Here is a 72,089-nt window from a genome sequence, read left to right as displayed (position 1 = left end):
TGGACCATCATATAAATATTAGCATCCTTTGTATGTTCACAGGTACACCGACCACAACATAGCATTTGCTCTACTGGAAGAAGAGGAGAGGGGTGATAGAAATGTAAAGGTTACAAACAGTGAAGTAATTAAGGTATTCATAATGGTAGTAATAAATTGAAAGGACAGGCAAGGAATTAACTCACCAGTTGAATACATAGTGATTCAGATTTAGAAAGTGATGAAAATATGGTATTTTTCAATAATGCCATGAAAAAGAGGAAGTGAGAGTTAAGGAGTTAAGGAAAGGCAAATAACTTCGCCCTTTATCAGGCTGACTTGGGCTGTATAGTGAGCTCCATAGACAAAATACAGACAAGACTGGAAGATTCATGTATTCAGTTAGTCCTTAAGTTACTAAGCAATTGCCAAGTTAAAAATTAAAAAGAACAATATTTATAGTGGTTTTTATTCTGATAATAAAAGTAAGGAAAAAAATCTCATTTTTGAAAATTAAAGTACAGAAAAGTATAAACAAGGAAATAAAAAACATCAAATTAATTTAAAGATATGTTATTTGTTCATTTGCTTGGTTATTCAATAAATAAGCCAAGCAGCGTTCTAAGTAATAGAGATCCAACAGTGAGCAAAAAAAAAAAAAAAAATGTCATTAACTCTCAGAGGGCTTACATTCTATGAGGGAGAAAGCATGCATAAGGAAAGTATAAGTAAGTCATTTGGTGGTGAGTGCTATTTTGAAAGGTTATCTAAGGGAGCAGAGAGAGGAAATACTGGGGCTTTAAGGCTGGGGGTCTTTTTATGAAAGAAAGAAGAAAAGAAAGAAAGAAAGAAAGAAAGAAAGAAAGAAAGAAAGAAAGAAAGAAAGAAAGAAAGAAGAAAGAAAGAAAAGAAAGAAAGAAAGAGAAAGAAAGAAAGAAAGTTCACGTGCAGTGTCTCATTTGGATGTGTCTGGAGTCGGAAGCTCGACTACCCTACGTTCTCCCACAAACGGACCCTGAGAGCTTGTTTGAAGGTTCTGGCAGGGGATCTAAGGGGTCCTTTAACGTGAGTGGTCACATGGAGAGGTGACACGCAGGCAAATCCCTAAAGATAGTGATGGCACCAGCTACATGAACCATTTCTGGTAGAGGGAAAGAGTAGGTGGAAAAGCCCACTGGAAAAGAACACAAAGGGCTAGAGTGGCTGGAACCAATGGTTTGAGGAGAGTGGTAGAGAATGAATTCAGAGAGAGAGCAGAAATGCCAGTCAGAATGGCCTCTATAGGCCAATAAGAGAGCTGGCTTTATTTTGGAGGCTTTGAACAGAGGAGTGACATGATTGGACATGTTTTAAAGGTTCACCCTGGATGTTGTGCTGAGAAAAGAGCACAGTGGGTTGAAGGGCTGGTGTGAGCACTCAGGTCCGGGGGGCGTCTGCAGTGACCTAGCCAGAGGGTGACAGAGGCCTCAGCCAGAGAAGCAGCTGGAGATGGACAGTGGTCAGATTTGAGACAGCTTGAAAGAAGAGGTAAACGGATTAGCTGCTGGATTGGGTGTGGGTATGAGAGAAAGAAGTTCAGGAAAGATTTGACCTGAACCACTAGAAGGATGTTATTTCCCTTTGTCGAGATGAAGAAGACTAAGGAGAGATTTAGGGACTGGAGGCTGGGAATAAAAAAAAATTAGGATGTAGACAGGTCAAGTTTGAGATGCCTATTGGCCATTCATGTGGAGATGTCTAAAGGTGTCACTAACACATACAATACACATGTAATAACAAAGTGAGATCATACACTCTATTCAGTTGTATAATATTGTAGTATTTTTCCTAACCTTAAGTGCCCTATAAGAACTCTATTTAAATTTCACAACATCCCATTGGTAGATTTTACCATTCATCTCTTTTCACACATTAGTCTCACAATTATCATTATTATATATATTGCTTTAATAAAAATCTCTGACAGCCTCGTTGACTAATTCCTTAAGGGACACATCCAATTATAGGGTCAAATAGTATGAGAACTTTTAAAACCCTTGATACATATTCCCAAAAGGTTATAACAATTTATAATCTCGCACTTAGGTATGAGAGTACCTGCCTGTTTAACAGTGCTTTTGCCTAAGCAGAAAATTATCATTTTCAATAGTCTTTTTCAATTGTTGAGTACAAATGATCAATGTTTAATTTGCCTTTATCTGGGTGTTTGTGAACTTGGATGTTTCTTCATAAGTTTAGATGCCTTTTGAATTTCTCCTTTTATAAATCATATATCCATATCCTTTAAACTGATCTCTTTTGGAGTTAACATTTAACATTGAAATACTGATGACTATAATACAGCAATAGATAACACAAGTTGTATGTGCTAGGTAGTACATTAAGCAATTGACATGTATTAACCTTCACAAACTTATTATTAATACTTAGCTTAGAGATGAAAAAATTTCAGACTAAAAAAAATGAAATGGACTGCTTTTTTTCTAGCTCTTTTTAAAAAAGCTTACTTATAAGAGACTCTTAAAAACTGAGAACAAACCGAGGGTTGATGGGGGGTGGGAGGGAGGGGAGGGTGGGTGATGGCTATTGAGGAGGGCACCTTTTGGGATGAGCACTGGGTGTTGTATGGAAACCAATTTGGCAATAAACTTCATATATTAAAAAAAAATAAAAATAAATAAAATGGGAAAAAAAACAAATAAATAAATAAAAAAGCTTACTTATTTATTTTTGAGAGAGAGAAAGAGGCAGAGAGAGGCAGAGAGAGGGAAACAGAATCCCAAGCAAGCTCTGCACTGCCATCGCAGAGCCTGATACAGGACCTGATCTGATCAACTGTGAAATCATGACCTGAGCCAAAACCAAGAGTCAAATGCTTACCTGAGCCACCCAGGTGCCCCAAGATGGCCTGCTTTAAGGCACACAACTAAGTGCTTGAACTGGGACTTGAACCCACTCTGATTCCAGAGCTCACCAAAGTAACCATATTTGGTAATTTAAGAGAACAAGTTCAGAGACTATACAAAAGTTTGAAATGTAAGATCTGCATTTGCTCAGGTAAGAACTGACAAGGACAAATACACCCAGTGCAGAGATTTTATTTTAGCAGTTCAACCACTCTACTTAATTGAATATCTGTTTCAAGGCAAAGGTTCACAGAAGATGCTGGGGAAATGCACAGGAGGGCTTGATGAGCTCATTTCTAGAACACTTAAGCTTATCACCTCAAATATGGCTGCTCTATTTTCAGATGGAAAATTCTGCTAGTCTTGAATTTACCTGAATTATAGGTAAACATTATCACTATATTTTAAAAAGAAATGTTAGAGCACCTGGGTTGCTCAGTCAGCTGAGCGTCCGACTTTGGCTCAGGTCATGATCTTGAGGTTCGTGGGTTCAAGCCCCTCATTGGACTCTGTGCTGACAGCTCTGAGCCTGGAACCTACTTCTGATTCTGTGTCTCCCTCTCTCTCTATCCCTCCACAACTCGTGCTCTCTCTCTCTTTGTCTCAAAAATTAAAAAGAAAGGAAAAGAAAAAGAAAAAAATAAAAAGAAATGTTGAAAAAAAATATGGGGTGTCTGAAAAGAAACTTTTGGCAGATGATTTATTTTCCTTATAGTAGATGCCCTCAAGAAATAAACAATACCTAGAATTAGATCTTTTTCCCTAATGTCATAAAACATTTTTAGAAAGGAAAGTGAGGTCCCCTCATTTTCCACAACCAGCCCCTGCCCCCTTGGTTTTACCTTCCTTGGCAGATTTTTATTTCCCCAAGTTCATGGTGAGCTGTGATCTTGCCCAAGGCAGCTTCAGCTTCATTATGATAATGCTTGTATTTCAGGATCAAAGCTTCACTCTCAATAAGTAGGTGGTTGTGCCTATGGCAGAGAATCAGGGACAGCTCCTCAAGAAGGAAGAAGAGACGGAAGGATTAGGTGAGGATCTGTGCAGGTTATACAAGGTATTTGCCAAAGCCCTGGGAAGATTCCATTTTCTCCAGGTCATGCACAATGAGGGGCAGCCAAGATAAGTAGATCTTCAAGTCACTTCAAAATGAAGACGAACCAAAAAACTACAGTCTCTGCAAACTTCAACTGTTTATAAAATTAATGAATATCTTGTTAACAGATCCCTGTATTGGCCATCAAAACCTTTAGGTATCACAGATGTAGCCTTGAAAAGTTGAAAGTGACAAGGAGAAGGCACGGCTGAAATACAGAACCTCGTTACAGCCCTGAAGGAGCTGACTGGGGGTGTCATTGAGAGATCCTGCTCTGTGCTTAGGAAAAAATGGATTTGAATGATGTCATATGCTTCACGGCTTGCTGGATTCATGCTTCTTCTAATCTTCAAAAGCATACGTGTTTTTAAAAAGCAGCTGAATCTCAGTAAAGCTGTTAAGAAAAAAAGGCAACTGGGAACTTCTACATCCAATCATCAATTTATGGGAATTAATATAATAATTATTATCATAATAAAAAGTTACCATTGGATAGACTTTACTATGTACCAAACATCATGCTAAATATGTTACATGGACTATCTTCTTTAATACTTATTAATAAGTCTTTGAAGTAGATACTATTCTTATCTCCATTTTATAGTCTATATCATCAAGTAACGTGCCCAAAATGACATAGCTAGTATATGGCAGAGTTCAGATGTAAACTCGGATCCATCTCACAGCAAAGCAAAAGACCTAAATCATTATTCTGAGTTAGGCGAGAATAGTTAGTTATAATTGTATTTTATAGGTTAGCAATAATATGTGCTTTAGATATTTTAATATATGTTTGCTCACTCCTCTCCTGCCATACATTCTCAGCTGTATTTTCTTCTTGCTTCCATTTCCTTATTTACTAATTTGCTTCTACTTCAGAGTCCTTTTTAAGTTCTAAAGAAAGAGCGTAAACAAATGAAATGAACACGTAACCTTACTTATAAGTATTGCTTTAAAGTCCACAGATTTGACAAATTAAAAACAAAAGAAGAAGAAACACATTCTACCCACTGCCAAGTGCAAAAGTACCTCTGAGCAAAATGCCTGAGTATGTAATAATATATTCTACATTTCAATACTGAGTAAAGATAGGAAGTAGAGCATATAGCATACCTAAAATGGTATTAGCAATAACAGTTATTACCACAATAGAATTGATTCCTCCATTTTGAAATTCTGAAGGCATTACATAGAGTAATCTCTGTGAAAGCTCTTCAGTCAGCAAAAGTGATTAAGACCTTTACTATACATCTTATTCATAAGCACCCCTGAAAGCAGAGTGCCCACTCACAATGATGAGTTAGTGGGTCAGCCTGAATCATAAGGAAGAATGCACCTGACTGAATCACCAATTCCACTTCCTGTAGCACCTGGTTTTTCTTGGACCACTGCCATTCACAAACTGCCCGAGCCAAAGCCTAGTTAGCCTATGAAATCTGATAAGGTCACAACTGGAGTTGGTGTGGTAGCAAGATCCACTAGAGTGCTTGTGCAAGAGTCAGGAAACCCATTACCATCTGAAGCCAATGCACGTATGTCTATAGAATTTTATGATGTATGGCACCATAGAGACCCCAGTTATCTAGACAAAGCCATTCCTAAACTGCTAATATATGTCGCAGTAAATACCAGGGCTGTTATATTTCAAAATCATTGAGGCACAAAGTCTCTGATAAGTGTGGCTGCTGACCTTGTGAGTCATTTTTCACTCACTTGTGGCATAAGAATTCTTCTTGCTGGACAGCCTGAGAGTCTCTCCTCTTTCTCCTGAGTCTTAACTTGGTCTTCTCACTTCCACTCTCTAGGACTAGTGAGGGAGTTCTCATGTGTATGAGCTGGAGAAGAGTCACTTGTGTGAAAATATTTTTAAATCATATTTTCTTTTCAGCTTGAAGAAGACAAGTAATGAGAGAAAGAGAGAGAGAGAGAGAGAGAGGCTAATAAAACCCCTGAATGTTGGCATTTGCCTTGGTGAATAGAACGGGATATGAAACCTATAGATTCAGATTCAGACCACTAATATCAGCATGCCGATGGTGAACCATCTCTCCTGAGTAGATTTACATTTATTCAGCTCACAGGGACTGATCTATAAGTCATTTACAATGAAAAATTTAACTGTCAAAAAGGTTAGAATGATTGAGTTGGCAGATCAATACACTATCTCCCACAGTCAAGTGGTGTGGAAAGCCAAATCATCTTGGTGAGTATGGATGGAATCAGAACGTGAGGACTAAGAGAACCTTAAGTAGTGTAAGACATTCAGCCAATAGAAGAGAGTCTTACCAAGTCTCCCCTGATAATTTTGGCTTCTGTGACTTGGCCTTTTCAAAGCTTCCATAGTTGATAAGTCTTGTCATATTCACAGAGGTTTTCTCCAGGACAGGATAAGAAGTAAATGTCTAAGTTTCTTATAAAGTTAGAACTACATTCTAGTTCTCCTTGCTGATATTTCTTCAGTTTACCTTGATTCAAGTGTCAATTGTTCCTAAATTCTCCATTTACCATATTAAATGGCTAATCATAGCCATTGTGCAAGAATTTTTTAACTTCAATTTTTTTAAGTTAACCTTAAAAAAATAATAAGGGAGGACCTAATTTCCAAAATCTTGGGGGACATCTCACCATCACCTCCAGATTTAGACATCAGCCTTTAATTTCAGTCCAGGATCTATCACTAGAAAACTACCAAAAAGTAACTGACTAAATTGTGTCTGTCTCAGACAAATTTATTTAAGATATTATATTTATTACAACATGAACTGTTTTTAGATACACACACACACACACACACACGTCACAAATTTCCACACAAATGTCCTTTGTCCAATTATGTCCTTTGTTACTCAAGGTAACCCTACCCATAAAGCTAAAAAAAAAAAAAAAAAAAAAAGAATGCCCAACCAGAATCTTCCAAGGTGGTCACAAGGTTTTGGCTATTGTAACTCTAATTCAAAACAGAGATTTCCAAAATCTTTGTTCAGGAATAACAACTGTATTGCTAAGTGGGTCACGTCTGATTGTTCTGTCTACTTCTCTTCCTGCTTTGTGGATGCATTCTTATTTATGCAATCATGACATTTAAGTACTAGAAGAGACCTAAAGAAATTCCAGTTAAGCCTTCTGCTTCAACCCAACACCACATGAGATTACCCAAGGCTTACCTTTTCAATTCTTAAAGATTTCCTAAAGCAAAGACCCACAATTTTCCTCCGTCATAAGTTCTAGAGTTTAATCAAGAAGTTCTTTATTGTGTGTAAACATAAGCTTTCTTGTGACAAGTCCATTTCTATTTCTGATCTCTATTGAAATAGGGAACAAATAACTTGGTTTTTTAACAAATAGCAATCCATAGACTTGAAAACCCTTATGTTATCCCTAATTGCTTTTCCCCAAGATTACATTCCCCACAGTCCTTTGTTTTTTCTTCATCTATTCTATTTCCCAACATTTTGATTATCTTTGTTTCCCCCTGGGTGCTTAATAAACTTTGTAAATCCCATGTAAAATATAAAGAGATCCAACCATGCTTAAAATGGTGTGAAAAATCACCAATAGTCACCCCAATTAATTATTTTGGGGGAAAATGTTCTCAAATAAATATTTTATCCCATCTCACATATCATTTTATCATGACTATACCTTCTAATTGATGCAGGAAGGAAAAGAAACCATAGGCTACCAGTCTTCCTATGGACCTGTCTCTTATTCATCTTCATTTTGGGGTTGCTGATGCTCAGAACTCTTGTCTAATATTTCCCTCCACCTTTAGCCTATTTACCTCAGTTAGGAGTCATCAAAATCCTACTGTTCAACCCAAATTCCAAATTCTTCCAGCAAGTCTGAAGTTACTGCCTTAGCGGCACTAATTCAAGTTTATAAAAAACACGAAGTCTTGGGGCGCCTGGGTGGCGCAGTCGGTTAAGCGTCCGACTTCAGCCAGGTCACGATCTCGCGGTCCGTGAGTTCGAGCCCCGCGTCAGGCTCTGGGCTGATGGCTCGGAGCCTGGAGCCTCTTCCGATTCTGTGTCTCCCCCTCTCTCTGCCCCTCCCCCGTTCATGCTCTGTCTCTCTCTGTCCCAAAAATAAATAAAAAACGTTGAAAAAAAAATTTAAAAAAAAAAAAAAAAAAACACGAAGTCTTTCCTTTATGATCCTCGTGAGCATTCCTACAAGCAGCTTCAATGTAGTGAACACATGATCATTACTGCTGCAGGCCTTTATATTAGAAGTTGGATAGTGGTTTTAACAATCAGGTTGAGACAGAACCTTGAAATAAGAAATTTGTAAGCAATAGCAAGGAGATGTTTAGGAAAAGCCCTCAAAATTACCAGAAAAATAGAATGAGAAACGTTCTGTGACCATAATAATCTGGGGAAATTATTGCTAGTTTTCATGAAAATTCTTATAGTAACAATTGGATGAATCTGGGGGGTTGGGCACCGATTAGGAATCCAAGATAAGAATGGAGAACTAATATGGAAAAGGTGAAACTTAATTAAAATAGAAAGTCGCCATCAGTGAACAAGATCCCAAATGCATGTCCTCCTTAGTTCCTTTAGGTTATATTTTGATGATATATCTCATATTAAGAAGATACATAGCATAGTGCTTAAGAGCACATTGAGGGTCAGAGAGTCTGTGTTCAGCTCCTCTGGAAGAGTTCTGTGACAAACTTCTATAAACTTCAGCCTCCTCAACCATTCTCTCCTTCTTGAAATCTTTCTCACAAGTACCTACTATATGTCAAGCATTTTTGTAAACTCTTCAAAAACATTGATTTGTTTCATCCTCATAACAACCCAATGAGATAGATGTTATTATAGACGTTATTTCACAGACAGGGACATGGAGGCCCAGGGAGCTAAAGTGAATTGCCCAAGTCCACACACCTAGAAAATGGCAGACTCAGGCTCTGAGCGCAGGTGATCTGGGTTCAGGTCTGCCGTTGACTACTCCTGCTAAGGTTGCCTTTAGAACTAATGGAAATAGCTGTCAATTGTCTGTCAAGTAATAAATGCTCAATAAATGACAGGGTTTGTATGTTTGCCTGTGTGTGGGGTGGGGGTAGCGGTAATTGTGCTCCGAAAGGTGCAGATTACATGAATTTCCAAGGCTGTGGGAGGAAGTGGAATTGTTGATCAGTAGGTGGAGCTCTTTCCTCTGATTAGACATTTACCCCCTCCCACCCTCTTCCCCACCATTGTGTTGGAAGGTGGTTGGGTAAGGCCCAATGCATCATGCACTAAGCTGAGACTCCATCCATGCTCCATCGTAAAAATTTTATAGAAAGTCTATGATAATATTTAAGATGTGTGTATTTTATCAAACTGCCTTTGCCAAGAATGTATGGAGAGTCTATTACTGCTCATTTTAGTGCTTCTATTGAGTCAAATAAGGTCAATTTTACTTGCTACGTGAAGATGTGTTGAGCATAACAGGTTAATTACATGCACTGTGCCATGTATGTAAGGGCGATCAGAATATTCAGCTGACATAGTACCAGGACTTTATACTTCACTCAGTGGAAATTGTGTTTACATAAATTAACAACTTGGAGTAAATCGGTTCTAGGATGATTATACCCGTTTAGCAGATTAGAATAGTGAATCCAGAGATATTAGATGAAGTCAAATGAATCAGGAAAGATTATTGAGACGTAAGATTTTTGGATCTTTCTCTAGTGCTTCTACCACTATCATGTATCGGCTATCACTGATGCTCTGCTAGTAACCATTCTTTCCTCCTTCCCTCCTGTCTGTGCTGTACTGAAACTCCATGTGGTTCTATCAAGAGGCAGTATAACTCCATGATAAAGAACACTGAATTTAAATCCTGTTGTCTACCAGTTATCAGCTGTGTGAGCTTGGGCAAATCACTTTCTCTCTCTGTGCTTTGTCTTTTGTCAATGGGGAAACTGGATCTACCTCATAGAAGTAAACGACATGATCCCGATAAAGCATTTTGAGTGGTCCGTGGCTCTTTTTTTTTTTTTTTTTTTTTTAATGTTTATTTTTGAGACAGAGAGAGACAGAGCATGAACGGGGGAGGAGCAGAGAGAGAGAGGGAGACACAGAATCCCAAGCAGGCTCCAGGCTCTGAGCCGTCAGCACAGAGCCCTACGCGGGGCTCAAACTCACGGACCATGAGATCCTGACCTGAGCTGAAGTCGGACGGTTAACCGACTGAGCCACCCAGGCGCCCCAGTCCGTGGCTCTTAAACAGGATGAAACAATTGAGCATCATTAGCATAAGCTACTGTCCTTCCCATTCCTCCCTTCCTTGCTCTTTTCATCCCACAAACACTTACAGAGTGCCTGTGTGGAACCAGGTAGATACTGAAGTAGACATTAGAAATATGAGACCCAGAATTTCAAGTTAGGCTTTCAGTTACCATCTACGCTACTAGCGTTAGAAAAGACCCAGCCACAGACATCAGGGAGTTCAGTGAGCAGAGAATTTACTGTCACTGATGCCTTGGTGTTGTATTTTCCCCAGTGGAAGTAACCATTCATTCATTGACAAATGTTTGAGTATACACACTCTAATCAGTATACAGTGCTAAGTGCTAAGCAGTTTAAAAATAAAGGTGAACCAGGTATGAATTTTACCTCCAAACAACTGAACCTCATTTAGCAAATAAGAAATATACTAAGTAAATGATGGAAGGCAGAGAATACAAGCTACAAAGAGGGGAAAAATTCTTTTATAGTTCATTCTCACAGTTAGTAAGACAATCATTCAACATTAATTGGACACAAAACAGTTCTTGTAACACAATCTCATTTTTTAAACGCTAGACGAGCATAGAAAATTATCTACAAAAACAACCTGGGTGAGTGGGATGAGAGGTGTTTTTCTTCCCTTCCTTTCTTTGTATGGTATTATAGTAAAATATTTTAATTAGAAAAAGTTTTATTGAAAAAAATTATTAAGTGTCTTCCAACTTTTCTTGAGAAAGCTCAAGTATCCTTCAGGCAGGAAAGTTTAGTGAAAAATGAATGGGGCAGTCAGGCGACTTTGCTTGACCTTGAACAATTGACTTCATTTCTTAATAATGTCAGTTTGTTGTCCATTAAATAAGGATAATAATAACTGCATTACTTTGATTACAAGGATGTTAAAAAGATACAGTAAAAAGTAGTCAATAGGAAAGTTCTGTAGATTCTATTGAAAGTGGGAGGTTATATAAACTAAGTCTGTTGAATGGATAATGCAGACAAATGACATAAGACTTTTGTCATTGGTAAAACAAAAGTCATGACTCTATATTAGCACGCATTCCATGTTAGCACCTAGTGGTGAACACTGCTCGGAATAAGCCTCTTGGATTCTTATTTCTGGATCCTCTCAGCACCTGGGACCATGCTTTGTATATGATAAAGATTCAGTTATTATTATTGATAGACATGGCTCTTAGAAATTACAGTAATATCCAGGAGTTTTGGCACGTAAATTTTTAAATTTCTGTTGTATAAAAGTAAATTTGTATTTCAATCAGTTTGAAATAATTTAGTTACCAATTATTCACTCCACTCCTATACCTGAGTATTCACTGGGCACCACATTTCTCTCTTCATTTTTTCTTTTCCTGACTACAGAACAGACTACATTGAAAAGTATATAATTCTCAACAGTCACAATTTTAAAAGCCAAAATCAGTGGCCTGAAAACTCACCTTGATTTCATTCTGATTCTCTTTTTCCCCCATATGACAATTTTTAAATGGCCTTGTGCATGGCACATTGCTGAAAACTCCTTACCTGTTTGTTGAACTGACCGGAATTCAAATTCTTAGAGCCAGAACTTGAAGTTAGACGTTCAATTACTAGTTATATGGCCAATGCTTTGGGGTTCAGGTAGTATACGGAAATCCTTATTTCTTTCTCTAACAAATGAAGCTAATAATTCAAGCCATTTATTTAATTTGAAAAGATGTGATGTGGATTCCACATCACATACCAAAACACTTTGGTATTTCAGATGGTGGAAGAGGTAATAGCACAAAATGTGATAATCATGGATTAGAACTTTGCCCCTAGGTTTCCCTATCAATCAGCTCTAGGGAAGAATAAAAAAAAAAAATTGCAGAGTCTCAACTTTCCCATCTGAGTGTTCTCTGGTCATCATTTACATATAAACCTAGAATATTTTTTTATAGATCCCTTGTCTCTTCTACATTGAAGTTAAGAGCCTAGACAAGGAAAGGAAGGTAAGAGCTGAACAAAAGGACAATCTATAAAAATAAGCATTTGTACTTACAAAATACAAGAATAAAAGAGATTATTGATGTATTTATTTAAAGAACTTGAAATGTTTTGCTTCTTGTACTAAATACCATTGCTAACCCTTTACTATTCTTTAAAAAGACGGTAAAAAGAAGAGCAGCATGTTAAACTTTCAGAGCTCTCCTAATAAAACAGAGCATTTAACTGAAGTAGAAGATGCTAATTTCTTGAGTGATTTGCTTAGAAAATTCAAACTGTCTTGAAAGGGTCTCTTGAAGTTGTCGTGACGTATTCATGGAGAACCGGGTGTAGAAGTGGGACATTGTGCCTGTCGTGAGAGGATGTTCCTCCTCACAGGGCAGTTGGGGGCTCTAAAGGAAAGGATAAACTTGTTTCTTATCCTCACCTTATTTTTTTAAAGATTTTATTTTTAAGTAATCTCTACACCCAACGTGGGGATAGAACTCACAGCCCAGAGATCAAGAGCCACATGCTCCTTCGACTAAGCCAGTCAGGCGTCCCATCCTTATCTTATTAACATTCAATTCACAGTACAAATTCCACTTACAGCCTTTCAAAGACCCTAGCATACACAGAGAGATAAACAGAGTAATGGGGAACTCCTTGGTTAATTTCCTATACAAATAATAGCAGAGAATCATTTTCCTATGGTGAGCTCATGTGTGTCAAGAAAACAAGCTATAAAGGCAGCAGAATAATTATCAGTAATAGCAAATAAGTCTAGAGGTGAGTATTTGCAGAATTAGAGCTCAATACAAACCTCCCTAGGTCTGCTATATCTACCGAGAAAGCTAAGGACACAGCAGGAGCACGTGAGGATTTGGTAACTATGGCACAAGGGAAGGTTTTGATCACTCCCCTCAGCACCCCACCCCCACCCTGTCCCCACCTTTCCCATCTCAATAATAGAAGGTCTTTATCAACTCCACTTAAAACCATCATACAAATGGAAAGTAATTGTTATATTGCAAGATTTCTTCCATATGAATACTTTCATTTTAGAATTTAAAAAAAAATATATAGGCAAGTTGATCCAAAGTGTATAATTGTGTGACAACTTTTACAGAAGGAAGCCTATGTAAAATAAGAGAAAAGTCCATCTTGAAAACTCATGTGAGCAGTCTTCTGTTTTATTTGACATTTCCATTTAATTAAAGAATTACTGCTGTAGACAGGGATGATGCAAACTTCAACACCTAAAAATGCTAGAAATTATTAATTGTCAATGACGGTTAAGAATCAATGTGTTGTTTTACTTAGTTGTTCCGATCAAGACTACCATCATTTTACCTATGGCTGTCAATTTTTATCATGAACAAAAATATACAACCTCCTTGATGGAGATGGTTCAATCTTTGAAAATTCAGCAAGCACTTTGGGATCGTTAGTACCTGTGCCTTTATGATAAGTATAGTCATCATTGTCTGGATTCACAAGTTCAGAAGATATCAAATAAATGGGTGGAATCTTAATTACTATTGACCTAATGACATGCTCTGGACATTTTTTTTTAAATCCCTAATATTAGCTGGTTTACTTTTCACTTGTCTTTAGTAAAAGAGGATTTCAAAAAAATTAAGATGAAATTATATTGGTGTTTGGGGTTACTGGGATCTTGATTATAGATTAAATTCCAGATTCTGAAGTAGTGAAAGAAGAGGGAATAGAGATTCCAGTTGTTTGCCAGTAACTCACCACACAACCTGAGTGATTCCCTTAAACTCTCTGAATATCAGATTCCTCACCAATTAAAAGAGGAAGATCGACAAAAGTGACCTCCTTAGAACTTTCAAATTCTATAATTTTATGATTGTTAGAATGCAGAAGGACAATTGTGAAAGTTTTTTTTAATGGAAATAAATAATAAAATAAAACAAAATAAAATAAAATAAAATGGAATTTAGTGGAAACATGGATAAATTTAGGTCAGGAACCTAGATTCTAGCTGAGTGACTGAGTCAAATTAAACCCTTTCTGAAGGAGGAGGGAGTATAAATAAATTAAGGTTTTAAAAGCTGAATAATTTGATGCAAGCCCCTTTTAACCTTTCTGGATCTCACTGTTCCTATCTGAAATATTAAAGTGATTGACTAAACAATCTCTAGAATCTTCTAACTCTAAATTTCAATGTTTCTTTATCAATGTTACTAAAATGTTTGGTCATTTCTATTTTCTAGATTTACTATATTATTATGGTGGTTAAATCACCATTTTCTCCACCAAATCACCATTTTCTCCACCAATCATTGTAAAGACTGATTAATTAGCAGTAAATCCTTTCTGATCTATTCATCACTCTTCAAAATAATTACTATGGTCCAGGTGTTCATTGCCAGGATAGCCAAATCTTGTTGACGAACCATTTCATTCATTTATATTCATTGAGTTTCATTCAGTAGTCATTGAGTGTCTCTGCCTTCGTAAAACATGACTAAGTCTTTTGACTAAAACATATTCCACTTTAAAAAAACAAAAACACTTACCTTCTCTGTGCTTCTTTAACTATAAAATTGTGACCACAGATACTTACCTCCATTAAAGAAGGGCTTTGATGACTCATGACATTTGTAAGGTGCATTGAGGTCCTTGATGGAAGGCACTCCATCTGTTGCAGAGTGTAATTAACATTATGAGTTTACCAAAAGAAACATAAGAGTCATTGTTAAAGAGCATCATGGGGGCAGTCTCCTCCTTTAGTCATAAGACACCTCTGATGTGGAAGGAGGTAATAATTTATAATAGCTACTAAAAGTAACTTGGACATGAAAAGAGTTAGTTGTTTTTAAACTCAACACAGTCTTTTTATTAATTAGAGAAGCAGCCATGGCAATGTATCCAACATGTTTTATTTTTGAACTAATAAGAAAAACAATTAAGTACCATGCTCTAGAGGACATGTTGGCGTCTATGAATGCCAAAGAAGGTAATATAATATTCATATGAATTAAGCAAGCTATTCTTTAGGGAGTTCAGTTGCTACAGAGCTGGGAAATTCCTGTTCCTTTGCTCAAGAATGGAAAGATACTGCCTCTGCCATCTTTTATATGTGTTTTAATTCTACAACACATTGCAGCAATGTTGACAGAGAGGGTATCCACTTCGGGGCTCTAAGCCTGATTGTTTGGCAAAGCCGAGTGAAAGGTTTCCCTAATCTCAGCACCTCTTCTAGGAGGCAGGACAAGTTCTGGGCAAGTCTCAAGTCTCAAGGATCCAGAGAATGGCTGTCAAGTAGTTCCTTCTGATAAGCCCAACAGCAGTGTGCACATTTAGGTACTTAATAAAGATTCTTGGTAATGTTGATGCTGCTGAAGATGGTGTTACCAATGGGAGTGTATGACTTGGAGGCGAGAGGTGGTTGTACTTACCATCAACCACGGTTGACAATTCAGTACCTCTCTCTCACCTTTGATAAAAGAAGGAGGGAAGGAAGAAAGAAAATTGCTCTTCTTATTCCAGAGAATTTAGAGATAAAAATAGATGAAAAGAATTCATTGATAAGCTTCTTGAGAAATTAATTAAATTCATATTTATCAATGTATTGTTCAAAAGCAGAACTCAGAGTAATAAGATGAAAATAATAGAGAATAATAGAGTATACATGTCCATTTGGTATTTGTCATGTTTCTGGCATTCTTCTATGTTGCTATTAAAAGAATATGATTCTACTTTTAATAAAATGAAACCATTGAGGCATTTGGGGAAGGGCAGGAAGGGTGAATAGGTAAAGCACAGGAGATTTTTAGGGTAGGAAAATTATTCTATATATTGCTGTAATGGTTACATGGCATTTGTCAAAAACATTAGAACTGAATAACACAGAGTGAAACTTAATATAAACTTTGAATTTTAATTAATAATGATACATCAATATTGGTTCATCACTCGTAAAAAATGTACCACTCTAATGCAAAATGTTAATAATAGGGGGAACTTCAGGGACAGAGGAGAGAGAAAATAATGGAAACTCGGTACTTTGTGTTCAATTTTTCTGAAAACCTAAAATTGCTTTTAAAAATAAAGTCTTGGGGCGCCTGGGTGGCTCAGTCGGTTAAGCGTCCGACTTCAGCTCAGGTCACGATCTCACGTTCCGTGAGTTCGAGCCCCGCGTCAGGCTCTGGGCTGATGGCTCAGAGCCAGGAGCCTGCTTCCGGTTCTGTGTCTCCCTCTCTCTCTGCCCCTCCCCCGTTCATGCTCTGTCTCTCTCTGTCTCAAAATAAATAAACGTTAAAAAAATCAAAAAGAAAAATAAAGTCTATCACCTTAAAGAAATTTAGATCGTTTATTTCAAAAAAGAAGAAAAAGCTTTCATGTTGCTATAAGCAAATTCAATTTAAACAAAAGGAAGTCAGGGAGGTTGTATTTTTGAAAATACTAATGATATCCCCTTATTAGAAAAACAGCACATCTGGAAAAAGTGTTGAAGGCCAAACAGCCAAATTCTGCCATCAGGAAGTATGTCAGGGTCCAGCTGATCAAGAATGATAAAAAAAAAAAAAAAAAAAAAAAAAAAAAATCACAAGCTTTGTGCCCAATTATGGTTTGAATTTTTATCGAGGAAAATGATGAGGTTCTGGTTGCTGGATTTGGTTGCAAAGGCTATACTGTTGGTGATATTCCTGGAGTTCACTTTAAGGTTGTCAAAGTAGGCAATGTCTCTCTTTTGGCCTTAGACAAAGGCAAGAAGGAAAGACCAAGATCATAAGTTTTGATGATGAAAACACGACAATAAATTTTCATATACAAAAAAAAAAAAAGAAAAACCCTTTAACTTGTAAGTGCACACAACATTTTCAAAAGAAGCAACACTAACTTGGGAGTTCTTAGTTTACTCTGGACCGGAGAGTGGGGGAAGGGCAGAGAGAGAAGAAGAGAGAGAATCCCAAGCAGGCTGCATACTGTCAGCCCAGAGCTCAACACAGGGCTTGATCCCACAAACAATGAGATCATGCCCTGAGCCAAAATCAAGAGTTGGACGCTTAACCAACTGAGCCAACTAGGCACCCCTGAAATATTGATTTTTAAAGTAAAGAACAGTGGTGATCACTATGAAACTCACATCTATATTCCTCAATCCAGAACCAAAGATAAAATATTTCACATCATATAAGACTACTATATTTTTGACCAATGTACATAGCACATAAACAGGGAGGTAGCTAGATCACACAGACAACTAAATTCTATGTTCTAAATTTTTTGAACATCCCATTCTGGGAATCTCATAAACCAAGACTTAAATGTCATGGGAAAGTGGAAGTGAATACACTGTTCTTTAAGGTAAGTCATCTGGAATCAAATGGTTATGGTATAGTAATAATATTTCATATTTATGTAATGCCTTTATGTCCTGAGTCATCTAACTAATGGGTAGTTCAATTAAGTCATAAAAGACAATGCTGGTTACAAGGAACCATTGTGTTAAGATTTGGGGATTACCAGGGTCCAATCTTACAAACTCCATAAGGACTAAATCTACATTTGAAGAAACACTCTCATGGTCCTTCTTTAGATATCATTGTCTTTTGAGGCTGCAGGGTGACATTGCAGTAATCACTCAGAGCATTGTGGTGTGGCTAACCCAGGAAAAAAATTTAAATAGGCAAAATTGACTTTGGAATACCTCCAGGGATAACTGGATAATAATTATTCTCCAGGAATAATTTCTTTTATTCTCAGAAACAGGTTCTTGGTACCCCCCAATGAGCCAGGGATTTTTCTGTTCTGCCCCTAAAACATTTGCTGCTTCTTGCCTCACCCCTGGTTGATTGCTTGAAAGACAGGGACTAACCCATGGTGGCCTACATAGTCCTACTGCTCCACCAATACTATCCATGTATCCACTCATACTTGATCCACTCCATTTTTTTTTTCCTTATACTCATTCACTTAATCATGTATACACTCAGTGTTGAGTGCCTATGATAAACTTGATACCAGGCCAGGGCTCCAGAATATTGCAAACACTAAGAGAGAGTTGATCCCTCCACTCATGGAGTTTACAGTCTATCTAGACAGACAAACATTAAACACATATTATTCCAATGAGTATTTAATTAAAAAACTGAACGGTGCTACAAAGGAAAATGTAGAGTTGTGAGAATATATAAAATAGAGGGACTTAACCTGAAGATGTCAGATGATGTCTAAGAGCTGGCCAGGAGAAGGTTAAAGCTATGATGTTTTTTATTTGGTCTAGCCTATCATCAACATGCTGAAACCTGCCAGTCTTACATCTCTGCTTTAGGACAAACTCCCTATTCCTTTTAAAATGCAATTAGCTAATCTGATTCATCATAGTATTGATATGTTGTGGAAGAAACTCCTGAAGATACCTTCAAAAGAATCTCATCTCTGACCAACCCCATATGTTTATGTCAAAGGAGATATCCAGCTTCTCTGGTGTCCATAGACCAGTATCTCTGAGGGAATGTGAGGTCAATTATGATGGGAAAGCTGATGAATGAGCTAACTTAGACAAAGTGGTTTATGCTGCCTCCTTTACCTTTATCTGGACTGGAACCGACAGTGAGCCTGAGGTAGATGTCACCAAGACAAAGGTGGACATCACTGGTGTTTCTCTGATCTCACAACCTGCCATACCAGAAGAAAACCCTTAGAAAAGTCAAAAATAACCCATCAATGATGGTGACCCCTTAGGTCAACTTCTGTAAGGTCATCACAGAGGGACCTTATAGTTATCTCTTGGCCTTGGGCTACCTAATGAGATAATCTTTATTGGAGCCATAAGGGTCCAAATGGTTCCAACGTGATATCGATCAGCTAGCAAGTAGGACTTATCCAGGCAAAACTGTGAGGCAGTTTAACTCCAATGACCCCTATAATGTCCTATGTCTCCCCATTCTAAAACACCCCATATCACAGGCAACTGCCCACTTGGCGATACCTGTTTGATGTTCAAAACTCTACCTTGTTATGGCCCATTCATCAAAACAAATCCATACCTAATCAAAATGTATCTATTCTCTGCTCCAGTCTTTCCCAAACCTACTATGGCTATGGTACAATTAGGCGACCCACCAATTAAGAAGTCAGCCAGTCACATATATATTGAATGACTGGATTCATTGTAGCCCAGTATTCTGGCACAAACTATCTTCCCTTATCTTTACACTTTGACTTTTCTAAGCCTATTTTCTCTGTTGCTAAAATGAAGGAGTTGAACTTCAAGATGAGCTTTGAGTTCCTTTTCATCTCCTATAATCTATTCATATAAATGGGTCATAAAGGTATAATCAAACATTATTATTCCCACTGATAGGTTTCTCCTTCCAGGAATTACAATGTTTATAAGTCTACAACTCTTTCCAACTCTGTGTCAGCTAGCAAGGTATTTCATGGTCTGCGTTGTCCCACCACCCTCTTTACCAGAAACTTCTCCCATCACTAGAACTCTGCTTCTTCTCTAAGGTCTTCCAACTCATCTTGTTTTTCCAGGCCTCAAAGATGTGCATTCTGTCTTTTGCTTTTACCTTACATATATGTACTTATAAACATTATTGAGAATTGTTTTGTGGGGCACCTGGGTGGCTCAGTTGGTTAAGCGTCCCACTTCGGCTCAGGTCATGTTCCCACAGTTCGTGAGTTCGAGCCCCGCATCAGTCTCTGTGCTGACAGCTCGGAGCCTGGAGCCCGCTTCAGATTCTGTGTCTCCCTCTCTCTGCCTCTACCCTGCTTGCTCTCTGTCTCTCTTTTTCTCTCTGTCAAAGATAAATAAACATTAAAAAGTATATTTTTTAAAGAATTGTTTTGTGACATTGTATGTATATGGAATACTGTGTATTGATTTGTTATTTGCTTTTGGGGGGCAACATATTTTCTGACTTCATCAATGCTAACAATGTGTACAGCCACTTCATAAATTTAAGCTTCCATTTCCAATATGTGAGTATACCATAAATTAGTGATTTATTCATTTATGGAATATACATTTAGGCAATTTCCAATTTTGTGCCTTTAGCACCACAAGAACAATCTTCTTAAATGTTTCTTTGGCCATGTGTGAGAGACTCTCTCAAGAGTATTTGCCTAAGCATGGAACTACTGGTCACAGATTGTATATATCTTCAAATTTACTGGATATTTGCAAGTCAAATGGCTAAGAATTAGTATGCAGAATGTATAAAGAATTCCTAAAAATGTATAAGAAAAAAATGATCTAATATGAAATGAACAAATGATACAAACAGGCAGCTGAATAAAGAGAAACCTACCTTGGCCAATAAATATCAGAACTATGTTCAACTTAGTAATAGCCAGAAAAGAAACATTAAAACAAGCAAACTCAAAAAGTGGGTTACCATTTCATATATCTCAAAGCAGCGGAAATGTTAATGCCTGAAAAAATAGGATACTGGCTCAGGAGTAAAAGGAGTCATCCTCTGGTATGATAATGAAATAATTTACACTCTCTGGGACTTTGTTATTTCACCCATCAAATGAGGATGATCTCTAAGAATCCTGAAAGACCTACCATCTCCCTCACTTTCTTTCTGTTCAATTAAATTTGATTCTACTAGCACTGGATTCAAGAATGAAAGAGACATATTTGCCTCACCCGATGAGTTGGAGCCTGTTAGTATTGATGGCTCCTGTTTTGATGAATTCATTTGTTCTTTTTTTATCGAAATATTTATTAACTACCTAGTACATATTGGACATTTGGCAAGTCATTGTCCTCCTGGTGGGGGAAGGGTGAAAAATAGAAACTCCTAAAGAGACCATCATGCACAGAGATAAATGTATGATGTGCTGGAGTATAGAGGGGCAATAGGGAGTGCTATAACTCGGAGCTGAAACATTAGAGAAGGATTCCTAAGCACAGCCTCGTAGAAACAAGACTTGAAGTTCAGTGCATCATCCACACGTGAGGAGTTAAGATAACCAGGTAAAAGGCAACAATCAGAATGAGGGAAGCTGGAGAAGTAAATCTGAAGTGTGGCATCTGAAGTGTGGCATTAAGAGGTGAAGGGTAAAGAGTTAAGGCCATGAGGGAATCAGAGTTCAAGGATGTACGGACTTTGTAAACTATGTTAGAAGGTTTGGCTTTTATGCTAAAAGCAAGAGGGAGCCATTGATGGCTTTAAGGCAGGTTTTAAGACTGGCAGATTTGAGTTATAGTTTAGAGAGGTCAGTTTCCGGGGCTGAAGGCAAAGAGCCCAGCTAATAAGCCAGGCAGGAAATGGTGCAGAGTCATGGACTGCATGTGCCAGAGGAGGTGGAGTGAAATGGGTAGATCTAAGAGATTTTGGAGAGGAAGAGTCGATAGGGCCTGGTTTGATTAGATGTGGGAAGTAAGGGAAGAGGAAGAATCGGAAGGACTCTCAGGTTTATGGCTTGAACAAATGTGGTAAAGGTGATATTATTCACTGAGATGCAGGTCACAGGTCACAGGATAGAAGGGGGTCAACAGGACATTGAAGAGCAGCTGTCCAGTAATTAGTCGGATATGTGACTCCAAACCCTAATGAGCAGTGTTGCCTTGAGATTGCATTTGTGAGTACTTATTATATAGTAAGCAATTGAAACTCTACCAGTAGATAATGTTATCTCACTAGAACATCTAGAATGAGAAGAAAGAGCAAAAGAGATTGAGAACAAGTTGTCACAAGGGTAGGAGGAAAAACCAGGAGAGTGCAGTTTTACACACACATACACACACGATAGAGATCCACAGAGTTTTCTAAATATAGTTATCTATTCTTAAAAGCGGGTCTTAGCAACAAGAACTTTTCAGGGAAGTCGCATGATGGTTCGTGGACTTACCCTATCCCAGAGTTGGCTTTGAGAGATCAGTTTATGACTATACTGGGGCATTGGGGCAACTTATGGAGAATTAGCCTTGCAGTTTCTGCAGCAGCCCTCCGCGCCCCCCCCCCCAGCCTCCCCACCCCGAGGAGCATCTGCCCCGGTTCAAAGCATCATTTCTGGCTTCACCATGCTTGTCATTCACACCTTCCAGGTCCCAGTGGGGAAGGCAACCCTCAATCAACTCGTTCTGCCAAACGAGCATTAATAGAGAGCTGCCAGATGGTGTCCTAGAGTGAGGTAAGGAATGTATCCTGTTGACATCAGCGGGAACTCCCGAGACACAATACGATGGTGCATTTAGGAATTTAGCCAAAACCATGGGGAGATGTCTCCAGTTTTTAGGGGGAAGGAAGTCAAGTGACCATTACTCTGGGACTTTATTCACGGTGCAAGCAGAGCAGATCGTGCCAGCATTGCTAGTTCGGAGCCTTTCCAAAGAAACGTGGAGCCCGGTAAGTGTTCCTCTGCTTCTTTAACCCCTTCCAAGCCACGATGTGGCCACGTGTTCTCAAACGGGTACCATTTTATGCTGTTAGTCCGTCGGCTACTCACCAGCCAAGCACACATGCCATTGTTCAAATAGAGGCCTTAACATCACAGCTTTAATTATTTCAGAACAACAACAACGACAAAACTGATTTTTGTTTGCTGTCTCTTTACTACAAACTGGACAAATCACAAAGGCGGACGCATATGGCTACTTCAAATCTGTCCCAGTGAAGTCCGTAGCACCGTAGCAAGACGTGGATGGCAGGGTGATGAAGAACATGAGCTTCGAGGGAACAGGAAGCAGAGACCCTGATGTCCTATAAATATTTCCAAAGCAATAAAAGAGAGAGAGAAAGGGAGAGAGAGAGAAAACACACAATGACAATGTATGTCAAAACAGTGGAGTCAAAGTGTATATTTCAAAAGGTTAAGAGGAAGAAAAGGGCAGGCACTGTATATAGAAATTCTCAGTCATGTTTTCAAATCACTCGCGGGATAGAGGCGCTGAAAGACCTGTAGGCCGGGGATTTATGCATAATCGGATCATTCAAAAACACAGAAATGGCTGCCAGAGCAAAGTACAATGTTCACTTTTGAAATCACAAAAAAAGCTTTGTTTTAAGCAGGCTGAATTGACTGAAGTTTAGTTTCAGTGAAGCATGTTTTTGCTTTGGGTGTCATTATTTAGTTTGGCCTCCTTGCCAAGGAAACCTTTTTCTTACTTCGACTGTTGTTTTTCTTCTGCTGCTACAACTGTGAAAGTGGAGGCAAGATCTCGATGCTACATATTTAAATGAGAGCTGGCTCCCTGTTTACCTTTGATTCTGTTGAAGGGAGTGGGGGAGCATGGGGTCTTGATTGCTTGCCAGGACTTGTAAAGCTGATAGATGTGTGCCTTGTCTCTTGAATAATCTGGAAAATCAAGTTTAGCTGGTTTGATCAAAGGGTTTGCAAGTCAGTTGAGAACACTCGCATGCAATAACTATAGATACTGTATACATCTACCAGCCAAAGGCCAAGAAGCTAATAGCTTTGCCAGAGATAAAGGATTATGTATGTTATGCTTGTGAATTCCAAAGGAAGGAATTCTCCATTCTAATATCGATGGCGAAGGTTTGTACTGGTGAGACAGTCAGACAAACAAAATACTCTAAATCTTAGAGACTTAAGTCATGATGAAAAACTTTTAAAATCCTGCTGCTATCTGCCCATTTAAATCCGGTGTGGAGTGAGGGAATAAACCACACACTTCCTACTGACGGTTCAAGAGAGAGGAGGGTACTTTTAAATAGTTGCATGTTTTTTGGAGTCCTTTTTCTTCTGACGCTTCCAGCCGCAACACCTGTAGAGACCACGGTGACAGAGATTGGGACAGAAAGGGACTGGCAGGCATTCTCTTTCAGGCATCCTCCTTTGGGGCAAATTGGTCACGTGGGAGAAGCTTGATTTCTCTGTCAAGAAGTGATTTCCGACACCAGAAAACTGCATGTGGTGATGTGAGAAATTAGACGACTTACACCAAAAAGGATTCGTCAGATCACTACATCTGGTCTGTCCTGTGCCTTAACCATCCGACCAGGTCTCAAGTATATTTCAAGTCCCACGCTTTGATTTTGACTTAATTCACTTAAAAGACACCAAACATCCCCCTCGGCAAAATTACAGACTGACCGAACTGACTACACCTTCGGCCGGTATTTCCCATTTTTTAAGATAATACTAAGTAATTCTCTAAAAAGTGAACCACTCATTGCCCTCGTGCGAGTGAAGACTATAGTGGATCCCTGCAAGAGACAGTCATTTTGACTGATTACGATTTCCTAATACAGACACTGTTTCAGTTACTACTGTGAAGGCCCATGAAACGACTGTTGGGGAAAGCTTTAAAAACAGACACACACACTTGGCACACTGACCTGGCATTAAGCTAAATTACAGGTACAGTGGTGACATATGTAAACGAATCTGCCAGTACAAGTTACCAAATGTTACGTGCAGTACACGATAATAGGCAATGCATTATTCGAGTTTTGTACTAATTAAAGAACTACTTTGTTGCTAAGAATCGGTGTATTAAAAACATACATTCTTATTAACTGCGTTCCCAAGAGTTAGAAAGATGAGAGGTGGATCTCAGGTTTCAAGGACCTATTATTAGGTTCTCAAAGTATTTTCTTAATCGCATGCATTTTTGAAGAGAAAGCTCTGAGTCCATATCACATAAACAAGGTCTGATTGTGGGGTTTTAAATGGCTATCTTGGGGTTTTCTTCTTTCCACGTTGTTTTTCCTTTTCACTCCACCAAATTTCATTTCTCGGAATCAGAACCTGAACCAAAGTTAAACATCATAAAGAAATTTGCTCAGTAAAACAGGACTTTTATTGGCTGAAAAGCATTTTTACAGTGTAATCTGCATTTTTGTAAGTCCTTGTGGAAAATCCCCTCTGATTGAGTGGTGCTTAAAACTTAAAAACACACATTGCCCATGAAGCTTTCATAATTTGACAGAAGGGGACAGAGGGGAAAAAACTGGTATATCTGACCCACCAGTCTGTTATCACCAAAGAACAAAAAGACTGCTTTTAAGGACCACCCCGCAACCTGGGCGGACCCTGGGTCACCCAGGCCGGCCCCTGGATCTTGGGGCGATGCCTGCTCTCTGCCCAACAGTGAAACACCGACAGAGCCGACAGCTTTCCCATCTCTGCTCTGAGAACTCCTTCCCAGATTCTGTGTCTCCCCACCATTTCTTCCCTGTCGCACTGCCTGGGTTTTGGCTCGTATTCTCTCCATCTTCTCAGAGCTCCCCAGTGTTCACTCTCACCCCCATCCAAGTTTCTCCATTAACACATTTTGTTTTTTACTGCTCAAGGCTCGGTTCTTTGAATAACTTCATCAGAGAGGTTCTCTTAAGCCCCCCCTCTCCCCCCTTCCTTTTCTCTCAACCTCAAATGGCTGAGACACAAAAGCCCCCTGTCCACTTCCCTGATAGCACATTATCCCCTTAATCCATACTCTAGACCTTCCCTTTCTCTTGTTTTCTGGCTCATGCATCCTAGAGACTCGGCCACATGAGAGGGGATCCAGTGTCGCTCTCATTTGCACTTTGACAGGCTTTCTTGAGTGGATGAGAATGAGGTGAAATCACAGCTGATTTGCCAGAAAGTATGTACTCCCATGATAGCACAGAACATAGGAACATTCTGAATCATGTGTGCATGGTGGAAAAAGTTTGAGAGCCATCGCTCGCCCGTTTTTACTAGATTCCCTATTTTTAATTCTTTGCTCTTATTGAAGATGGTTTTCCTGGTCTTCTGTTTTCAGGTCCTTCTTGGTTCCTCTGAGGCTCTTGATGGCCTTCCATCAAGTGGTTTCTGGTCTCCTCCCTGCTAAAACAAAAGAAAACTAAGCACACCCACCACTTGCTCCCATCCCATCCCTCTCTTTTCAGTTGGTCCCTCTCTTCTCTCGCTCACCCCAATTTCTTCTCTTCCTTTGACCACTTCCAATCTTCATCCTGTCCCATTATTTTCAAAACTGCTTAGAGATCTCTGACAGTCTCATAATCAAATTCCCTGTGTCCTTTTTTTGCCATCTTCATCATCATCCCTAGAGATTAATGCTTTTCATAAATACTGATTGGCACGAACAGTAATGTCTCCTCTTGACGTTGCTGCCTGGGTTCTCCCTGCTTTCATTCCCACAGCATCATCGATTCATGCTCAGTTTTCTTTCCTCAATAGCCTTCTGCCTCTATGCTCATCACTCTAGCACCTTCCTCTATGAACATTCTTCCTCCCTCTGTTCCTGACCCTAGCCCCACCTTCTTGAACTTTGTCAAGAGGTTTTCATTTCCAAATTGCTTTCTTCACTCTCTTTCATCCCCCCTTGCTCTTTTGCAAGTTCTGCTCCATGCATCCCCTTTCCTCCCAAGCTCTCCTCCTTTCTCCTCTTATTTAGAATCCAACACGGAAAAATCCATCCTAACTGCAGACTTATCAACACTTGGAACAGCAAGAGACAAAAGCAAAGATGTAACTTTTCTCTCTCTTTAGAAAAAACCCTTTCTGAAGAGCTTCCCCAATATAGTTGGCAGGAAAATATTTTTTTTCTTGAAATTGTCACTTAGAGTAACTTGTGACACTTCACAATCGTTTTTTTTTTTTTCCAGAGACACACCAACTGTGTCTTCCAGAACATCTGCCCTTATAGATTTGCCCTTTTTCTGAGTGATTCCTCAGTGATTTGGCATTGGGTGGAGAACCAATGGCTCCTTTCAACACACACTTGGGTCTATCTCATAGCAGGATCTATTGAATCATGAATTGACTTACTCTTGAAGGCTAATTGTCAATTTTCACATAAGCAACGTCTTTCTAATAATAACTATAATCCATAGCTTCCTAAGTAGTATATGCCCCAATTAGGCATTCAATTATCTTACTAAAATACTGACTCTTAGAATTTTTTAGAAAAGGTTCATGCTGTTTTGTATTAAAACATGTTTAAAATTTTTCCAATAAAAACTTTGAGCCCCTCACCAAACGACACACTTTATTTTTAGTCAGACATATCTGGAGTGTAAGTTAAAACTTAAGGCCACAGCTAGTACGGGGTTTAAAAAATAAAACAGGAATGTCTTACAGACTTCTGAAACTTAACGTGTTCTAAACTGAGTCATTATTTTTCCCCTAAATTTAATCTAATTCTAAGACCATTTCTATGCAAATTCTTCCCATATCTTTACCTTAAACCCTATGTTCTTCCTGAGCCACAGATGGGGATTCTAGCTGCCTACTGCCCACCTCCACCTAAAACTACCCTTGCAAACAGTGAATCCAAAATGAAGCCCACCTTCCAATCTGCTCCTCATATGGATGTAGCTTACAAGAACTCCAAGCGTGGTCTGATCCACATGCTATGGAGGTACCAAGAATGGAGACACATATGCCCTCCAGGAGGTGGAGGAAGGCTTCACCTGGATATGGTTTTTAGTGCTGAGTCTTAAAGAGAGAACAGAAAATCCCTGGCAGGTAATTTAGGCATGACAAAAGAACACGACTGAGACAAAAATCACAAGACCCACAAGGTCCCTGGTTCATTTCCATTCCCACTGTGTATACTCTGGTTCCTGTCTCCATCAAGGCTTCACTCGGCTCTGGCCTCTACCTCAGTTCCAGTATCTTTCCTCTCCCACAGAGATCCATCTCTATCCATGCCCTCTCTATCAGGACTCCATGCTCGAGTCAAACTTAAATACTTTCCATCATAGTGCTCCTCTACTTGGAAAGCCCTTTGTTCCCTCTCTGTCTGGAGAAGTTCTACGCACCATTCATCTCTGTGAACCCCTCCCGAATCCTCTGGGCAAAACAAATGGCACTTTCTTTTATACTCTCGTTGGCATTTGTCACAGCCAGACCTATGTTAGGTTTAGTTGTGTTCTCATCCATCTCCTCCACTGGACTGTAAACTCCTTGAGAACAGGGACCATGTCTTACTTATCTGTGCCTCTCTAGTGGTGCCTAACACAGGGCTTTGCATGTGGTAGGTTCTCCATTATTACCTATTGAATTGAACTGAGTAAATGGTTACTGAACGAAAAAAATAACACATAATTCCATCTATATAATTAGAGCTAAGCTGATACAGGTGGGTACTATGCAATTCTTTTTGTTTCCAAGTCTCAACTTGCGGTTGAATCATTTGTAGATTTCCTGACAGATTATTTTTTATATTACTAGGATTTAGTGGTATAAAAATATGATCTAACAATTTGACTTACTGTAAAAGTAGTTCCTTAATTTTGTAATCTATGTACAGTAAAGGTTGTAGCTGTGCATTATTCTTCTATGTTAATAAGCAAAACAATTAGTTTTAGGGTGAGGCGTTTTTTCCCTCTTGCCTCTTGATGTCAGCCCTTTAAACTCAAAAGAAACTATTTTATTCCTACATAAGGTGATAAAAATTACACTACAGAGGAATCTTGTGCTGCATTTATTTTATGGCCCCACTAAAACAAACGTTCAACAGTTGGCATGTAAACTGAATGTTTTGGTACAGATGGTCATATCTTGCACTAAATCTTCAACAACTTAAACTTTTCTGCCGTGAGTGAAGCCATAATAATAATATTGTTTCTGTGTGACTGTAGCTGATTGGAAGTGAGTAAAATATTAGGGAAGTTTGATTTACCTTGGCCCGTTTCTGTGGTGGGGACGGTGACAACCTGACTTCTCAGCTCTTCTATTTGGGGACATCTTAATAGGTTAGAGCCACTTGAACCAATGGGACATTTTTAGCCACTTAACTCTGACTGTAGCCTTACAGGTAAATCCTTTGTTGTGCCTGAGCCACGTAGATGGTGATTTCACTTAGATCTGCCCTATGACTATGTGAAGACCTGGCTAATAATTATCTTCACATTCTATGTTATGGTAAATGCTTTTTATACTTCGAAAGAAATCACATGCAACTAGTTCCAAGCAGAAATCTAAAAGATTGATAAGCAAGTCTTCCTTAACTAAACATCGATTAAAATATGGACTTTAGTTTGGAAATCCTTTCTCTGTTTCAAAGATTGAAGAGGGTCCTTTTGCTCATTGAATTATGCCAAAAAATAATGATCAAAATGCCTGGCAAACTAACCTAAGAATTTAATACATTCAAGTGAAGAACTATGCTACAGACTTTAAAAATATGATTCGGGGGGCGCCTGGGTGGCGCAGTCGGTTAAGCGTCCGACTTCAGCCAGGTCACGATCTCGCGGTCCGGGAGTTCGAGCCCCGCGTCGGGCTCTGGGCTGATGGCTCAGAGCCTGGAGCCTGTTTCCGATTCTGTGTCTCCCTCTCTCACTGCCCCTCGCCCGTTCATGCTCTGTCTCTCTCTGTCCCAAAAATAAATAAACGTTGAAAAAAAAAATTAAAAAAAAAAAATATGATTCGGATGTTTCAATCACAGTGTACTGATTTTAATCAAAACTATTGGCCCCTATTAATCCTGTCCTATATATCTGACATAAGTCTTAATCTACTCTGCTTGAAATATCAAATATTTTAGTTTATCAATAAAAATAATGTTGTCATTAAAAACAAGCTTCTTCAAGTATATCTTCTATGCCTGGGGTTAATCCTGATGTGTTCAAAAATCAAAGAAAAGAGCAAGGGAAAACAATAGGAAGTTTCAGTCGAGAAGCGGTATTGACAGGGCCACAGATTTGAGTGTGGGGAGTATGGGCAAAAGCTGAAAATGGTGGACTGCAGAGTGATGGGAAAAAATCACTGGCTTTGCAAGTGGTAGAACTGGGTTTGAGTCTTTGCTCTGCATCCCACTGAGCTCAGCACCCAAGTCTGTGCTAAGCCTTCAAGCAAATGACGTGAGCTCCATGAGCTTCCACTTAAGAGATTCAGCACTTATAAAGTATTTTAAAAATGCAAGATGATAAAATTGTTATTAACAATGTTATTAATGATCATATTAAAATATGCTCGTGTTCAAAATCCTCCAGGGACCTCTCTTTGTGCTTACAATAAAATCTAAACCCATCATGATCTACAAACAATGACAAGATCTGGGACCTGCCCACTCTTCAGCATCACTTCTGTTTTTCCCTTTTCTTCAGCCATACTGACCCCCTTCCCTACACTGCACATATTCCAAGCTGAAGTGGGTCATCTGTAGTTTATATTCCCTCTGCAATCGATCTCTCCTTCAATCTCTCCCTCTCTTTCAATCTCTCTCCCTCTCTCAATCTCTCTCTCTCTTTCCCTGCCTCCCCCTCAACAGCAACTAGAAAAATCTTCAGATCTCATCTCAAACATCTTAGAAAGGCTTTCTTTAACCACTTTATTTAAAGTGAGATCCCAATGCTTCCCTGGCTAACATATCCTATTTATATCCACAGTACTTACTACAATCTGAAATGAATTTGCTTAGTTATTTTTTCTGTTGTTGTTATCTATTGGCTCCTGTATCATCAATTTACTACTCTACTGCATCATTCTCACTGAATAACTCTCATTGAACAACAAAACAAAACTTCCTGACTTTGTATCTTTTTTTCAATGGTTGCTTCCCTTTCCTGCAAAACACACTGAAAGGGTTCTGTGCTTGTCAGCTCTATTTTCTTCTCTCTTGTTCTTCTTTTGACTTACTTCAGTCAGGCCTTCATCCCCCACCATTCCATGAAACTGCTCTTATCAGTGTCACTAATGACCCCACATCACCAAGTCCAATGGACAGTTCTCAACCGCCATCTTCCTCTGATCAATAGCACTTGACGACATTGCCTCCTCCATAACATGCTTTCTCTCCTTGGCCACCTAGACTTTATTTGTTCTTAGTTCTCCTATACCCTCACAGACTGGTCCCCATCTCCTTTGCTAGATCTCCCCCACCTTGAAGTTGTAAAGCTGGGCTCAATCTTCAGAAGACCCTTCTATCTACACTCACTCCAGAAGTCACCTTATTCAGTCCAATGGCTTTAGTGCTATCTCTGTGCTTTTGCATTAGCATCAGATCCCTTCTCCATAGGAAGTCTAAATTTTCTAGAAAGGCTCTGTCACCCACAAATAGTTGTTTCGAAGCCTAATGTTATTTGGCAAAGAACAACCTTATTATTTAGGCAGTCAATAGTGTGGTTCCCTACTCTTGTAGAAACACAGATTTTTAAAATGTAATAAAGATCTCAGTGAGCACTTAGCCTCTCTTTGTTATTTTACACAAGGCACTTGAGATACTGAGAAATCAAATGACGTGTCATAAGATACACAATCACACAGATCTGAGACTGGAATCCAAGCTTTCTGATTCTTCTGATTCCTAAAGCAATGTTCCTCTGATATCCAACCGTGTCCAGGTTCTTTCACGAAAATGTGTGCCTCAACATCAAGTATCACAGAACTTCAAAGCTAGCCGTGACCTTAATCATCATCATTTCAGCTGTATTCCTTTGTAAATGGGAAATGATTGCATAGGACCCCACTGCCATTTAAGGCAGAAGAAACATCTCCTATTGCCAGTTACAGACTTGGACCTTCAGGCACAAAGAATGAGTAAATGACAGCTTTCTTGAAATGCAGTCCTTGCTCTTAAGCCACTATTGATCTAAATTCTGCCTTCTCTTTTATTTGTCTTTCTTCATCATCCCAGGGTATTTTTCTCTTCTCATTCATTATTAGTAAGGGTTATTTCATCTGCTATTCTTTTGAAGCCTTGCCATTCTGAAATGTCACATGTAATCGTATTTATTTTGGCTTGACCAGCAGATTCTCTTCACGATGGCCAGTCCCACCCTAACATTTTGTTCGCTTGGTTGAGTTGTCAACCTAGGATGTTTGATGATACAATGCTGACATATTGCCTATTTATAGGCTGTCATGTCACTTTCTAATTGGTTGGTTTGAAAATAACAATTTCTTACTCTCTGGATCACTTCCACTGTTTCAATGTTCTTTCTGGGCAATGCCACTGATTGTTGACTGACATTGAAACACTCTGAGCTGTTGTACTCTACTAGGCTTTGTTTCTCTCTTTGTTTCTTCCTAATCTCTCACAGCTCCACCCGATCAGGAAATGCCAAGTTTCCCTGCCTTCACAATGTAGGACAGTCCATCACTGAAAGCAACCTTGTTCCCTAGTACCATTTTACCTTGAATTTGCCATTGTACTTGTTAATTTATCTGAAAATTCTTTGATGAGGTGCCGACATCTTCATGACTTACGGCGGGTTAATATAGTTGGCCAGGCCTTTGCTCACCCTACAGTATTGGACGTGATGTTTGTTGTTCTTTTACTACTCTAAAGATGGCCAAAATACCATGATTCTTTCTTAGAACTTCCCTCATTTTCCTTGTGTGGCCTCCTGTTTTTTCAGTTTCAATTTGGAGACAATTCCCAGTTTCATTTTCAAATTTCATTTTTTTCCAAGGCCAATGCAAGTCCCAGTTCAAAATACCTATTTCTATACCCACCAGTTTTTCCTTTCTTCTTATCTAATAAGTAGGGATATCCCAGTTCCTTGCCTTTTTCCCATTCTATCATCTCTCTGAGATGATCCCCTCTTCCTCATGTTTAAGTTCCCCCATCGAATTGTTCTGTCTCTTCTACCTTCCAAAAGCATCTTGAAAGCCTATCTGCTTTCCTGCTGCCTACAGTTTGCTTCTTTTGATGGCCAAACTTCTCACCTGTCGCCTTCTACCCTTTCTGCCTTGATCTCACCTCACCTTGGACTCCCAACCCATACTGTTTCTGAAACAGCCTATTGAAAAGTTAGGATGGCATCTGTATCGATAACTGTAGTCTCAGTCCATCTGGTAGGCACCTTTGTGGTGTCACCTGCAGGTCAGACCCGGCACACCAGGCTGCATCTCCCTCCTCTATGGTGTGTTTTTACTACATCCCTTGGATTCTCCTTCTACCCCTGCTGGTTTTCACCTGCCTTCTTTGCAGGTTCCTTTCTTGCTCCTCTAGATTCTCCCAGCGGTAGCCCTGCCCTCTGAGCCTCTTTAACTGTACCTCAGCAATTTTATTTTACATCCTAACTGGGAAACAATGTATCAAAAACCAAGCCCCACCTTTCCCCTCTGAAAACTGGCTACCCCCTCACACTTTTCTATTAAAAAGATCACCATTTCCTGAGTCAGAGAATCATAAACTTTCAGAAGTCTCTATGTAAATTTCCCCTTACCTTTAGTCCCTTAATCCATTTTCAATCAGACATGAAGTCCTATTTTTCTTCTGCGCAAAAGCTTTTAAATCTAACCCTCTCTTGCTGTTGTTTTCAATCCCTGTTATTGCCATTATAATTTGGATATTTAATTGCTCATGATAGATTTAATGTAATAGCTTCCTAAGCACTGTCCTTGCCTGTAACTCCATCCCCCTCCCCAGTCCTTTTTTACCGCAGTCATTTTTTTACATTATTATCCTAACATGCTTTTTTATGGCAGCTTTCATGATGTCACTGAACACATCAAAACCCATCCCTGGACACACATGGTTCACATTCCTTCATTTGCCATTCACTAAATAGCACTTTACCAAGCAATCTATGCATTATGTCAGTTAGTACATGTGCACACACACACACACACACACCTCTAAGGAATAACCATTATTAGCCACATCTTATAAAGGAGGAAACTGACGATTAGCAAGATGCTTTCTTGCCCAAAGAAAATTGGTGAGAACTGTTCTAGGATTCAAACCCAAGACTCAGAAGCGGCTCTTAATATCTAAGATAGATTGTCTTTACCCTTGGACACCAACCTACTTTTTGGACTGCAATTCTCTATTTCTCCTTTCCACAAAAACAAACTGTCATGTCTCTATCTTTGTATTCCCTTCCTCTCCATCTATACCAACTCTATGAAACCCATCCTAAACTGCTTGGACCCACATAACTTTCTTTCCCTCTTGGACATTTACTGTTACCATCATCCCTCTGGTTTTCAACCATAAGTTGCTTGGTGTCTCACAATGTTGGCTTGTATTGCTATCCCACTCTAGTCTGTCAGATAATGTATATTGATATATATGTCTCATCAACTACATTGGAAGGAAAGAACCATTTCTTATATGTTTTTGGACTCACTTCTCAACTTTTTTGACCCCAACTCAATAATTTGCTCACAGCATATGTTTCTTACATGGGTGATGATACAATTTTGCTTAATGCCTACTATATGCATCGCAATGTATGTTCTTTCTTTCTTTAAAATTTACTGTTATTTTGTGGGTTATTGACAGGCATTTATGCACCTCATTTATGGCAAATAGTTTAGCTTTTGATGATGTTTATATTTCTTTATTTTTTCAGCTTTATTAAGGTTTACTTGGCAAATAAAAATTGTATACATTTAAGGTATACAATGTGATGTTTTGATATGCAAATAATTGTGAAATAATTACCACAAGCAAGCTAATTAACATATCTAGTTATCAACTCACATAGTTACATCTTTGTGTGTGGGGGGGAGAACAATCACGATCAACTCTCTCGGCAAATTTTGAGTGTACAATACAGTATTATTCACTACAGCCACCATGCTGACTGCTAGATATCAAGAACTTATTCATTCCTTGGGGCGCCTGGGTGGCTCAGTCGGTTAAGCGGCCGACTTCAGCTCAGGTCATGATCTCACGGTCTGTGAGTTCAAGCCCCGCATCAGGCTCTGTGCTGACAGCTCAGAGCCTGGAGCCTGCTTCCAATTCTGTGTCTCCCTCTCTCTGACCCTCCCCTGTTCATGCTCTGTCTCTCTCTGTCTCAAAAATAAACGTTAAAAAAAAATTTAAAAAAAGAACTTATTCATTCCTTATAACTCAACCTTTGTACCCTTTGACCAGCATCTCCCCTATTTTCTCCAGCAATCTGGTCTTCACAGATGATATGACTCCTTCATTTGTAATCTTGTGGTTCAAGAGAGTATAAATTTGAAACTGTAAATATTTCCTATGGAAGGCACAAGGTGGAAAACATCCAAATAATATGTTAATTCCACACCAAGCATACCAGATCTGATTTGCTATCCTCTAAATTTTATAATCTAAAAAATGTACTACTCTTATTGTATCTTTCAATTTAGATCTCCCTTTTTCCCTAATGTGAAAGTAAGAAGAAATGAAGTCTGTTACAAGCATTAAAAACTTATTGGAGTGAAAAGAAATCACAGTAGACAGAGAAGTAAAATAAATATGCAGTATTTTATCTCTTTTCATTTTCCTTTGATTGGTTTCAATAAAATTTGTTATTTCAGAGGGGAATCAGCTACAAAGAAATTCTGAATGATGATAAAGCAGTGTCTTGAAGGTGACTGAAAAAGAAGCTGTGTCCAGGGGCTATAGTCAACTAAACCAAACACCCCCAGTAAATATTACCTGAAAATATTTCTCTTTTTTCCAGCTTTATTGGTATAATTGACAAATACAATTGTGTTTATTTAAAGCATACAACATGATGATTTGGTAAACATATAAATTGTGAAGTGATTATCACGATCAAGCTAATTAACACATCCATCATCTCATGTAGTTACCTTTGTGTGTGTTTGTGTGTGCGCCGAAAATGCTGAAAACCTGCTTTCTCGGCAAATTTCAAGTATATAATACAGTATTGTTAACTACAGTCACCATGCTGTACATTAGATCTTCAAAACCTACTCATAACTGAAAGACTGTACCCTTTACAAACAAATCCTCATTCCCACCCCCCCCCACACACACACACCCCTCAGCCATGGGCAACCACCATTCTACTCTATGAGTTCGACTTTTTTTTTCTTTTTGCATTCCACGTATAAGTGATACCATGCGGTATTTGTCCTTCAATGTCTGGCTAATTTCATTTAGTATAATGCCCTTCGGGTTCATCCATGATATCATGGATTTCCAAATGGCAGGTCTTTTTCCTTTTTTATAGCTAGAAAATAGTCCATTTTATACTACATTTTCTTTGTCCATTCATCCATCAATGGACACTTAAGTTATTTCCATGTCTTGGCTATTGTGAATAATGCTGTGATGAACCTGGGAGTGCAGATATCTCTTTAAGATAGATATCATTCCACTGGGTATATACCCAAAAGTGGGATTGCTAGATCATATAGTGGCTCTATTTTTAATTTTTTGAGGAACCTCTGTACTATTTTCCACAGTGGATGTACCAATTTACATTCCCACCAGTGCACTAGGGTTCCCTTGTTTCCATATCCTTGCCAACACTTATCTCTTGTTTTTTTAATAATAGCCATTCTAACAGGTATGTGGTGATACCTCATTGTGGTTTTAATTCACATTTACTAACGATTATTGATGTTGAATATCTTTTCATGTATCTGTTGGTTATTATATATGTCTTTTTTGGAAAATTGTCTACTCGGGTCATTTTGAAATCAGACTATTTGATTTTTAGCTATTGAATTGTGGGAGTTCCTTATATATGTTGGATACCAACCCCTTATCTAATAGTTTGCAAATATTTTCTCCCATTCCATAGGTTCCCTCTTCATTTCTGTTGACTATTTCTTCTGTGAAGAAGCTTTTCACTTTGATATAGTCCCACTTGTTTATTTTTGCTTCTGTTGCCTTTGCTTTTGGTGTCAAATATCTGTGTTCTTTTGCAGCTCGTTGAGCTTCCTTCAAACAATGATTTTGAATTCCTTATCCAGGAAGCTGTAGGTTTCATTCCTTTGAGGTCAGTTACTGAAAAGTTATTGTGTTCATATGGTCATGTCTTGTTTCCTTGATTTTTCATGTTTCTTGCTGCTGTCTGTACATTTGTTTGCGTAGTTGCCACTTTCCATCTTTATGAATTGGTTTTGGTAAGTAAAGACCTTCACCTGCAGGTGAAGTGTAAGGATGCTGTCTGGGTTGTTTGCAGCAGTTCCCACTCTGGGAAAGGCCCAGTGGTGTAGCCTCTGTGCAGATCTGTCAGCTAATGTCAGTGTTGGCAATGACTGCAAAGGTCCTCAATGTTAAAACTGTGGGTGTCCACAGAAGGAGCTAGGGCGGTTGGGGTCTTTGGTTATGAAAGCTGCTGGAGACCAACTGATCTCTTTTTCTCCTACAGTGAATGTCAGGGCCTCAGGGAATCCCTGTAGGGGCTGGGTCTGGCTCACTGACACCATAGCTGTGGTGGTGGCACTGGTATCTGATGCATGGGTATCCACAGAGCAGCCACAGAGCTGGGGTTTGGAGTGCAAGTGCACATGAAGTGACAGCAACTCCAGGCTTTGGAGCACTGGCTGACCTCCAGCAGGGGTAACTCTGATGCCTGACATTGAGCCACTGTTTGGAGTGCCTGTGCACAAACAGCAGCCACAGAGCTGGAGTCGTGAAACGGGGGTGCCTGTGCAGCAGCTGTGGCTCCAGGATCCAACGTGTGCACAGGGTTTTGAGGCGCAGCCCAGGTCCCAGAGTGGTAAAAGAGCGGCTCGTTTTAGAGAACATAACCGCAGCAACTCCTTCTCTGGGGAATTTTCAACTGTGGCGGTTGCTGGTTACCTCAGCGCCAAAAACTGCCAGTGTCCTTTGAAGAGCAGGCCATTGGGGTCTGTGCCAACAAATACCACCAGGTTCTCCTCTGAGAAAGCTGTGGGGAGTCTGGCTGCCGTGGGGGCTCAGTTGCGGGGCTGCCCAGAGTCCTCTGCAGAGCAGGCCACCGGGGCCATTATGGTACGTGCTGTGCAACTGATATTGATTACCCCATCTTCTTGGTCCCTAGCCACCTCCGGATATCTCAGCTAAGCTCATCTCTCAGTGATCCTTTCTGTGCGGTTATTATCCTTTTTTCTTTTTCTTTTTCTTTTTCTTTTCCTTTTTTGTTTTGGCTCCATCGTGTTGCTCTAAGTCCTTGGTTGGACTCTTGAGCCCTCCCAAGGCTATTTTCTTTTGTGGATAGCTGCCTAATGTTGTTCTTTAGGGGGCAGGGAGGGAGGGGGGATGAAGGCTGGTATCTCCTACTCCATCTTGCTGACACCAACTACAAAAATCTTTCTTTCAACACAGTTTAATCTATTGATTGGTTAAGAAATTGTCTAACCAAAAGAGTGAATTAGTCATATCTTCCAACTGCCTTTATTTCATTACCACTCTTTCCTCACTCATTCATTCACTCACTCAACTCTGTCCCAATTTCTCTATCCTCTCTATCGTACTCACTTCAAGACTTCCTCTTTGTTTACTTGAATTTCTCCACAACTACCTACCTGGTCTCCCTGCTTCCAGTCTTCGCCATTCAAATCAAAGCTCCGTAGAGCCCCAAGAAAGACATATCTAAAATATATGACCGAAAACCTCACGTCCTGACATGCAAACCTCCCATGATTTTGCCTTACCTTCCTGAAGTTTCTTAGAATGAAGTTTAAAGTCTTGAAGTTGGCACACAAAACACTTTGCCATCTGACTCTTGCTTTTTTCTCCAGTTTCATTGCCCCACACTTAAACTCTTCCTCTTCGTGCTTTGGCTTTTAATATTTAGGAGAGTAGCAGGTCTTTGTATGTCATTGCCCTTTATGATGCCATAGTTGGAATCAAAATGCAATACTATATGCAACCTGTAAAGCACAATCAAATGTTAGAGCCTGTAAGAGTTTCCATAGGTAAGTGGATGAACCCACGATATGTGGCGCTGCCTGTTAACACTGCAGTTACCTGAGTCTGCTATTTCCCATGAACCTTATTCCCCTGTATAAATCTTTCCCTTAGAAAAGAAAGGCGCCTGGCTCACAGCAAAGTAGCTAGCATGAGATCAACAAGCTCTTTAGGGATTTGCCCATCTCCACAGGACAGAGAACAAATTCCTACTGTTTGTCAGGTTTCTGTGAATTTATAAAAACAAGTTTCCCAGACATTAAGGTACAAAACTCAGATGTAGTGGTAGAAAAACATCACAGTACAAAAAGGCATTCAATTCTCTTGGAAACACTGTGCTTATTAAAGGCATAAACACTAGGTACAGAAAGTTCAGTAATCCTTTTCCTAAGGGCAATAATAGTTTTTACATTACAAAATCAAATGGTTGCTCTTTATTTGAGGGCTGAAAATAAAGTGCCAGTTTGGAGAGGAAGCAAAGTGCAACCAAGTCAAAAGCTCGCATCTGAATGGAAGGTCAATCCTTTTCCAGTCTCGGTAGCCTTCATCCAAATGTACTTATAACCTTTACTTTTACTTCTGCCAGGTCGTATATCTTTATCATTGGTTGAGATTCTGGCATAATCACAGAAAACCATCCACTCATTTAATCCTTGGCTATGCTGGTTATCCATGCATGTCCTAAAGGGAAGCCAGAACTCTGCACCCAATTTAGCACCATGGTGACACTTTTCCACAGGACTACAGCCCCTCTATGTTCATACAACAAGTATAATATTGATAAGCAATAAAATTACACCTGACAACTACTCCCTCAGGAAAGAAAAGGGAAAGGAAGTAAAGAGACCATGTTTTGAATTACTTTAAATAGGTGATCTCCTGTATAAATTATACTGAAAGGCAGTTATTTTCTGAAAGCAGTGGATTACTGCCATCATATCGCAGCTTAGCACACCAAACCCAGAAATGAAGTGTTTTGCCCAAGCTCATGCAGTAAGCAAGAGAACCAGGATATAAACTGATATTCAGAGAATATGTTCTTTCCCTTCCATGCCAGCTGCTTCCCAGAAACAGAGCGTAGACCTATTGTGATGCAGTTAATTTCTAACAAACCAGAAATCTAAATATGGAAAGCAATTCTCAGCGACTCCTATGGTGTCCTTATATCTTGGATAATGAGATGGATCCTGCAGAGAGTAGGTTCCATATCTCATGATTTCCATTTCTGCTCCCAAATGAACATCACTACAAAGATATTGACCCTCTAATTTCTAGATTTTGGGTTTTTTTTTTTTTAAAGGTGTTGATAACTTAACAAATATCCCCAGGACAAGTGGAGGCAATGATGGGAAGATATCAAGGTATAGAAAAGAGATTACCTTAAAAGTAAAGCTACCCTTACTTCTCCATTACACAATATCTTTCACCTCAAATTAAATCCTCTTTTTCCGCATTGCATTGTGATGAACAGTGAAATGCAAGGAATTAGTCTGGCATTATCGCTGCTGATATTACAAGTTTGGACTACAATCCACAGTAGCATCCATCAAGAAGTCAACAACTACTGATAAATTCAAAAGTCAATCTTTCATGGCACCAAAGTTTGATGTATCATTGGCCTTCCGTTGTTACTTAGATATTTCTCCCCCTACGGCCCTCTCCAAACATTCATCCATTCAACAAAGCATCCGTTGTATATGCCACATTATGCTAGGAAATATAAAAGACACATACACTGGGCTGTGCCTCCAAAATCAACCACGTGTTACATCTCCCCAATGTCACTACAACACAAGTACAGCTGGAACACTATCACAGCCTTCTGACTGGTCTCTGAAGTCTTTTGAAGATGGAAATCAAACTCTAACATGTCCCTACTTATGATCTCCCAATGACTGTCCACTGTAATTACAACAAAAATAAAGGGCTTTTCCCCTTGCAACACCTGCATCATGCGCCCTCTGGTATACCCAGCCACCCTGGAACTTGACCCTGTACATTCCCTTTGCCTGGAGTGCTCTTGCCCCAAGTATGCACACGTCTGGCTGCTCTTCTATCATTTAGGATCACCTGAAATGCTACCTTCTCAGAGAGAACTCTCCTGAAGGTTCTATCTTAAGTTAAAATCAACTCTCTATAATACTTTCACCTTTAAATATTCTCTTGAGCATTTACTACTATACAAAACAATTTTTTAATTATTTAGCATTTATTTCCATCACTTGAATATCAATCCCTTGAGGACAGGGAACTTACTCATTTTATTCACCACGGATCCTAGGGCCCACAGAGAATCTGGTTCTACAAGGTGCTCAAGAAATGCACATGTTTACAGCATACAATTCAATTATTTTCTGTATGTGTATTCAGAGTCATCTACCCATTACCATAATCAATTTTAGAACATTTTCATTATCCCCCAAATAAATCCTATACCCGTTAACAGTCATTCCCCATTGTCCCCCATCCCCAACCATAAACTTTAAAAACAAAAACAATGGTATTTAGAAACTAAGAAAAATAATGTGTAGGGAGAACAAAAAGTAACAACTAAAAGAAGAAACAGCAACTGCCAGGGACGGATAGGAAAACAAGCTAATTCATATGTGGATGGAGATAAATAAATGGTTACACTGTACACTCCAAATCCATATTGCAGCAAAAGCATCCTTGTGATTCTAGCACCAACGTGGGCTCACTTCTCTAAATGACAGCCCTGCTCTTGTAAGGAGGGGAAACACAGAGATAGTAGTTAAAGAATAAGATATCATGACCTGTTTAAACACAACTTGCCAGAATGTGATAAAAACGAAGCTAAATCACCACACTGTTGATCACAATTCTGTTGATTAGACCCACAGAATATTCCATAAGTTAAACAGTTACTGAGATATCAACATTTATAAGTTGAGAGGTTTTTTTTTTTCCCACGGCCCAAAAGGAGCTTCCATTCCTGATTTTCTACAATGTTAAAATGAATTATACAACATTTTCCATCATATTGGCAAGAATAATGTCTTCTAAAATTCAAACATCTGAGAAGCCTTCTTATTTTCACACCATCTTCTCCCACATCTGATTCAATAATTCAAGAAAGGTCACTCTTGGACAAAGGGTCACAGAATGCTGTTCCGGCATCTTGGCCTTCTACCCTCACATGTTTAGGGAACACGCTGAAGTTAATGCTAGCCCGCCCAAGTTGAAAGTTATGACTCAAATTTTGCCAGCTGCAGTCAAACTCTCCTTCATCTAAACTTTTGCCATTTCAAGACCACAGACATCTAACTCTTTGGAGATAAGACAAGGAAAACCACCTAGAAGTCAACTTTCTCTGAGCTTGACTTTCTCAAGTTTTGAGATTCCTGCTACTGGTTCAAAAGGAAGAAACATGTGTGTATGGCTGGAAAAATCGACACAATACTGGAGACATGTGTGTAGGATACCAATTGTTAAGGAGGGCTCCCGTAAAGACTATGTTGCTAGGTGGTTAACAAATAAAAACAAACAAGAGTAACTGCAGAGGTGCTGAGTCTGAACATGACTTCTTGAACAGGTAAATCAATAAAATGCCAGTTAGTGAGGTAAGAAGAATGAGATTAAACATGCAAAGTTTACTTGTGTTTTTTTAAAAGAAGTAATTACACAAAGACAGGTGCAGTAAGAAGTCACTGGTGTAGAAAATGTAGAAAATCTTCCTAGGGAGATGACAGGAAGTTTGTTTTAAAGGTGGAGTTAAAAGGAAAGGGTTGAGCCATTGACACAACCATCCATGTGTTTGTTCCTCTGAAGCTGGCTCTGTGGAATGGCCGTAGGCCCCCGGTACACAAACCAGCTATTTGTAGAAAACTGTACTTTAGAGACTGAAGCAAATTTCTCACAGCTTCCTACGAGGTGCCAGGACAACAAATCTGTGAACAAACAAAATGTTGCTTGGGTTACTACATGCAAACTGGAAGATTCACAGTGGTATGCAATGATGTTGCCTTAGACAGCTCCTCACTGGCTGCCGGGAGAAACCAACTCCCAAGGCGCTCTGGTATTCAAGACGTTGCCCCAGTCACATCCCAACAACTTGTCCAGAGGTAACTACTGCTACTCCCTGGTCCAAAACAAATTGTTTTAGTCTGTCCAAACTTGTGAGTTCACTATCACCTCCCCCAATCTCAAAATACACACTGCACTTGCCCGTCCGGAATGTCTTCCTTGCATCTCTCCACCTTTCTAACCCAGCTCCTTCGTAGGACTCTCTAGCTAGCTACAGTTGAAAGGAACCTCTCTTTCTTCCTATAACCTTCAGGTTATAGGTTGACCATGGTCTGGCGAGAGCATACCTGTATAGTTTTTTATCACAATGTGTCTTATCTGTTGGACCTAGCTATAAACTCCTTAAAGACAGAGACTGAGAATCATTCATTCTTGTTTTTATTCTTGCACGTAGTGGGGGCCTAACACATAGTCAGTGTTCAACAAATATTTGGGGACAGCTTTGGGAAAAGAAAAGACCCTGTATGGGGGAATCGACAGCCACTATAATAAATGCAATGTAGCGGCTGATACTGTTCTCACTGCAACAGGAGACTCTGTTTCGCCCAGGCGTTCAGTGAGCCAAGCTGACACAGCTCTGCCATCTTCAACAAATGGCTTCCAAGGTCAGTTCAATGACTTCCATCCCTGCCAATAGGAAGAGAAGAAAAAGTAGAGACCCAGTGCCAGAGACTTTCCCTCAGGAAATGAGTGAGAAGTTGCACACATAAATTTTAAGCACATTTCTTTGCCTAAAACCTAGCTGCCGAGCTTGTCAGGAACTGCAGTCCTGAGGTGGGCAGCCATGTCCCAGCTACCTCCCTGTCACCAGAAAAGAAGGGAAAAGAGGTTTCAACACATTCTGGGCACCTTTCCCACCTGCACGCTAGTGAACGTTTTATCCAATGACAAAGGGTGTCCTCTATGCTGGGATCAGGCTTTTTAGGAAATGTCAACCTCCTGTCATCCAGGGGTAAATCCCAACTCTCCATGTCCAGCTCTCACCATGGAGTGACCCAGAATCACATTTTAGGACTATGTACCGAGCAAGAGTAGCTCTCCCTCTCTCTACCCTCTTAGCAAGGGAGGAAACCCCTATACTCTAACCTCTCCATTGCGAGCCATGTGAAAGATGACTCCTGCCCACCAGCTCACATTCTATCTGCTATCTCATCAAGGCTCTGGGGTGAGTGAGGAGTCCCCCTGCTGCTGACTATCAAAGACATTGGAGGGCCCACTCGTATCACCAGAGTCACACATACCTACTAAGTTTTATAGTAAATGTGCCCAGCGGGTCCAGTCCACTTACAGATATTTAGATGCTATCCGCATAATATCTAATTTTAATTCAATTCTAAAACATTTATTGATCATATATTATGACCAAAGCACTGTGTAGATAGCGAGATTTTTTAATGCTACAATGCCTGCCCTGAAGTTGTTTAGAATCCCGTGAGGGAGACGGATATCCGCAACTAACTCTATTACAAAATGCAACTGGGCAAGTCTCACCAGAGGTACGAGCAAAGTGACATGAGACCGTGACCAAAAGAGTAATCAATTCTCACCAGATGGCCAAAAAAGACTTCAAACATATTTATATAAAAAGGTTTCCTGGGGGAGAGAGATGTCACTTGAACAGGACCTCAAGGGATGAGGAGAATACTAACAAGTGGCAGAGACAGTAAGCAGCATGCCAGGTGGAGCATGAGCAAAGGCACCGAGGTGCAAGAGTGGAATGGACTGTGCTCTTTGTCCCAGGGGGCTGGAGGGGCGCAAAGAGGACGACTTGAGCATGAAGTAGTTATGGAGGGATGGCTCCGAATGTGTGCAAACCTGAGCCAACAGGACTAGCCGTGACCCAGGATTTCTGAGAAGGGCCGCAACTCGATTGATTCCAAGTAGAAGGAAGACAACTCTGCTGATGGTGACAAGAGGAGGTAGCGAGGTGAGGAAGACCAGCGGACACTCATAATGACCAACATTTATGGAGCACTAACTATCCAAGCAACATGCCAAGTATTTTACTAGCCTGCTCCTATTTAAGAGGAAGTCCTATTATTTCCCCCACATTTCAGCTGGGTAGTAACAGAAGTGGTACACTAAGTGCAAAGGTCTGTTCTAACTGCAGAGCCTGAGTGCTTTGCCATAGTAACCATCACACTCAGTCCTGTCGATGTGACAGGACTCCAGCCTAGAGACACAGAGGGACTACAGGAGGGCAAGCACCGTGGAGGGAGGGCACTGAACAGATGTCAGAGGGGAATCAAAAGAAGAATCAGGGCTGTGACTTGAAGGTGTGTGAGACTGGAAGGAGGGCAGGATGATAAACTCTGCTTAGACCCATGGAGTTCTGAGTGGCTAACAGAAAAAAATCACAGGGGCTCTTGGGTGGCTCAGTTGGGTAAGCATCCCACTCCTGATTTTGGCTCAGGTCCTGATCTCACGATTCCTGAGATGGAGCCCCAAGTCAGGCTCTGTGCTGACAATGCAGATCCTGTTTGGGATTCTCTCTCTCCCTCTCTCTCTGCCCCTCCCCCACTCATGTGCATGCTCTCTCTCTCTCTCAAAATAAAGAAAACTTTTTTTTTTAAATAAAAAATAAAAGATAAAAAGAAAAATGACTGAAACCACAAACTACCCCTGAGAGCTAGGTCCTGGGGAGTAAGGAGAAACAGGCATGGAGTCGTAAGTTACAGCATTCGTATTTGTTGATCCTGAAAATTGAGCAGCATGTGAACAAACCAGACCAAAAAAGCAAGAGGCTGCCTGGTTGAACCCTAATGCACTGATTTGGAGGAAAAATTCAACTTGATTGACTGGCCTGCATTATACTGATAGCAGTAAATCCCTTTGGCCAAACAGAACTTGATTTAGCCTTAAAGGTATGCTGTGTATTATCTCTTTGCATACCAAAATATTCATATATCATGGGAAAGTATAAAAAATTATGTTTTTCCTTTCAAAGAGTGGAATGTAAAATACCCAGCAAATCCTCCTGGATGGCGCCTGAGTGAATGTATTCCTTGTTATTTCATTTAAGCTGCTAAATATCTATTAGAGTAAAATTATGGGCTCTTTGAATGTGGAGTTTCCACTTGTAGCTTCCTGAGCACTGAGCCTGAGCCCTCTGTTTTATAAGGCAGATCTGCCTCGCGACAGTGATTGCCTAGCAAGTGGCCAATGGTCCCTACGAGAAGTCGTTTCCTTTACATCTTAAACCAGAGGGATTTATAGAACCAAAACCACAGCCCAGAGCTTGGATGGACATAATGAGAAACCAAAGCCATCCACTGATGTTACACTTTCTTTGGAAGACCTCAAGACGCTGGCAATTAAAACTATCTAAGCATGTCACTCTGTGACCTTCACTTTCATGAAGGTGCTGCTCTCTCCAGAAATGACCTACCTACTTTACAAAGTCAGGATGACTCCTTTCTCTGTGAGCTCTTTCCACTTACCTACAGGGTGTATTTCAAGTTTTTCAGGTGAGCCGCCTTTGTCCTTTGCTGAGCAATGAATGGAAGTGGAGGGTGGGGTATAACTCAATGCTTAAAAAAAAAAACCCAAAAAACAAAACAAAACAAAACAAAAACCCTCTTCCCTTTATTCAGCTGTACGAACTTTCTCACCGCATATAATGAACAAATGAACAAATGCAAGTAAGACGTTAAGATCGGCAGCTTTATCAAAGCACGCTCTGTCAGGTTGTGGGGGAGGATATTTGCCAAATCAGAACACATAAACTTTTAGTATAGAAACCAGAATATGAATTAAGCTCATATCACTCAAAAAGAGCTGAATGCATCTGAAACCAAAGTACACTGTCAGCCACCTCCACTTGCTCCAGGCGCTGATGCCTTGATTAGCTATGCAAGAAGCTACCTGCTATTTTAGAATTATATGAAGTCACCTCAGGGTATCTACAAGCTTCTCACGCACAAGATACTGACTTTTTTCCTCCTTCTTCTTGGCTTAGAGCACAGTTGTTGCTACATCCAAGTAAGTACTATATCATGGATTGTTACTGCCTAAGCTGTCATTAAGGCAGCTCGCCTTCTCAGAACAATCAGCCTGCAAACAATAATGGTTTGTTGCTAAACCCCCCTGAGACTAAAAGACACCTCGTATTTTTTTTTTCAGGTAGACAGTGCTCCCCTAAACGATTCGGAATCTGAAAGCTTCATTTTGAAAGAGGAATTTTTTTTTTAATAATAGAGAACACTCCTTCCACCCTATTTTTGAAAAATAACTTACCTTCTCTCCTGAAATAGTAACTAAATTTATAGGAACGAAAGAACGGCTCACGTGATAGGTAGCTAACCAACGAAGCCGCCAGCGTACGTAGTATTTATTCCAGGTACCACGCAGTTCAACATGTTTCTACCTGAGGTACATAGATTCTGTTTTGATACTGGGCTGCTCAAAAACATTTTTAGGTGAAAATGGGATCACGAAAGTGAAGGACTGACAACCCCGGTCTCCAAAAGCCAAGGTTAATAAGGGCTTTTGTATGGTTTCCTAAATAAATACATTAACACAGTCAACCTTTGACCTGTAATGCCCTTAATCTCTCAGCCCCAAGCTTCTCTCCAGAAGGGTGTTAACAATTTTGCCAAACCAAGCAGTGCCAAAGAGTGCTGAGCACTATGGGCTAGACCGAAACCACCTTAATCACTCACCTTTCCTCTTGCCAGATTTCCAGAGTGTAACTAGTCAAACTGTTCTTAGATTTCTCAGGCTTAATCTTCCCCACAAAACTTGAGTGTTTCACATAAAAAGGAAAAGCACTGGATTTCTGCTGCTGCTCATTTAGCCCAGACGCCCTTCCCAGCTCTACCTCCTGGTCTCATCGTCAGAATGTTCCGAATCCTAGCGCCCACCTGCTCTAAACCCAGATTGTAATCCCTTTCAACTAGACCCATGTTTTCTCCTCACTGCTGTTAGCACATATGGCCAGTGAGTCCAATCTTCCTCGAGGCCTTAATAAAACTTCCCTTACTGCACATGCAATTATTAAGCGTGCAATTTATATTTCCAGGTGCACAAATTTCTCATGCAAATCTCTTTGACCTGAAGTAACCGAATGCTCCTTAGAAACATGAGTCGACCGCTTACTCAACAGATCCTCAGGAAATGTCATCAACCACATCTCATTCTCCCCAACTTCAAATCACCATGGCTTACTTACACATATCTGAAACCAAGGCTAACTTCTCAGGGCCTATCATGGGTGAACTGAACCACGGCTACGCACCAGGTTTAGCTTTTGTTTCTGTGGCTTATACAAGTAAAGAAGGTGACTAAAATCCAAGCGTTCCACTCCTGCGACACAAAGACTATTCGGCTGCTGCTGCATGGTTCTGACGAAGGCTGTTCTCATCACATATGCTGCAAAAAAAAAAAAAAAAAAAAAAGACGGGGTGGGGGTGGGGGTGGGGGAATCTGAAACAGTGATTGCTGTATTTCAAAACTAAGCCAGATGCTTTAAAGCACAACTCCCAAATCAAACTTCCAAATGATTAGTGAACGTTTAGGGGAGAGAGAGGAGGAACCGGAGAGTCCTCCCCTGTGAAGTTGTTGAGTATCTCTGGGTGTGGCCCAGGGACCCCCACAGGAAGTTGAGTGTCCCAGAAAGATGACAGTTATGACCCTCGACCTTCTATTCCCGGCTCAACGAGGATTAGTTCACTTCAGCATGCAGGAAAATTGAGGGCACTTTTCTAGTGCTAATTGTGAGGCACAGAAGCCACCAATGGAAGGGTCCATGAGCACTTCCTCTATTAATATTACCTCAGCTCCAGGAAACAATAGATGACTGCGCTTGAAAGGCTCCCCTTGTCCCTGGAATCAAAGAGAACACTTTGTCATTGGCTAATTACTTATTTATTCATTCAACAAATATTTATTCACAGTATACTAGGTTCTTGGGTACATGCATCATTACACTGGAAACACACTACAGCAGGAAAGCCTGGCTAAATAAATGCCAGTTTCCTTCTTTCTTCTCTCAGGGTAAATACATTCTAATTGAAAACAATGAACTGACAGGCGATCCTTTGAGGACTGCCTTTAACTGAATTCAAGCTATAACATGAAGGCTTAGGGGAGGCTCCAAAGTGTTGATTCCTTGTTCAAATTACCTCATTTCCAAGTGGATACTGATAACCGGAGTTACGGCAGGACGGCCTTCTGTACGTGAGAAGTAAAGCTCCTTGTACTATCTGAAGGTTCCTTGCAGGATTTCTTGACACAGAATGACGTTAAATTTAAAAACAAATCATAAGAATTTTTTTTTCTCCTCAGTCTCCAGGTGTAATTTGGCCCATATAAATTGTTTTTTCTTAATAATGTAAAGAGTGACATGATAGATTTGATAAGTAGCATTTTATTATAAAATCAACAGGTAATAATTACCTAGGTGACTCATGATGAGGTGTAGAGGTGTTCTTAGCCTATCTGAAAAGGAAGAAAAGTTCATTAAAGTTCAAGTGTACAGAACACAAATCTGGAGGCCTGGGCTTTTAAAAATTGCCCAATTTCACGAAGTGTATGTTCCCTTAAAATCTGATTCTCACCAAGAGTTTGTGAATGCACAACTTAAATTAGTCATGTGAAGGGGAGCGGATTAGTTACAAGATGGGAACCCTGCCATTCTCCTCTGTTTACCACAGACCAACAGGGGTTGAGTTACAACTGCTTATTATTTCTGAAGATGTACTGTTACATAAACACGAACATGAAATTCTCAAAATGGACCCTGCCTAAGAACAACGACCCTTAGAAGTGTCACTAAGAAGTAAGCCTTATGCCAGTCTTGCAGAATCTCATCGTTCCCCGTAGCTGCCTCTAACATAAGATGCCACTCCCGTAGCTCACACGGAGTGGGAGGATCTAAAGGCTGATGGGAGAATACAGGGTCATTAGGTGAACATGCTAGCAAAAGTCCTCTCTGAAATGGATTGAGTATCTTTAATCCTGTATTCTGGCCTCCGATGATTTATGGCTCTTATTTTCTTTTCTCTCTTTTCCTTGTAAGGCTTGCCAAAGTAGACTTTAACTCTGCCTTGAAGCAGGCAAACACAGAGTTCTGTCTTCCTTGATGAATCGGATTCTTGCCAAAGTGAAAGCTTCAATGACAAAATTATCCTCCAAAGAAGGGACAAGGTGATGGTCTAAAAGACTGAAGAAATACCACTGAGTATTCGACTATTAGAGTTTAGAAAAGTAAGAGCTAGGCCATGATCCTCCCTCCACGCCCCATTTCTGACCCCTACCCTGCCCCAATTCCAGCCCAGTTGTAGTAAACAAAACAAAACAAAACAACCCTGCATGTATGTTAAAACTGATTTGATTTGATTCATTTTTAGGTAGGACATTAGAAGCTCTGCCCCATCATCCTTTGGTTGTCTCACTTTAAATGACAAGGAGCTGCCTGGTTGCATCCTCTAATCCTTCACCTTCCTCAACCATAAATGCTTTAGCTCTACGCCAGATTGTGAAGTAGGTAAAACGTGCTTCTGGCACCCTATCACATTCATTCGTGAGCTCTTCTCCATCCCCAGCCACCCCCAGCCCTCCAGAGCTCCATGCCACTCAGGCTTCTTCATCTTAGGATGCAGATATGATAAACAAATATATTCGAAACTGCAAGAGACCTTATTTTTCTCATTCTTCTCATGCCTACAATTATAAGTAGAAGCTTCCTAATTTCTCTCTTCACCCCAGGCCTTTACCCCGAGTTGCAGAGCTACATGTTCAACAGTTTATTGGACATTTTCACTGGTATATCCAACAAACACCTTCCTTTAGAAATATAGTTTTCTGTGGGAATGCAAGCTGGTGCAGCCACTCTGGGAAATAGTATGGAGGTTCCTCAAAAAACTAAAAATAGAACTACCCTACGACCAGCAATTGCACTACTAGGCATTTATCCACAGGATACAGGTGTGCTGTTTCGAAGGGACACGTGCACCCTCACGTGCTTTGTACTAGTTTATAGCAGCACTATCAACAATAGCCAAAGTATGGAAAGAGCCCAAATGTCCATCGATGGATGATGGATAAAGAAGATGTGGTATATATACGCAATGGAGTATTACTCGGCAATCAAAAAGAATGAAATCTCGCCATTTGCAACTACATGGATGGAACTGGAGGGTGTTATGCTAAGTGAAATTAGTCAGAGAAAGACAAAAATCATATGACTTCACTCATATGAGGACTTTAAGAGACAAAACAGATGAACATAAGGGAAGGGAAACAAAAATAATGTAAAAACAGGGAGGGGGACAAAACAGAAGAGACTCATAGATATGGAGAACAAACTGAGGGTTACTGGAGGGGTTGTGGGAGGGAGGGATGAGCTAAATGGGTAAGGGGCACTAAGGAATCTACTCCTGAAATCATTGTTGCACTGTATGCTAATTTGGATGTAAATTTTTTTAAAAATACAAAATAAAACAAGTTGAAAGTTATATATATTTTTTTCTGTATTGATTAGTGGGGCATTTTTCCTTCCCATGACCCAAATCAATAGCCATAAAGTTGTACTACACACTATTTTTTCCTTTACCAACAAAGTAGTTTTCAATTTCTGTCTATCCTACCTTTTATTCAATTCATTAACAAGTATTTATGGAGTGCCTACTCTGTGCCAGGAATTTTCTTTTTTTTTTTTTTCTTTTTCTTTCTTTTTTTATGAGAGAGAGAGAGAATCCCAAGTAGGCTCCATGCTCAGCATGGAGCCTGACATGGGGCTGGATCCCACGACCATGAGATCATGACCCAAGCCAAAATCAAGAGTCAAACTCAACCGACTGAGCCACCCAGGTGCCCCTATGCCAGGAATTTTTCTAGGCTCTTGAGATATACCAGGAAACAAAATAGGAAAAGATTCCTGCTCTCCTGGAGTTTACATTTGAGTCTGGGGAGACTAGCCCATTAATAACAATGGTGATAATGATGATGACAATGACGATGATGATAAATATATAAACTTAAACAGTGTCTTAGAAGATGAGAAGTGCAATGGAAATTTCTTTTAGATAGAACAGCGCTAAGAGGAATGCAAGTTCCAGTACAGATGAGCATCAGGCAGTGGGGGGTAAAATTGTTAAAGAGTGTAAATCAGCCTCATTGAAATGATATTCAAACACGAGAACATAATGGTATCTGGAGAAAGACTGTTTGTTCCTAGCAGAAGAAATAGCCAGTGCACAGGTTCTACAATGGGAATGTTCCTGATATGTTCAGGGAACAGCAAGGTGGTCAACATGGCTGGAGGAAGTGAGAAGTGGGAAAGTGTGCAAGGGGGGACCACGGGGGGACTGTGGGCCAGATGGTGGCTGTTCTTCACCAATGTAAGAACTTGGGGCTTCACCCTAAGACTAATGGCAGTATACTGTAGAGTTTTAATTTTTTGCTTATAATTATTCTGGCTACTGCACTGAAAATTGACTCTGAGGGACCAAGAATAGAAGCAAAAAGACCAATTAGGAAGTTATTATAATAATCCAAGTGAGAGATAGTGATGAATTGAGTCAAAGTGCTTTTAACAGAGGTTATAGGAAGTGACCAGATTCTACATATATTTTGAAGGAAGGTCCAACAAGATTTCTTTTTTTCCTTTTGGTCTTGTTCTTCTTTCTCTTTTTGTTTTGAAATAATTTAAGATTTACAGAAATGTTGCCCCAAAAATATCGTTCCCAAATATCCTTCACTCAGCTTCCCCGAATGTTTACAATTTATATAACAGCTATGTGATGTTTATACCAGGAAATTAACATTATATAATACTGATACAGAACCATTAACTAAATTATAAATGTAATTCAACTTTCTGCAGTTTTCTCCCAATGTCCTTTTTCTATTCCAGGATCTATTCCAGGATCCCACATTGACTGCATTTACTCAAATAAGTAAGGATCAATATTAGCACATACTTAAGGATTTATAGAACAAAAATAGGGACTCAAGTCCTTGTGATCCAGATGAGTACCTTTACCACTGTTCCATGCTGAAAAACAAGGTAGACAATCTACAACGAGTAGAAGAGAGAAACGTGCTCAGGTAAACTCTGGGTGGAAAAAATCACGAGCCTCTGTGCTTTCACCACCTGAAGGGACTCCTAGGTGGTTCCAGTATTATATTATTCTGAATTTCCATTTTGGCACTCTAAAAGAAAACTTCAACTGGATCATTAAAATGAGGGATCCATGCTGTAGATACCTGTGACTTTTTTTCCTTAGGTCAGTGTTACAAACTTGCTTGTTTTCAATGTTTTCTCTTTAACAACATTGCACTTTTAACTCCCTTGGGTGAGGGGCTAAGAAGAAAGACAGAAGCAGTCAATGACACCAATGCTCAGCGTTCCTTCCCTATATAGGGAGCAATAGAACTGGAACCCAAAGAATGAGAACCTTTCGGTAATTAGTTTCATTTGGTTGAGTCTGGGTTCCTATGCCCCACTTTACAGAGAAAAGAGATCACTAGAAAAGAAGTGCATAGCACAGCTTGAACCTCTGCATCAAGAAAGCAGTATCTGAAGTAAATCCCAGGCTATATGCATTTGGGGTTCAATCAGCTATACCTTCTATAATCTACATTTAGTTGGCTGCACAAAGAGATTCTTATCTGTAATCATGACCTGGGGGCACTGCAAGATAATCATTAAATGTATTCACTAAACTGTACTTACTAGGGCAGAAAATTGGAAAAACATACCTCAGAAAGATTTTCAAACAAAGGTTGAAATTTAAAAATGGTTTTCTACTTCATCTTCAGTTAATTGAAAAAATTTTACTCTGTCACACCACCACAGTTTGTAATGGAATAGAACATAAAATGAAAACCATTTGTTTCTATATGATTCATTTTAGCAAACATTCATTCAGTGCAGGTATTTTGTTACCTACCAGCAGTGTATGAAAATAAATATGAAATAGCCCTACCATTTAGAACACGCTTAGCAAACTACAGTCCGCAGTCCAATCTTGTGTTTGTGTGGGCTAAGAACTAAGAATAGTTGTCAGATTTTTTAATGGTGGGGGGGGTGGCAAAAGAAGAAAAATATTTGTGACATGTAAAAATTACATGAAATTCAAATTTCTGTTTGTAAGTAAAGTTTTATAGAAATTCAGCCACACTCGTTTCCTGTATAATTTATCTGTGAATGCTTTCACACTAAGGTGGCTGAATTGAGTAGTTAACACAGAGACAACTGTGGCCTGCAGTCTTCTACAGAAAAAATTTGCCAACCCTTGCTTGAGAAGCTCACCATCTATCGTGGGATAGGGTTACACATATACACTTAGTTTTCATAACACATTTAGTGCTGTGACAGAGGTATAAGAAGAGTGGGAAATTCCTTCTACCTGTAGAAGTCAGAATTTAAGGAGAAAGAAGGCAACGGAGAGTGATGAAAAGGCAAGGACACAGAGAATGGAAGCACACCATAGGGACAGAGAATAACAAACCCATATTGTGTCTGGGAGAAGTTGTGTAAGTAGAAGTGGAGAAAGAAGTGGGAGATGAGATTAAGAAAGTACCTGAAATCAGATTAGGATTTCTAATCCACTCAAAGATTGTCTCCCTGTAGATGGTCATTAAAGATTGTAAAAGCAGAAGTACTTGATCAGATCTGTGTTTTAGACAGATAACTCTAGCAGAAGGGTGGAGACAGGAGAGGGACTGAAATCCTGAGAGAGTAGAGGCAGAGAAACCAGATAAGGGCTATTGCAACAACCCAGATGAGAGATGATGATCTGACTCAAGACAATCTATCATCCAAGGGCAGGGTGGAGTCCAGAGGTGCAAAAGCATTTCAGACCAACTGAATTGGTGACTGACTGGATTTGAAAAAGAGAGGGGAGGATACTTGACTGAATTTCTGAGCTGCGCAAAATCAATCAATGAATGTCTTGAAGCAAAATAGAAAACCAAGAGGAAAAGTAACTATAACAGAAACAATCAAAGCTTTCCCACATCTCCTTTCGGTGAGAATAAGATAACAAGCTCTGTCTGGGGTACCTCAGGCTTGAGGTGCCTATGGATATCCAGGTAGAGTGGAATATGGCTGAGACAGCTTGATGACCTCTGAAGGTTAGCAGCAAAGAGGCACTGGATGAACCTACGAAGTGCATAAGAGTATTCCAGTCAATTTACTTTAGAATATCATACCCAGATGCCTTTTTCCTTGTTAAACTATAAAATAATCCTGTTTAATTGAATAGGCACTACATAACCTTACAGCCTGGGTTCCTTGCCCCATTGGAAAGATTAAGCAACCACCCCACTGCTACAGCCTATTCAAAGCCATAAACATAGTAGGTAAGAAACAAAGAAAGAAGGATATTAATTATATTCAAAAACATCTTTAAGTGATTTAACATCTTCTGCTATAGTACTACAATAAAGCAAAGTTATGGTTATCTTAGTATTTAAACATTAACACCAATATCAAATTTTAAATTGAGTTAAAAAAATAAAATGAGTATATATGTAGGACATAGAACCTATAATTTGCTTTAAATATGATGTTAAACATTTGGCAAACAGAAACAAATAAAAATACTTGATTGCATTGCAACTCTAAGCGCAAAGACCTGTCTATCCTACTGTTATTGGAAAGTGAATCCGAATTCCACTTGCCCAGGGCCAAGTTGCTTGGGTGTGGGTCATCCACAAGTTAAAACCACAAGGCAGAAGACTGGTAGGATTTGGTTTCCTTCTTCCTTAGTATGACAGTGGGGGGGCGTTTGGGAAACACAGCATTATGAAATGTGAAACATATTTTGATACAGTGGACTCCCTGGTCTTTAATCCAATAACATATCTCGTACATTTTCAAGAGAGGGGTACTCTTGGTTGCACTTTCTAAACTTATTTGATCACAAAGTAATTTTATCAAAGTATCTAACAGAACTAGTCCACCATGGAAGCCATATTAGGAAACAATCTATTAGTTACCTCCAAGAGCTATATACTTCTTTGTAGGCAACTTTACCCACTACCATCATTCAATAACCATTTATTTGCTGATTATGAGCAAATTTATATCTCTAGTTGAGTTCTTTGTCTCTTGAACTCCAGACAAGTGTCTAATAAGCATCACCACTTGTTCTGGAAGCACTGAAAAAATCTGTATGTCAAAAATTGACACCAACATTTCCATCTATGCTTCTCTCCACCAAACACATGCATGGGCACACTCACACTCACATTCATATTAACATATAATCTTCTGAGTACTCACAATCTCAGGAAATAGTATTTACATATGGCCAGTTGATTAAACAAGAAATCTGGAAGAAATCTTTGAGTTATTTTCTCCTTCACCATCAATACCCATTCATAAAAGCCTGATGTGATTACTTCTGAAATATCTCCATGACGTAGACAGAGGTTACAGGGCATTGAAACACCCACGATATGTGCATTCTATTTTATATAAATTATACTTCAACAAATACAAATATTTCAGTCTTTTGATACCAAATAATTCAAGTACCTTTAAATCAGAAAAGATAAGTTAGTTACTGATTCTCAAATGTAAATCATTGCTGAAATAATCATTTTGATTAATGAATTGAATGAATCACCTAAAATTCTGCTGTTATGAATCAGTGATCTTCTCATGGTTGTAAGTGCCAATAAAACTCAAACAAGTCAGATCAGTACATGCCTAATAAAAAGCAAGCCCTCATGTAAACCTCAACACTGCTAGGTAAGATTAGCCAGACAAATATTTCATCTCCAAGTCAAAGCTAGAGTTTGCTCAAGGACTGCAACATGGTGTCCCCCTAGCTGCCTTTTCACCAGTTTAAGAAAGAAAGAACTAGGAATTACAGATAGAATTTCACCCCCACATCACATCCTGTTATATGTTTGGCAAAATACCCTTGTAGACTATCTTAAGGCCATTAAAAAAAAAAAAAAGGCCCTTTTTGTTACGAATTTATTTTATTAAAAAAATTTTTTTTAATGTTTATATTTATTTTGGGGACAGAGAGACACAGAGCGGAGGAGGGGCAGAGAGAGCAGGAGACACAGAATCTGAAGCAGGCTCCAGGCTCTGAGCTGTCAGCACAGAGCCCGACGAGGGTCTCAAACCCATAATCTGCGAGATCATGACCTGAGCAGAAGTCAGACACTTAACCGACTGAGCCACCCAAGCACCCCTTTATTTTTTTTTTATCTACATCTTCAATCCTGATATTGACACACATATAGGGGAGAAAATCCACAACATTTCCAAAAGAACTTAATATTTTTCCTTCACTCTGAATTCCTCCAGAGCCAAATATATTCAAGAACCCAAAAGGCAAAATATAATTTTGATATTGGTTTTAAAGGCTATAACAAAAACCAAAATAAGAGTGGTTTAAACAAGCTATAAATTTATTTAATTTCCTCATGTAGGAGCCTCCATGGAAGCTTCCAGGGCAGGTAAGCATGGGTACTCCACAGTCCTGAGAACACAGGATTTTTCATCTACCGGCTTTGCCAACTTTATCAGGCAGCTTCCATCTCTTGTTCGATGGCAACGTTAACCCCTACCATCTGCGATGGTTAATTTTTATGTACCAACTTGACTGTGCCATAAGGTACCCAGATATTTGGTCAAACATTGTTTTGAGTATGTGTGTGTGGGGGGAGGGTGTTGAAAAAGGTTAACATTTACATCAGTAGACTGATAAACCAGAGAGCTGTCCCTTTTGTGAGTGGCTCTCACCCAATCACTAAAGGCCTGAATAGAACAAAAAGGCTGACCCAAATGAGAACAAATTGCTCTCTACCTGACAGTCTTCACTCAGGGACATCAGTCTTCTCCTGCCTTCAGACTCAGACTCAGACTGGAACTTACACTCTTAGCTATGCTGGTTCGCAGGCCTTCAGACTGGAACTGGAACATCACCATCAGCTTCCCCAGGTCTCCAGTTTGCCAACTGTAGAACTTGAGGCATCTCAGTCTCCACAATCCAATTATTTATAATAAATCTCTCTCTCTCCCTCCTCCCTCCCACCCCCGCACACACACGTACACACACACACACACACACACACACACACACACACAGAAATCCTTTTAGATTCTGTTTCTCTGGAGAACCCCACTAATACAGACTTTGATACTAAGAATGGTTCTCCAGGAATAGAATTTTAAGAATGAGTTTTCTGAATTGTTTCTGGGGTTTCTGGAATGGACCCTCTAATATGATTAGATTTAAAGATGCTAATTACTCTATTTCTAGTAGTAGAGAGGGCACTGATAGTCCATGGATTGATCTGGTAATAGCAACACACTAAATATCTCCACTGGACACTTCTAATCAACTAGTATAAGAAGCTAGGAGCTGGGTCACCATGTATATGAAACTTTTCAACATTTTTGGAAAACTAACAAGTTTAATGAGATTACCTTGTTGCTCCTAATGTCACTGGACAAAGTCGTGAAATAAAAGGATGAGCTCAAGGATTAGAATTCCTAGCTCAAGTGCTGCATACATTACCCGAGATCTGCTATGTGTGCCCTAGAGAGAACTGTATCTTCTGTAGCCACAGGGTCAAGATTGCTGAAAATCTAGTGTAGGATCTTATCCTGGGACTAGCTGAATTACAATGCAAGCCCAACTCCCAGCCTCATAAAGTGCCTACTGTTTAGTGACAGTATTGGATGGGATCCTGTAAGTTGGAACGGCCGTGTGTGAGTCGACCCTGATAAAGCTGGAAATGTTGAGTCCCTAAATTCTGAAAAGTCTTCTTTGAGGGAATTAACCCAGTCTGAGGGAATTAACCCTGCATTGCCCGAGGAAACTGAAATGGTCTCCTCTGATGGAGGTGCTATAAAAGACAATCCTGATTCTCCTCAGAACCCACCCCTACCACTCCTTTTTGTTTCTAGACCTCTAACTGAACTGAAGTCACAGCAGGTCCCTAGAGGTGAGGTAAAAAGTGTGACCCATGAGGAGGTCTGCTCTACTCCAGAAGTATTTGAGTTTTCGACTTTATACAGATTTCTAAATGAGGGACCTATGTAGGAACAGATGTTGAGGGTGTGGGGTAACAGTGGAAATTGAGCCAAATTCATTGATACAGACTCACTAAGATTCTGCAATTAATTAGATTAATTAGATTCTGCAATTCTGCAATTAATTAGATTCTGCAATTAATGTTGCAGCTCAGGGAGTTAAGAAGAGCTCTAACAGTTTCATTGGTTGACTAAAACATAGACCGAGAGGTGGCCCACAGTGAGTGATTTAGAAATGACAGATCTGCCTTGGCTTAATGTAAAGGAAGGGATTCAGAGATGTGGGGAGAGTGGAACGTTAGAGTGAATTTGTCATTTAAGGCCTACTCTCCCACATCAGAGAGCCTAAAAAGCATAGTTTTTATCACAATTGTGGAAACTAAATTTGTGAGGAGAGCCCCAGCATCCTTGAAAAGCTCTGTGATCACTCACTCTTTTCTGTAGGCCAGACCTTAGTAGGGACTAAGTCACTGACTTGGGAAACCTAGATGCAATGGAAGTACTTGGAACCCCGGGCTGGCAGGGCCAGGTGGCAGCATTCAGCCTCCAGGCGCAAGGTGGGCGTGGCAACTGTAAGAGACAGCAGAGTAAAAGCAGCAATCAGGATAGTCTGACCTGTACATCACTATGGCACTGGCTATTTGATCGTAGTATTTCTAGAAGTGAAATAGACAAGAAGTCTACTAAATTCTTCCTTGATCTGTATAAGGAATTGATCTGTTGGAATTGATCCTTGATCTGCACTGCCAAAAACTTATACTGTTCATTTTTCTCCTAGCCTTCCCTAAAGGGATCTCGGGCCTTTTACCAAGGTAACTGTTTTATGGGGAGTACTGGACACTGGCTCTGAATCGACACTAATTCGGAGACTCAAAACATCACTATGGCCTACCATCATAGAAGGGGCTTATGGAGAAAAATCAAAGGAGGCTTATCTCATAGTGGGCCTTGTGAGTCTCTAAACCCATCCTGCGGTTCTTTCACCAGTTCCAGAATGCATAATTGTAATAGATACACTTATTAACTGGCAGAATCCCCGCACTCGTTCCCTGTTCTGTGGAGTGAGGGTTATTAGGGTGGAAAAGACCAAATGGAGGCCAATACAGCTCTCTCTGCCTAGGAAAATAGTACGCCAAACGCAATACTGCCTTTCTGGAGAGATTGTAGAGGCCAGTAATACCCTCAAGGACGTGAAGGATGCAGAAGTGGTGGTTTCTATCCCACACCCATTCAACTCACCTACGTGGCCTGTGCAGAAGACAGAAGGCTATTGGAGAATGATGGCGGATTATCATAAGCTTAACCAGGCAGCGACTCCAGTTGTAGCTACTGTACCAGGTATGGTTTCACTGCTTCAGTAAGTTAACACATTTTCTGGTCACTGGGATGCAGATACGCTCTTTTTTCCCAATTCCTATTAATAAAGACCACCAACAGCAGTTTACCCCCAGCTTCAGCTCCAAGGCCAACAATATGCTTTTACTGCCCTGTCTCTAAGGTGTATCAGCTCTCCAGGCTTACGTCAGAATTTAGCTCTTGGTGACTGGCCTTTTTCTGGCTTATCTTCATCTTCTTGATGTGTCCTCACATGGTGGGAAAAAAAGCTATCTAGTACTCTGTCCTCTTCTTAGAAGGGCGCTGATCTCATTCCTCCACCCTCATGAACTAATTATCTCCCAAGACCCCCCACCTACAAATATCATCACATTGGGATTAGGGTTTCAACATGTGAATTTTGGGGGGAACACAAACATTAAGTCCATTGCACGGTTTTAATTTATTTTAAGTTTTAAATGTTTATTTATTTATTTTGAGTGGGGAGGGGCAGAGAGAGAGAAAGAGAAAATCTCAAGCAGGCTTTGCACTGACAGCACAGAATTTGATGTGGGGCTCGATCTCAGGAACCACAAGATCATGATCTGAGCCAAAATCAACAGTCGGATGCTCAACTGACTGAGCCACCCAGGCACCCCATTGCACTGTTTTAAATAGTATCCTTTACATTTCAATTTCTGATTGCTTGTTGCTATTATACAGAAATAAAACACATATTTATGTGTCAAACTGGTATCTTTTAACTTTGCTAAACTCATTCAGTTCTGGTAGCTTATTTGTGGATCCCTTGGATATTCTACATAGACAATCATATTTTCTGTGAATAAAAACAGCATTACTTCTTCCTTTCTAATCAGAATGCCTTTTATTACTTTTTTCTTAACTTTATTGAATCGCCAATTGAATCTCCAATACAATTTTATTAGAAATCATAAGGGCAGACATCTTTATGTCTTGCTCCCAATCATAGGAGGAAAGTATTCAGTCTTACACTATTAAATATGATGTTTGCTATAGGGTTTTTGTAGATTGAGAAAATCCTCTTTTTTTATTTTTAATTTTTAATTTTAGAGACAGAGAGAGTGAGAGTAGCAGAGAAGGGCAGAGGGAAAGAGAGAGAGAATCCTAAGCAGGCTCCATGTTCAGTGCTCAGGGCAAAGCCTGACACGGGGCTCAGTCCCATGACCCTAGGATCATGATTTGAGTGGAAATCAAGGGTTGGATGCTCAACTGATTGAGCCATTCAGACACCCCCTATTTTTAATTTGTTGAGAGTTTGTCATGAATGGGTGTTGGATTTTGCCAAATGCTTTTTCTTCATATATTTTGACAATCATATGCTCTTTGTTTTTAGTTTATTAATATGGTGAATTACACTGATTTTTTTAATGTTGAAGCCAACCTTGCATTCCTGGGATAAACCTCATTTGGTTATGATGTATTATATTTTTTATACACTGTTAGATTTAAAATTACCAAAATTTTGTTTAGAATTTTTGCATCTATTTTCATGAGAGATTGTGGTCTATAGTTTTCTTTTTATATAACGTGTGGTTTTTAGAATTAGAATAACCTGGACTCATAAAATGAATTGGAAAATATTCACTCCTCTGCAATTTTCTGAAAAATTTGTTTTGAATTGGTATTCTTTCTTAAATATTTAGTGGAAAACACCAATGAAGCTGTCTGGGCCTGTAATTTTCTTTATAGGGAGATTTTTAACTACAAATTCAATTATTTAAGTTGACATAAAGTTATTCAGGGTAACTATTTCTTCTTGAGTTTTGTTAGTTTGTGTCTTTCAAAGAATGAGAATATTTCATCTAAATTGCAAATTTATTGGCATAAAGTTATTATATTTCTACTAATATCTGTAAACTCTCTACCGATGTTACCTTTCTCATTCTTGATATTGGTAATTTATGCCATCTCTGATCAGCATAGCTAGAGATTTATCAATTTTTTTTTTTAATCTCAAAAAAACAGGTTTGGGTGTAATTGATTTTCTCTCTTGTTTTTCTGTTTTCTAGATCATTTATTTCCACTCTGATCTTTAGTATTTCTTTTCTTCTTCTTACTTAATATATAATTTGCTCTTGTTTTTCTAGGTTCTTAAGGTGGAAGCTGAGATCACTGATTTAAGAGCTATCTTCTTATCTCAAAGAGGCATTTAGTGCTATAATTTCCCCCTAAATACTGCTTTAATGTCACCCCATGAATTCTGACATGCTGTGTTTGCATTTTCACTCAGCTCAAAGCAACTTCTAATTTCCTTTTTGATTTCTTCTTTGACCCATATTTACAAGCATGTTATTTAGTTTCCAAATATCTGAGTGTTTTCTGGAGAGCTTTCTGTTGTTGCTGGTAGATATTGTGAGTTATACCTTCTTTGATATTTTTGTTTTCCCAAAATTATTCTCAATCTTTTTTTCCGGGACACAGTTTGCTCCTATCAGATTTTCTTTTAAGATTTGTTATGTGGGCTTGAAGCAGTGCTCAAGCTAGGGCTAATTGTTCCCCGGTATGATGGAAGGTCTTTCCTTGTCCTCTGCCTAATCCTGCATGAATCATGAGGTTTTTCCAGTCTGGCTAGTGGGAATAGGCACTACTCACAGTCGCATGGAAGCCCCACACACTGTCACCTCTAATCCTCTCAGGTGGTTCTTTCCCCAGCCAAGAGTCATTTCCTGGTTAGTACTCAGTTGTGTACTTAAGTTTGATTTTAATGGACTTGTAAAGATCTTTGTGTCCACCAACTTGGCAAAACCTGATCTTCAAATACATATGGAGTATTTCTAAAAACTGACCGTGTAATTTGACCGTAAAGCAAATGTCACACTGAGTTTCAAAGAATTAGTAAACCGAAAGGAAACAAAAAATACATTTAAGAATTTGAAAACAATTTTTAAAATAAGGCATGCAAAATCTATAAAATATCAACAACATTTTTCATAGAACTAGAACAAAATAATATTAAAATTGGTATGAAACCACAAAAGACCCTGAATAGCTAAGGCAATCTTGAGAAAGAACTCAGCTGGAGGTATCACAATCCCCAATTTCAAGATACACTACAAAACGGCAGTAATCGAAAGATTATGGTGTTGGCAAAAAAATAAGACACATGGATCAACAGAACAGAACAGAGAGCCCAGAAATAAACCCTTGTTTGTATGGTCAATTCATCTATGACAAAGAGCCGTGAGGAAAAGGCTGCCTCTTCACTATATCCTGTACACCTGACTCACGAGCGGTTTCCTTCCTTAGCGCAGAGCCTGACATGAGGCTCCATCCCCCTACGTGTCACTCAGTCTCAACTGTGAGGTCAGGACCTGCGCTGAAATCAAGAGCTGGATGCTTAACTGACTGAGCCACCCAGGCGCCCCTGACAACTATACTTTTAAGCCAAAATGAATTTGTAATTAACATGATTCTATTCTAATGGAAATAGTTAACATGACAGCTTGGTTTACATCAACTCTTGGCTGGAAAAATAGGTCACTATTTAAACTCTATTTCCTTCCAAACAAAGTATTGTGAGGCTGCTTCATTAACTTTTTATTAGGTTAAAAACATATTATTCATTTTAAAAAAAATACATGATTAAGTCTTTTGTAAAAACTCTAATAAGCTTTAAATATTGAAAATTGAAGAAGAAAAAAAAGACAGAGCCTTTCACTTAATGAACTTATTTTACAAGTTTATACACATTCACTTTGGCAAACGTTTCACCTTCCTTTCAGAGGAAATGCTGCCACTTGTAAGCATGGGGGCTTCATGGGCAAGAGAGTTTCTAGGTTGTTTGATATAAACAAGACCACATTTAGCTCAGTTCATAGGTTAAGGTGAACACAGCATGAAGGCAGGTGGGATAAAGGAGGCCACCGCCTAGCTGTGCCTGGAGACACAGTATCATATGGGGCATGTCTGGGAGTTAAGGTTCAATGACTAGCTTGGCTGCTTACTAGATGCTTCACCACAGACACACTCCTTAACTGTACTATACCTCAGTTTCCCTATCTGTAAAATGAGGATAATAATAGTTCCTCTTGCATAAAGTATTGGACAACCACCTGACACAGACACGTAGATCCTTTAGCATCATGTGTAATATGGTGAACACAATACACGTCTGCCATTTTTATTAACAATTTCATCAGAATCATCTTGTAAAGCGGTCTGGACCTGGCAGATGGTCACATGATAAGTACCACAGAAATGGGTCAGATCTGATTAGCTGTGTCTCTCATATTCTATGTGACACATGCCTAGTATCCCTGACTATGTTTGATTAAAATGGCCACACGGATATACTTGAAGCACTATGTGTTCAAATAGCATGATGTTTTTCACAATATTCTTTCTCTAAAAACTCTTCATTATGATGGGGTAAAATTCCTCTTAGTGTAACCTGGTCTAGAAGGTGATAGTATGAGGGGAAGACTGTTATTTGACACCCGCTGTCCCCAATTCAGCATCCTTCTGCTGAGACTGCCCCTGGCTCACCACTGTGAGGGTCAGCTGGGAAATTCACACAAGCACAAGAACATGGGAAATAAAATGCATCTTGTCTAGAAGCCTTGATAGATACAGTACAAAACAGCAAAGTATTCCAAATTAAAATTTCAGCACCAGTGAACTATATATGAAGAAATGCAGATGATCAAGCTAACAAACTATAGAGGCAATAGTGATCCAAGAAAAATTCCTTCCTCCCCCCCCTAGAGAAAGTATCTCCATGCCAGAGCACTTCTTTCCCACCCTCATCACCACCACACACACTTCTCCAGAAGAAGGACCAGCCCAAGACTTTGTGTGAGAGGTGGGGGGACAGAGGGAGCTGCAGCACTGTGGCAGAGAACCCCTCTTAAAGATTAAACACAGCAATTCGGCCCGCTCCTGACCCTGCTGGGAGCAAGAAGTCAGGAGGGCGGGGAATGGAGACTGATTATAAATATATATATGTGTGTGTACTCATATACACACATACATACAAGTATACAAATATACATACAAGTATACAAGTATATATACAAGTAAAATATATACACGAATAGAGAGGGAACTCAAAATGCCTGACGTTTTCAAAGATTTTTTAAGAATCAAACCTTCCACCTACCAATAAACCCTGTCACTGAAGTAAATACTAAATTGCAATTTGAAAAACATGCATTCTCACGTGTGGCTCCCTAAGTTTTATCTGCCCATTTTCCATCTCTTTAGAGATGTGCTCTGCTTTTTAAAAATATTCCACACCAACCAAAGGAAATGGGTTCAGGGTGGCTGATGAAATGCCTATGGCTAGCCACAGTCTTCAACATCTCAGGTGCCTAATGACTAATCTGTTCTTAGATGTATTTAACATATCTACCCACCTCAAAATCAATCACTTTAGCCACTGAGCAGTGGTAGCTGAGAAGTGGTGTCGTGGAGTGCTCTGGAAGAGAGACATCACTACTCCAAGAGGTTATTTTTGCTCTGCCAGGACTTTCATCCAGAGGACAGTAGGCTGAGTGTTGTCACAGAGAACATACAGGTATGACAGATAAGCAAAGGGGAGGAGCACATACATCAGACTAGAGGAAACTTGGGTAGTGGGATGGGTCAGAAGAAAACTCATGAGCTAAGAGTCACGCGGAAGCTATCAACTGCAATCCTGACCCACAAATTTCTCCTTTTAATGCCCTCCCTCCTGCCTAGTCTCTGAGGAATCACTCCCCATTTCCAGAAGCTCCTCAAATACTGCCTTCCACCTGTCATTACAGCCTGTAAAATACTGTTTTCACTTCCTAAACTTCCAGGTCTAGATTAAGAAGCTTCTTGAGGCACCTGGGTGGCTCAGTTAGTTAAGTGTCTGACTTCAGTTCAGGTCATGGTCTCACGGCTTGTGAGTTCGAGCCCCGCATCAGGCTCTGTGCTGACAGCTCAGCTTCTGGAGCTGCTTCTGATTCTGTGTCTTCCTCTCTCTCTCTGCCCCTCTCCTCCTCACTCTCTGTCTCTCAAAAATGAATAAACATTAAAAATTAAAAAAAAAAAGTTTCTCCCTCCCACATGCACTATTACCATGTGCCAGGCTCTGCATTAGCTGGGATTATGATAAAAAATCCTAGTAAAGACTTACATGATGTATATGCACAATGTCCTGATAAATCAATACGTAAATTTCAATTACTGGAGGAAGCAAATGTGTATCTTACAATTTAAAGTTCTATCTTTAGGGGCACCTGGGTGGCTCAGTCGGTTGAGCACCTGACTTCGGCTCAGGTCATGATCTCATGGTTCGTGCATCAGGCTCTGTGGTGACAGCTCGGAGCCTGGAGCCTACTTCAGATTCTGTATCCCTCTTTCTCTGCCCCTCCCCTGCTCACTCTCTCTCTCTCTCTCAAAAATAAATAAACATTTAAAAAAATTGTTTTTAATAAATAAATAAAGTTCTATCTCAATTGTTGATTTCTTGCTAAGGTGACAAAAACAGTATTTCAGAAGTTTCAGGACCATAACAAGTCATAAAAGATTAGAAATTTCCCAAAATAAAACTACCTTGGCCCAACATCCATTAACATGTGGCCATCTACTTAAGAATTCAAGGGAACTCCAAGTCTTGGCTTTAGTATCTTCTTACAAGTAAGTCAAACAAGAACTTATTTTCATTCCAACTTTTTGATGCTTTTAAAGAAGCATGTTCAACTCTGTTTAGATGAATAAGATAAAAGGTCATAAGCATCTTTGCTAAAAACTCCATTTTCTCAAAATATATGGCATGATGGAAACAATGTCATTGTAGTTAGGCCTCAGAACATTTTTCTTAGCACTATTTCCAGAAACCTAGGTGTAATGAGAAAGAAGAGTTATTCATTAGGTTTTCTTTGGACATTTTACCAAAAGCCTTGTTTTCTTTTCCTCATTCACAGTTTACATGGGTGGTGGGGTGGGGGGTTTTGAGGGACAGCATAGCAATTCCTTAAGCATTTATCTGGTCTCATGCTTGCCCCTGGGTGATGGATGACATTCTTCTCATTACGTTTTTGCATAATTATAAAGGCTGTTGCTAATTGTTTTCAGGATCTTCCGTAGCTGCTTTGTTTTTATCAGGAAGATCTTGTTCACCTAGAAGACTCAACAGTGTACGTGTCTTTCGTTTACCCCAGAATTTTACACTGCAAAAGCTACTGCTCTCTTGATTCCCAGAATGTGTTCTTTAATGTTTTTGTTTTGTTGTGTTTTGTTTTTGAGACAGAGAGAGGCAGAGCATGCGCAGGGGAGGGGCAGAGAGAGGCGGAGACACAGAATCTGAAGCAGGCTCCAGGCTCTCAACTGTCAGCACAGAGTCCGACGTGGGGCTCGAACTCACGGAGTGTGAGATCATGACTTGAGCTGAAGTCGTACGCTCAACTGACTGAGCCACCCAGGCACCCCCTCAGAACGTGTTCTAATAGTGTGCAGAGTTTATGCCTAATATTCAGACAAGGATTAGATTGTATAAACTGTATAAATTAATTTCAGGGGGTTCAGAGTTCTATTTGATTAGGAATCCTATTGGACAGGCTTAGTGCTTCAAAACATGGACATCCTCCCCCCACCCCCACCACAGAAAATTCTCCCAACAATAGGCCCTTAGCATATACTCAGAAATAAAAGATGCAAATTGGGAGAGTCCATTATTTAAAACAAATAAGTCTAAAAATCTACGGGCATATTTTAATTATAATCATGGAAAATGTTTTATTAAAAATTTAAAGATACACTCATTCAGATAGCTATTATTAAGAAAGAAAGAAAGAAAGAAAGAAAGAAAGAAAGAAAGAAAGAAAGAAAAGAAGCATTGACGAGGATGTGGAGAAATTAGAACACTTGTCCATTGTTGGCAGGAATGTAAAATGGTGCAGCTGCTATGGAAAACAGTTTGGAGACTCCTCAAAAAGTTAAATATAGAACTACCACAGGACCCAGCAATTCCACTTCTGGGTATATACTCAAAAGAATTGAAAGCAGGAACTCAGATGCACACTAATGTTCATGGCAGCATTATTCATGAACTATGACCAAAAGGTGGAAATAACCCAAATGTTCCTCAATAAGGGGATGAATAAACAAAATATGGCATCTATACACAATGAAATATTATTCAGCCTTAAAAAGTAATAGAAATCTGGTACACGCGCCACATGGATGAATCACGAAAACATGCTAAGTGAAACAAGCCAGCCCCAAAAAAGACAAATATGCATGACTCTGCTTATATGAGGTACCTATAATAATCAAATTCATAGAGATAGAAAATAGATTACAGGTTATCAGATGTTGGGGAGAGAGAGGAATGGGAAGTTACTCTTTAATGGATACAGAGTTTCTGAGATGAAAAAAGGTTCTGGAACTGAATAGTGGTTGAGGATTGCACAACAGTGCCACTGAGTTGCACACTTAAAAATGGTTGAAGTGGGGAGTGCCTGGGTGGCTCGGTCGGTTAAGCGTCCAACTTTGGCTCAGGTCATGATCTCCCGGTTTGTGAGTTCAAGCCCTGCATCAGGCTCTCTGCGGTCAGCACAGAGCCCTCCTCAGGTCCTCTGTCCCCACCTCTCTCTGCCCTTCCCCACTGCCTCAAAAATAAATAAACATTTAAAAAAGTAGCTGAGGTAGTAAATTTTATGTTATGTATGTTTTATACAATCAAAAAATTAAATGGCTTTTACGATTTTAAGAAATGCAATACAACTTATTTAAAACTAAGCAAAATGCCACATACCTGCTAATCTCTTCCTCTGTTGCACAGAAAAAGGACACAAAGAAGGTAGGCTGGAGAACCCCACTGGTCGAGATAGGCAAACCTATGCCATGAACTCCAAAAGGGCCGAAACATCTCAGATCAGTCAAAACCACAGCAATATCACACAGGAAAAACATTTTTTGATTGACCAAACATTTCACTTTCCAGACAATCGTTGCATTCTCTTGAATATACCACCTAATAATTAAGAAATTTATGCTGTTGCTCTGAGACACAAATTATTTCACCTTATCTTTTCCCCTCACAGTGATTCAGTTAGGAACACTACAGTCCATTTATTAAACTCTTTTTTTCTCATCACATAAACATACAAATCCAACCACGCAAATACAGTTTGCAGAAAAGTAACAAATCCTAGAGCCATGCATACTACCTATGTAATCTTGGATAATTCCACCTCCCTGAAACCTTGATTTCCTGATCTGTAAAATGAAAATAAATACACTGAGACCACAGAATCAACCTAAGAATGAATGAGAAAATGTGAAAGTACTACCTCCGGCATGTCATGAGGATCTAAATGATTTTTGAGTACATGAATGAGTGAATATAAATGAAACAACTGGAAGAAAATGGGGAAAGAGGAGCGTTAGGACTTTCCTCAAGTAACCATATCCACACGCAGGTCGTCAACACATGATTTATCTGATCTGTGGGAGCTTTTATGCAAAATGGGTGTGGAGATTTACAAGATTGGGCCTGAAGTGAACTGATGCACTCAGACATACTATATGTTGTACTAATTCTAAAATAATCAGAGCAAAAATAAACAAAATGACACCCGTAAAATACACAGACAAGATGATACAGGAGAAACCACATATAATTGGATAATAACCACCACAACTGTGAATAGCGTGCAATTGTGAATCACAAAACATTTGTTTGCTATGGTTTCTTTCTTTCTTTCTTTCTTTTTTTGTCCCTTTCATGGAAAAAAAAAAAGTTGGTTTTTCTTCAAAATAAAAACATTGGTTTGTGGGTTTGGAGTGATTTTTTTTTTCACTCTTTGTGTAAGAAGGTCAGAGTGACTATCAACCCAAGTATGAAAGGGTAACAGTTTTCCGGCTCTGGAAATTCGATTGTTGAACAAAAGAAAAAAAAGAGACCACCTTGTATCACTGAAGACAAAATAAAGAAAACATTACATGTTTCCAACTTGCATGTTGTTAGGAATTTTGATCACTTTGGCACTCGTGTTAGAGAAAACATTGTTAATGTCTGTTGTTTTCCTGATACTTTAAAAGTTATTTCTTATATCCAAATAAGAAAGGAACGTATCTCCCCTGAAAAGAATGATTAATACAGAGGCAAACAATCTGTTGGATTGTTTTATGGTAACTTGACTAAACTCTGATGGTTCTATAATTTAAGCTACATGAAAATTAAGGTTGCATAATGGTAATGACAATGTGAGCAGTGCCAAAGAAACAATATTTTGCTCGGAACCATGGCAATGTCACAGTCGTCACACGTATGGAACAAACCTCCTGAACCTTAGGTCATATTTACCTCATCAGGTAAAAGTCAGAAGGGATGACGGCAGGTCATTCTAGCATGGGAGTAAATGAATTTATTTTTAACTCACTTCCCACTCCTCTAAATACTTAATTTTGTTCTGACCACTAAATTACGTTTTCTCAATAATCTGTGTGTGGCGGTTTTTTAAAAACTATATTTGCAGTGATAGATCAGTTCATTCTGAAGTGATGAAATAGCTTCATTTTCTCTGTGTGTAAATGTCATCGACCTTAGATTAGACTCTGGAGGAAATAAATATTTCTTGCCTGATTTCTACAAGAGTTTTTCACAAAACCAATTCACCCATATCCACTCAAGATAAATATTAAAAGGTAAAATCTACTTCGATCAGAAAGTACACAGACCATCAGGTTCAACAATGTGATTTAAATGGCTAAAGTTATAACCCTGTTTATCTATCTAAAAGTGAAGAGAAAGATTTATTTTTAGATGACAGCCTAAGAGAAAATTCTTAAAGAACGTTTCTCTTTTAAGCAACTCTTTTAACGAAAAGATGGAAGAAACATTCAGGATTTCATATATATGTGTAAGGCTTTGTCATTAAATGAAGATGGGAAAAGAAAAATACTTGTAGGGGCACCTGGCTGGCTCAGTGAGTACAGTCTGGAACTCTTGATCTCAGGGTTGTAAGTTTGGTGTAGAGATTGCTTAAAATCTTAAAAAAAAAAAAAATACTTGTAATATAATTATAATTCTTAAGGCAATACTTAAAGAAGAGTAGAATCAAGGGTGTCTGGGTGGCTCAGTCGGTTAAGTGTCCGACTCTTGATTTAGGCTCAGGTCAAGATCTCACGGTTGGTGGGATCGAACCCCATGTCAGGACCTGTGCTGACAGCGCAGAGCCTGCTTGAGATTCTCTCTCTCCCCCTCTCTAAACTCTTCCCCCACTCTCTTTCTCTCCCTCTGTCTCAAAAATAAATAAATAAATATTTTTTTAAAAAAATAGAAGAGTAGAAATCAGTTAACTGAAGTGTTTAGAAAAGGAAGCAGGTTCACATTCTCAGCGAGTGATGCTCTGACTGGGATACTCGTTATAAATCTTTCTCATTCACGAAATTTCTTAATGGAGACAGTTCTACACAATGGGGTCAAGCTGCATCAGAGAAGAAACCAATAATAAAACTAAGAGTAGTAATAATATCTTGCATTTACATAACTACTTCTTTTCCTATAGTAGAAAAATCAAAATTATTTAATTTATTTGGACTTGAAGTGATGATAGCACTTAATAGTAATAATATTAATGAGGGTATAACATACAGAGTTGTCAAATTACTGTGTTGTGTGCCTGAAACTAACATAACATTGTGTGTTAACTATGCTTCAAATAAAAGATGAAAGAAGAACTAATATAATAATGAGGAAAGGGGTGACTTCTTAGCAAGTACAAGGTTTTTTAAGGTATTTTTAATTAAGAGGCAGAAATTACTAGTATTCTACCTCTTTGAAAAACTAAAAGAGAGATAAACTGATGTAATAGCAGAATAGATCTCTTCTTTGAAAGAAAGAATGCTCTAATGAAAAACTTCACAGTGGAAGAGATCCTTAAATCATGGAGAAGGTATGGACTCCTCTCTCCTGTAGCCAAGAAGAGAGACTTTAGCTAGCTAAAAACTGGGTCTCAATCGGGACATTTGGAAATGTCTGGTGGCCTTTGTGATTGTCACTATCGGGGCAGAGGGGTTCAGGGTCTTCCAGCATCCAGTGGATAGAAGAGGCCAGGGATGCAACTAAACATCC

At 39.4% G+C, this 72,089-nt stretch overlaps 1 long non-coding RNA gene across 1 annotated transcript; it reads right to left on the bottom strand.

The window, feature by feature from the left end:
* Positions 1 to 25,487: 25,487 nt before the first annotated feature.
* LOC124513620 (uncharacterized) lies at positions 25,488 to 48,988 on the bottom strand. The gene is made up of 5 exons (XR_006962496.1): positions 48,801 to 48,988; positions 48,451 to 48,501; positions 47,915 to 48,048; positions 38,379 to 38,597; positions 25,488 to 25,934 (listed from the first exon to the last, which is right to left on the bottom strand). It is a non-coding gene; the product is annotated as an uncharacterized LOC124513620 (long non-coding RNA).
* Positions 48,989 to 72,089: the final 23,101 nt, after the last annotated feature.

Source organism: Lynx rufus, unplaced genomic scaffold, assembly GCF_022079265.1.
Source record: "Lynx rufus isolate CCGP_SWC_20201006 ecotype Redwood Valley unplaced genomic scaffold, mLynRuf1.p SCAF_1, whole genome shotgun sequence".
Taxonomy (NCBI): domain Eukaryota; kingdom Metazoa; phylum Chordata; class Mammalia; order Carnivora; family Felidae; genus Lynx; species Lynx rufus.
This window is presented reverse-complemented; position numbering and strand designations above follow the sequence as displayed.